The 72089-nt window shown below is 38.3% G+C and overlaps 6 protein-coding genes across 7 annotated transcripts; 3 read left to right on the top strand and 3 right to left on the bottom strand.

Annotated features, from left to right (window-relative positions):
• Nucleotides 1-14790: 14790 nt before the first annotated feature.
• LOC121750358 (replication protein A 70 kDa DNA-binding subunit A-like) lies at nt 14791-17878 on the top strand. The gene is made up of 2 exons (XM_042144878.1): nt 14791-15123; nt 16127-17878. The coding sequence occupies exons 1-2, from the start codon at nt 14864-14866 to the stop codon at nt 17781-17783; spliced, it is 1917 nt and encodes a 638-aa protein (XP_042000812.1). The 5' UTR covers nt 14791-14863; the 3' UTR covers nt 17784-17878.
• A 67-nt stretch (nt 17879-17945) lies between these two features.
• Nucleotides 17946-18452, bottom strand: LOC121750359. The gene has a single exon (XM_042144879.1). It carries the CDS (start codon nt 18369-18371, stop codon nt 18021-18023), a length of 351 nt encoding a protein of 116 aa, XP_042000813.1. The 5' UTR covers nt 18372-18452; the 3' UTR covers nt 17946-18020.
• A 1056-nt stretch (nt 18453-19508) lies between these two features.
• On the bottom strand, nt 19509-22767 carry LOC121751364 (mechanosensitive ion channel protein 10-like). 2 transcript variants are annotated; one of them, XM_042146094.1, is made up of 7 exons: nt 22594-22767; nt 21186-22504; nt 20981-21104; nt 20611-20904; nt 20330-20535; nt 20083-20173; nt 19780-19934 (listed from the first exon to the last, which is right to left on the bottom strand). In XM_042146094.1, the coding sequence occupies exons 2-7, from the start codon at nt 22496-22498 to the stop codon at nt 19920-19922; spliced, it is 2043 nt and encodes a 680-aa protein (XP_042002028.1). In that variant the 5' UTR covers nt 22499-22504; nt 22594-22767; the 3' UTR covers nt 19780-19919. The 2 variants fall into 2 exon arrangements, with proteins under 2 accessions (XP_042002027.1, XP_042002028.1); XM_042146093.1 differs by lacking the exon at nt 20083-20173 and having other exon boundaries at nt 19509-19934.
• Nucleotides 22768-31178: 8411 nt separating this feature from the next.
• LOC121751365 (PHD finger protein ALFIN-LIKE 5-like) lies at nt 31179-34680 on the top strand. Its single transcript, XM_042146095.1, has 5 exons — nt 31179-31359; nt 31595-31627; nt 32921-33149; nt 33806-33941; nt 34210-34680. The coding sequence occupies exons 1-5, from the start codon at nt 31263-31265 to the stop codon at nt 34462-34464; spliced, it is 750 nt and encodes a 249-aa protein (XP_042002029.1). The 5' UTR covers nt 31179-31262; the 3' UTR covers nt 34465-34680.
• A 703-nt stretch (nt 34681-35383) lies between these two features.
• LOC121751911 (ankyrin repeat-containing protein NPR4-like) lies at nt 35384-36957 on the top strand. Its single transcript, XM_042146727.1, is given in 3 exon segments — nt 35384-35927; nt 36156-36685; nt 36687-36957. Coding segments are annotated over 3 exon segments (1041 nt in total). The 5' UTR covers nt 35384-35687.
• Nucleotides 36958-37047: 90 nt separating this feature from the next.
• LOC121751910 (protein PLASTID MOVEMENT IMPAIRED 1-RELATED 1-like) lies at nt 37048-41170 on the bottom strand. The gene is made up of 3 exons (XM_042146726.1): nt 41026-41170; nt 38453-40706; nt 37048-38376 (listed from the first exon to the last, which is right to left on the bottom strand). The coding sequence occupies exons 2-3, from the start codon at nt 40690-40692 to the stop codon at nt 37233-37235; spliced, it is 3384 nt and encodes a 1127-aa protein (XP_042002660.1). The 5' UTR covers nt 40693-40706; nt 41026-41170; the 3' UTR covers nt 37048-37232.
• Nucleotides 41171-72089: the final 30919 nt, after the last annotated feature.

Here is a 72089-nt window from a genome sequence, read left to right on the forward strand (position 1 = left end):
GGCTCGAGATGGAGAAGGAGGATAGCTGGGACTGCTCAATCACAATTAAGGGCAAAGAAATCATTTCACCGCAAGGTCTTACCCTAAAAATCAAGGGTAAGCCTCCCTATAAAAGGAAGCCACTTGGAGAGAAAAAGGGGGAGTTGATCATCATCACTTTTAGGAGAGTTCTCTCGGCGTTCAGTCCTTCAGCCCAGTCCAGAATCTCGTTCCTCGCCACTGCCATGGTCACTTGAAGATCTAGATGTTCCCGGAGTTCCAAATCGTCCGTTCCAGCCAGCAAGACCGTAGTTAGAGATTCCATCGCCCGGAGTGGCAAAACACTTTTATTCGCTTTCGTAGTTTAATTTACTTGTTTTCTTTACGTTGGTTCTTTGTTGCTTTTGGATATTTTCTGCTTTTGAAGTACTTGTTGAAGATCTGAACGTGTTTATTGCTATGAAGTTGATTTCCGTTTCAGTTATGGTGTTGATTTCTTTTCCTTCCTATTCCGCCTAGTTAGCTTAGATCTAAGGTTCCTTGGTGTTTTAAGTGCTGAATCTTTCTTTCCTTGTTTCCGTCGCAATTTCTTTAGTTAAACGTGGAACTATTCGATCGTGAGTGAATCGCTGCATGTGAAGTTTAGTTTGAGTGCGTTTCGTTTCCTGTTGACCAGTACGCGGAGTTGCAGTTTCTGTGTTTTTGATTTCAGATTTGGTGTTCTTATTTGTGGATCTGTGTTCGCGAATTGATAAACTGTGTTTCTGTGTTGAATCTGGAATTATTTTCTGATTTTAGTTTGTGTTGTTGAAGAAGATGATGTCCAAGTCTAATGTTGGGGACCACTTTGCTTTTTAGATGCTTTTTTGCTTTTTGTCCTTTACTTTTTAGTTATAACCTGCAGATCTGTCAGCCTAGTCACCATGACTACCACTACCCTCTGAATATTCTGTCTAGCCCAAAATAGAATCCCGTACCTTCCAAATATTTTCTGTTACAAAAATGTCTCCCCATTTCCACGTACACAGCTGCACCTCTACACTACTTTCCTCATTCTAGTCAGTAGGAAATCACCTTTAAGTTCTTGCCTAGGTAGAGACTCAACCCGAGCGTGGTAGCTAACCAAACCATCCAGAATATCACCACAACAGTTTTAACGCACCATCTCTGTGGGATTCGACCCTTACCACCACTATACTGATCAGTATGAGTGGGTTGAGGAATTTTTGAAACCAGGGTCTAGGCTTAGTTAGGATCTCTATCCTGACCAGTAGGATAAATCCTTGCTTGAACAACACCTAAGCGCCCTGAGCCACCAAACCGTTTCAGCGACAGAGATCCCAACAACTTGACAATGGCCCTAATAAATGTCCTTTCAATAAAATCAAAAAGATATATGTGGCAGAGGTCCCCAACAACTTGACAAGTGCCTCATTATATGTCCTTTCATTGAAATAAAAAAAGATATATGCGACAGAGATCCCCAACAACTTGACAAGGGCCCTAATATATGTCCTTTTAACGAAATTAAAAATATATATTTTATTGAAATAAAAAGTATATGTCCGACAGATATCCTCTACAACATGACAAGGGCCTCAATATATTTCATTCTATTGAAATGAAAAAGATATGTGCGATAAAGGTCAAAAACAACTGGATAAGTGCCCTAGTATATATCTCATTTCATGGAAATAAAAAATATATATGCGACAGAGATCCCCAACAACTTAACAAGGGCCTCAATATATGTCCTTTCATTGAAATAAAAAAGATAATGCGACAGAGATCCTCAATAACTTTACAAGGGCCCCAATATATGTCCTTTCATTAAAATAAAAAAAGATATACGCGACAGAGATCTCCAACAACTTGACAATGGCCCCAATATATGTCCTTTCATTGAAATAAAAAAGATATATATGACAGAGATCCCTATAACTTGACAATGGCCCTATTATATGTCCTTTCAATAAAATCAAAAAGATATATGCGACAGAGGTCCCCAACAACTTGACAAATGCCCCAGTATATGTCATTTCATGGAAATCAAAAATATATATGAGACAGTGATCCGCAACAACTTGACAAGGGCCTCAATATATGTCCTTTCATTGAAATAAAAAAGATAATGCGACAGAGATCTCCTACAACTTGATAAGGGCCCCAATATATGTCCTTTCATTAAAATGGAAAAGATATATGCGACAGAGATTCCCAACAACTTGACAAGGTCCCCAATATATGTCCTAATATATGTTCTTTATTGAAATAAAAAAGATATATGCGACAGAGGTCCCAATTACTTGACAAGGGCCTAATATATCTTCTTTCATTGAAATAAAAAATATATATGCGACAGAGGTCCCAATTACTTGACAAGGGCCCCAATATATGTCCTTTCATTGAATTCAAAAAGATATATGAGACAGAAATCCCCAACAACTTGATAAGGGCCCTGATATATGTCCTTTCGTTTAAATCAAAAAGATATATGCGATAGAGATCCCCAACAGCTTGACAAGGGCCTCAATATATGTCCTTACATTGAAATAAAAAAGATATACGCAACAGAAATCCCAACAACTTGACAATGGCCCTAATATATGTCCTCTCAATAAAATCAAAAAGATATATGCGACAGAGATCCCCAACAACATGATAAGGGCCCCAATATATGTCCTTTCATTGAAATCAAAATATATATGCGGCAGAGATCCCCAACAACTTGACAAGGGTCCCATTTTATGTCCTTTCATTGACAGAGATCCCAAAGACAGAACAAGGGCCATAATATATGTCATTTCATTAATATCAAAAAGATATATGCGATAGAGATCCCCAGCAACTTGACAAGGGCCTCAATATATGTTCTTTCATTGAAATAAAAAAGATATATGCGACAGAGATCCACAACAACTTGACAAGGGCCCCGATATTTGTCTTTTCATTTATATCAGAAAGATATATGCGACAGAGATCCCCAACAACTTGACAAGGGCCTCAATATATGTCCTTTCATTGAAATCAAAATGATATATGCAACAGAGATCTCCAACAACTTGACAATGGCCCCAATATATGTCCTTTCATTGAAATCAAAAAGATATATACGACAGAGATCCCTATAACTTGACAATGGCCCTAATATATGTCCTTCCAATAAAATCAAAAAGATATATGCGACAGAGGTCCCCAACAACTTGACAAGTGCCTCATTATATGTCCTTCCATAGAAATCAAAATGATATATGCGACAGAGATCTCCAACAACTTGACACGGGCCCCAATATATGTCCTTTTATTGAAATAAAAAATATATATATCATTGAAATAAAAAAATATATGTCCGACTGAGAACCACAACAACTTGACAAGGGCCTCAATATAAGTCCTTCTATTGAAATCAAAAAGATATATGCGACAGAGATCCAAAACAACTAGATAAGGATCCCAGTATTTGTCATTTCATGGAAATCAAAAATATATATGCGACAGAGTTCCCTAAAACATGACAAGGGCCTCAATATATGTCCTTTCAGAGAAATTAAAAAGATAATGCGACAGAGATCCCCAACAACTTGACAAGGGCCTCAATATATTCCTTTCATTGAAATCAAAAAGTTATATGCAACAGAGATCCTCAATAACTTTACAAGGGCCACAATATATGTCCTTTCATTAAAATAAAAAAGATATATGCGACAGAGATCTCCAACAACATGACAATGGCCCCAATATATGTCCTTTCATTGAAATCAAAAAGATATATGCGACAGAGATCCATATAACTTGACAATGGTCCTAATATATGTCCTTTCAATAAAATCAAAAAGATATATGCGACAGAGATCCCCAACAACTTGACAAGTGCCTCATTATAAGTCCTTCAATAGAAATAAAAAATATATATGCGACAGAGATCTCCAACAACTTGACAAGGGCCCCAATATATGTCCTTTTATTGAAATAAGAAATATATATATCATTGAAATCAAAATATATGTCCGACAGAGATCCACAACAACTTGACAAGGGCCTCAATATATGTCCTTCTATTGAAATAAAAAAGATATATGCGACAGAGATCCAAAGCACTTGGATAAGGGTCCCAGTATATGTCATTTCATGGAAATCAAAAATATATATGAGACAGTGATCCCCAACAACTTGACAATGGCCTCAATATATGTCCATTCATTGAAATAAAAAAGATAATGCGACAGAGATCCCCTACAACTTGACAAGGACCCCAATATATGTCCTTTCAATAAAATCAAAAAGATATATGGGACAGAGATCCCCAACAACTTGACAAGGGCCCCAATATATGTCTCTTTCATTGAAATCAAAAATATATATGCGACAGAGATTACCAACAACTTGACAAGGGTCCCAATTTATGTCCTTTCATTGACAGAGATCCCAAAGACTTGACAAGGGCCATAATATATCGCCTTTCATTAATATCAAAAAGATATATGCGACAGAGATCCCTAACAACATGATAAGGGCCTTAATATATGACCTTTCATTGAAATAAAAAAGATATATGCGACAGAGATCCACAACAACTTGACAAGGGCACCGATATTTGTCCTTTCATTTAAATAAAAAAGATATATGCGACAGAGATCCCCAACAACTTGACAAGGGCCTCAATATACGTCCTTTCATTGAAATCAAAAAGATATATGCAACAGAGATCCCCAACAACTTGACAAGGCCCCCAATATATGTCCTTTCATTAAAATAAAAAAGATATACGCGACAGAGATCTCCAACAACTTGACAATGGCATGTCCTTTCATTGAAATCAAAAAGATATATGCGACAGAGATCCATATAACTTGACAATGGCCCTAATATATGTCCTTTCAATAAAATCAAAAAGATATATGCGACAGAGGTCCCCAACAACTTGACAAGTGCATCATTATAAGTCCTTCAATAGAAATCAAAAAGATATATGGGACAGAGATCTCCAACAACATGATAAGGGCCCCAATATATATGCGACAGAGATCCCCAACAACTTGACAAGGGTCCCAATTTATGTCCTTCTTTGACAAAGATCCCAAAGACTTGACAAGGGCCATAATATATGTCCTTTCATTAATATCAAAAAGATATATGCGACAGAGATCCCTAACAACATGATAAGGGCCTCAATATATGTCCTTTCATTGAAATAAAAAAGATATATGCGACAGAGATCCACAACAACTTGACAATGGCCTCGATATTTGTCCTTTCATTAAAATAAAAAAGATATAAGCGACAGAGATCACCAACAACTTGACAATGGCCCCAATATATGCCCTTTCATTGAAATCAAAAAGATATATGCGACAGAGATCCCTATAACTTGACAATGGCCCTAATATATGTCCTTTCAATAAAATCAAAAAGATATATGCGACAGAGGTCCCCAATAACTTAACAAGTGCCTCATTATAAGTCCTTCAATAGGAATAAAAAAGATATATGCGACAGAGATCTCCAACAACTTGACAAGGGCCCCAATATATGTTTTTTTATTGAAATAAAAATATATATATCATTGAAATCAAAATATATGTTCGACAGAGATCCACAACAACTTGACAAGGGCCTCAATATATATCCTTCTATTGAAATAAAAAAGATATATGCGACAGAGATCCAAAACACTAGGATAAGGGCCCCAGTATATGTCATTTCATGGAAATCAAAAATATATATGAGAGAGTGATCCCCAACAACTTGACAAGGGCCTCAATATATGTCCATTCATTGAAATAAAAAAGATAATGCGACAGAGATCCCCTACAACTTGACAAGGACCCCAATATATGTCCTTTCAATAAAATCAAAAAGATATATGCGACAGAGATCCCCAACAACTTGACAAGGACCCCAATATATGTCCTCTCATTGAAATCAAAAATATATATGCGACAGAGATCCCCAACAACTTGACAAGGGTCCCAATTTATGTCCTTTCATTGACATAGATCCCAAACACTTGACAAGGGCCATAATATATGTCCTTTCATTAATATCAAAAAGATATATGCGACAGAGATCCCTAACAACATGATAAGGGCCTCAATATATGTCCTTTTATTGAAATAAAAAATATATATATCATTGAAATCGAAATATATGTCCAACAGAGATCCACAACAACTTGACAAGGGCCTCAATATATGTCCTTCTATTGAAATAAAAAAGATATGTGCGACAGAGATCCAAAACACTTGGATAAGGGCCCCAGTATATGTCATTTCATGGAAATCAAAAATATATATGAGACAGTGATCCCCAACAACTTGACAAGGGCCTCAATATATGTCTATTCATTGAAATAAAAAAGATAATGCGACAGAGATCCCCTACAGCTTGACAAGGACCCCAATATATGTCATTTCAATAAAATCAAAAAGATATATGCGACAGAGATCCCCAACAACTTGACAAGGGTCCCAATTTATGTCCTTCATTGACAGAGATCCCAAAGACTTGACAAGGGCCATAATATATGTCATTTCATTAATATCAAAAAGATATATGCGACAGAGATCCCTAACAACATGATAAGGGCCTCAATATATGTCCTTTCATTGAAATAAAAAAGATATATGCGACAGAGATCCACAACAACTTGACAAGGGCCTCGATATTTGTCCTTTCATTTAAATAAAAAATATATATGCGACAGAGATCTCCAACAACTTGACAAGGGCCTCAATATACGTCCTTTCATTGAAATCAAAATATATGTCCGACAGAGATCCACAACAACTTGACAAGGGCCTCAATATATGTCCTTCTATTGAAATAAAAAAGATATGTGCGACAGAGATCCAAAACACTTGGATAATGGCCCCAGTATATGTCATTTCATGGAAATCAAAAATATATATGAGACAGTGATCCCCAACAACTTGACATGGGCCTCAATATATGTCCATTCATTGAAATAAAAAAGATAATGCGACAGAGATCCCCTACAGCTTGACAAGGACCCCAATATATGTCCTTTCAATAAAATCAAAAAGATATATTCGACAGAGATCCCCAACAACTTGACAAGGGCCCCAATATATGTCCTTTCATTGAAATCAAAAATATATATGCGACAGAGATCCCCAACAACTTGACAAGGGTCCCAATTTATGTCCTTTCATTGACAGAGATCCCAAACACTTGACAAGGGCCATAATATATGTCCTTCATTAATATCAAAAAGATATATGCGACAGAGATCCCTAACAACATGATAAGGGCCTCAATATATGTCCTTTAATTGAAATAAAAAAGATATATGCGACAGAGATCCACAACAACTTGACAAGGGCCCCGATATTTGTCCTTTCATTTAAATAAAAAAGATATAGGCGACAGAGATCCCCAACAACTTGTCAAGGTCCCCAATATATGTCCTTTTATTGAAATAAAAAATATATATTTTATTCAAATCAAAAATATATGTCCAACGGATATCCTCAACAACTTGACAAGGGCCTCAATATATTTCCTTCTATTGAAATCAAAAAGATATGTGCGACAAAGGTCCATAACTACTGGATAAGGGCCCCAGTATATGTCATTTCATGGAAATCAAAAATATATATGCGACAGAGATCCCCAACAACTTGACAATAGCCTCAAAATATGTCCTTTCATTGAAATAAAAAAGATAGTACGACAGAGATCCTCTACAACTTGACAAGGGCCCCCAATATATGTCCTTTCATTGAAATTATAAATATATATGCGACAAAGATCCCCAACAACTTGACAAAGGTCCCAATTTATGTCCTTTCATTGACAGAGATCCCAAAGACTTGACAAGGGCCCTAATATATGTGCCCCTAATATATGTGCTTTCGATAATATCAAAAAGATATATGTGACAGAGGTCCCCAACAACTTGACAAGTGCCTCATTATATGTCCTTTCATTTAAATAAAAAAGATATACGCGACAGAGATACACAACAACTTGACAAGGCCCCCGATATTTGTCGTTTCAATAAAATCAAAAAAGATGTATGCGAAAGAGGTCCCCAACAACATGACAAGTGCCTAATTATATGTCCTTTCGTTGCAATCAAAAAGATATATGCGACAGAGATCTCCAACAACTTGACAAATGCCCCAATATATGTCCTTTTATTTAAATAAAATATATATATCATTGAAATCAAAAATATATGTCCGACAGAGATCCACAACAACTTGACAAGGGCCTCAATATATGTCCTTCTATTGAAATCAAAAAGATATATGCAACAGAGATCCAAAACAACTGGATATGGGTCCCAGTATTTGTCATTTCATAGAAATCAAAAATATATATTCGACAGAGTTCCCCAACAACTTGACAAGGGCATCAATATATGTCCTTTCATAGAAATAAAAAAGATAATGCGACAGAAATCCCCTACAACTTGACAAGGGCCCCAATATATGTCATTTCATTAAAATAGAAAATATATATGCGACAGAGATTCCCAACAACTTGACAAGGGCCCCAATATATGTCTTTTCATTGAAATCAAATATATATATGCGACAGAGATCTCCAACAAGTTGACAAGGGCCCCAATATATGTTCTTTATTAAAATAAAATAGATATTTGCGACAGAGGTCCCAACTACTTGATAAGGGCCCCAATATATGTCCTTTCATTGAAATAAAAAATATAAATGCGACAGAGCTTCCCAACAACTTGACAAGGGCCCCAATATATGTCTTTTCATTAAAATCAAAAGATATATGAGAAAGAGATCCCCAACAACTTGACAAGAGCCCCGATATATGTCCTTTCATTTAAATCAAAAAGATATATGCGATAGAGATCCCCAACAGCTTGACAAGGGCCTCAATATATGTCCTTACATTGAAATCAAAAAGATATATGCAACAGAAATCCAAACAACTTGATGGCCCTAATATATGTCCTTTCAATAAAATCAAGAAGATATATGCGACAGAGATCCCCAATAACTTGATAAGTGCCCCAATATATGTCCTTTCATTGAAATAAAATATATATATGCGACAGAGATCCCCAACAACTTGACAAGGGTACCAATTTATGTCCTTTCATTGACATAGACCCCAAAGACATGACAAGGGCCCTAATATATGTCCTTTCATTAATATCAAAAAGATATATGCGACAGAGATCCCCAACAACTTGACAAGGGGCCTCAATATATGTCATTTCATTGAAATAAAAAAGATATATGCGACAGAGATCCACAACAACTTGACAAGGGCCCCGATATTTGTCCTTTCATTTATATCAAAAAGATATATACGACTGAGATCCCATTAACTTGACAATGGCCTCAATATATGCCCTTTCATTAAAATCAAAAAGATATATGCAACAGAGATCCCCAATACCTTGACAAGGGCCCCAATATATGTCCTTTAATTAAAATAAAAAAAGATATACGCGACAGAGATCTCCAACAACTTGACAATGACCCCAATATATGTCCTTTCATTGAAATCAAAAAGATATATACGACAAAGATCCCAATAACTTGACAATGGCCCTAATATATGTCCTTTCAATAAAATCAAAAGATATATGCGACAGAGGTTCCCAACAACTTGACAAGTGCCTCATTATATCTTCTTTCATAGAAATCAAAAGGATATATGCGACAGAGATCTCCAACAACTTGACAAGGGCCCCAATATATGTCATTTTATTGAAATAAAAAATATATATATCATTGAAATCAAAAATATATGTCCGACAAAGATCCACAACAACTTGACAAGGGCCTCAATATAAGTCCTTCTATTGAAATCAAAAAGATATATGCGACAGAGATCCAAAACAACTAGATAAGGATCCCAGTATTTGTCATTTCATGGAAATCAAAAATATATATGCGACAGAGTTCCCTAACTACTTGACAAGGGCCTCAATATATGTCCTTTCATAGAAATCAAAAAGATAATGCGACAGAGATCCCCAACAACTTGACAAGGGCCTCAATATATGTCTTTTCATTGAAATCAAAAATATATATGCAACAGAGATCCCCAATAACTTTACAAGGGCCCCAATATATGTCCTTTCATTAAAATAAAAAATATATACGCGACAGAGATCTCCAACAACTTGACAAGGGCCCCAATATATGTCCTTTCATTGAAATTAAAAAGATATATACGACAGAGATCCCTATAACTTGACAATGGCCCTAATATATGTCCTTTTCAATAAAATCAAAAAGATATATGCGACAGAGGTCCCCAACAACTTGACAAGCGCTTCATTATATGTCCTTCCATAGAAATAAAAAAGATATATGCGACAGAGATCTTCAACAACTTGACAAGGGCCCCAATATATGTCATTTTATTGAAATAAAAAATATATATATCATTGAAATCAGAAATATATGTCCGACAGAGATCCACAACAACTTGACAAGGGCCTCAATATATGTCCTTCTATTGAAATAAAAAAGATAATATGCAACAGAGATCCAAAACAATTGCATAAGGGCCCCAGTATATGTCATTTCATGGAAATCAAAAATATATATGAGACAGTGATCCCCAACAACTTGACAAGTGCCTCAATATATGTCCTTTCATTGAAATAAAAAAGATAATGCGACAGAGATCCCCTACAACTTGACAAGGGCCCCAATATATGTCCTTTAATTAAAATAGAAAAGATATATGCGACAGAGATCCCCAACAACTTGACAAGGGCCCCAATATATGTCCTTTCATTGAAATCAAAAATATATATGCGACAGAGATCCCCAACAACTTGACAAGGGTCCCAATTTATGTCCTTTCATTGACAGAGATCCCAAAGACTTGACAAGGGCCCTAATATATGTCCTTTCATTAATATCAAAAAGATATATGCGACAGAGATCCCCAACAACTTGACAAGGGCCTCAATATATGTCCTTTCATTGAAACAAAAAAGATATATGCGACAGAGATCATCAACAACTTGACAAGGGCCCCGATATTTGTCCTTTCATTTAAATCAAAAAGATATATGCGACAGAGATCCCCAACAACTTGACAAGGGCCTCAATATATGTCCTTTCATTGAAATCAAAAAAATATATGCAACAGAGATCCCAAACAACTTGACAAGGGCCCCAATATATGTCCTCAATATATGTCCTTTCATGAGACTTATATAGTGGATTAAACTCTTTACGTACACCGATATATGATATTATTAAATTTATTTTTATGTTTCAATTGCCAACACTTATTAGGCTGATGACCTTTATACTCTACAAGATAATCATTCTATTATTGATTTCCAAATTACAGCAAGCTCGTGTCATCCCACCATAATTAACTCTAATAAAATCAGTTGGTTGGACAAAGTCACTTTCCACCTTGTGGTTATAATACTATCGTAATTTTAATATGTTTCCAATAATTACTAAGTCTATTGCGATCCTGGAGTTGTAAAATTCGAGTTATAGAAGCAAGTTGATCATGTAGTAGAAGTTTAGATTTTCATATTCATACTTTAAAATGGAACTAATTAAATGATAATATAAGATGAATTATAGTTTATACAACTAATAAAATGATAAGATTACTTATTAGTACTTTAGTTGTAGCATGACATTTGGGCTGAGTTGTTTGAAATGTTGCAAAAAGTCTGGTCATATTTGCAATTTGCGCTCAAAAGTCGGGCTATTTTTGCAATATGCAGAAGGTCAAATGGTGTTGAAACGGTCCACCAATAAAATATGCTAAGAGAAATTTCGGCATATGGATCTCAATTTGCCAAAAAATTCTTATTCTGAAAAATTCATATAGCTCAAGTCTATATTCTGAAAGGTCAGCAAATTTAATTCATAATCTCGAAAGGTCATCAAAGTGAGACTCATATTCTGAAATTTCTCAAATTATAATCAACTAGGAACTTTATCATTGTAATAAATGATTTTGAGTAATTTTGGTGTATTTTGGATGATGAGATATCGGGATCTAAATTTAAAAGTACTACTATTTTCATTTTGATTTTGAAATATGAATTGTCACATCTATAGTTAATTGATCATATGCATGTTTAGCAGAAGTAAATATCATCACGTGGATTCTGCATTGTTGTGTGGTGCGTGTTAAGAGTTGAAAATATGATTTTATTTCAACTTTTTTTTATTGAATTTTATTTCAACTTTTTTTATTGAATTTTATTTCAACTTTTTTTATTGAATTTTATTTCAACTTTTCATGCGTTGTCCATTTAGTTGTCGTCATTAAAGAGACAAGTTAAGTTGGGTTCGTAAAATATAACGTATAGTTTCAGTGCTTTTGTAAGGTGTTACATTCTTTCAAACTTAGTGACAAGTTTATGTGCAGTCATTTACAAGAATATATTATCATTACAACTTTTTTTTTAATAAAAAATCTAACTTTCGGTAAACGGTAGCTATTCGGCTACCCCTTGCTAGTTGCTAACTACATTAAACGAATTCATAAGTAGAACTTCCATGCGATTAAGTATCTTTGTATATACACTATTATTAAACGAGTTATTTTGAAGTTTTATTTTTGTTTAAATTCTGATTTCTTCATCATTTTCCATCCAAACACTGAACATTCTAATTCTCTAATGAGTAAAGAGTCCAGGGATGGAGTTAGTGTCTTGTCCACCAAAAATAATATCTAGTAAAATTTAAAAGAGAAACAAATACAGTGGGTATTGTAAACTAGAGAAAAAGAAAATATGAATAAAATAGGAGAGCAAAAGATTAAAAAAAACAGAGAGTAATAAACTAAGAGTAATTTTGATGAACGTACGAAAATGGATGATGAGATTATTTTTTATGGTCGGAGAAAGTATATGATACGATGTCACTCGTATCGGAGGGGTGACCGATGGCTGCTGAGCTCGACGATCGATAAGGGTCTGTGTCGCGGTGAGTGTCCGTCGATCAAGACTTAGAGTTCCTGCGTGAAAACATAAAAGACAAGATATTTAAAATTAAATTTGTTATTCATTGATTGATTAAATTATAACAATGCCTCCTATTTATAATACTAGTACCCTAACTTAACGAACAAGAAAACAAATTTGTAAACAGGGTAGTGATAAAATGTAAATTTTAAATATACAAACTTCAAACTATGATCTGGACCGTCAGAAAATGTCAACGGATGATAAAATAATAGCAACAGAAAATGCCAACACAACATCGAACGTTGACACTGTGTTGACATTTTTTGTTGCTATTATTTTATTGTTGACATTTTCTGAATGTCCATATCATAGTTTGGAGTTTGTACAATATTTAGAGTTTGCATTTGATTACATCCCTATGTAAACATATATGAGAAAAATATGATAAATCAATTATAGACTAAATAATAGAAATATGGAGATATTATTGTAGATATACTCGTATCAATTCCCCCACGGTTAAAATCGATCTTGTTCTCAATGTGGAAACCATGAAGCAACGAAGAGAGTTGAAAGTGAAAGATTTTGCGAGGTATCTCCTTCTCGATCAAACACACACTGAATGGTTGAGTGTCTCTCTTCATCATCTCCATAAAAAATCGCCAATGGAGGACACTTGGGGCGTAATCAATGCTAAACCATGAATCTTTTCAACGCGGTCATGAATGCTCAGACACAGCGTGTCACTGCGCGGAGGAATCAACCGTGCATCGGCGTCGAACGATCTTAATCTATGATTTATACTTGCAAGATCACCGACATGCAAACCCACATAGGATAAATAGGGGTGAGCATTCAGGTTTCGGTTCGGTTTTTTACCTAAACCGAACCAAACCCGAAAAACTGAAAACCGAACTAAACCGAAAAAATTGAAATTAATTTAAAAAGATTGAAAAACCAAAAAATTGAAAAAAACATATATATTATATTCAAAATATAATTCGTTTTTTTTTTATTTTTTTTCCGCCCGAACGGAAGCAAATCGAAAAACCAAATATTTTTTATTTTAAAAATCAAACTAACCGAACCGAATTTCAAATTTTCAATTTGGTTTGATTCAGATATTCGATTTTCGATTTTCAATTTTTTTCCTCACCTCTTAAGGATAAGTCATGTTAACATGCTAATTCCCCATTATGAAATGAATCCTAAATACTATGATAGATAAGATCAATACAAAACATGACACTTTTTTACATTTTCCATTTCTTAAAGTATGTTCTATTAGTGTACCAAAGTAATAATAGCAAACCAATACTCATTTTAAACTTAGACAGATGCACCACTTGACCACTTCAACACCCACACCCAAACCCACACCCACACAATCGATATTGTCTTCTATAGATTAGTAGACTGCATGTAATGGGCTGAGGCCATCTACTCTTGGATCATGGCCCATGGTCCGTTTGGTTAGGAACAATAATTGAGACTTGAGAGTAGTTATGTTCTTGGCTATTACTCCATTCGTTCACGAAATAATATGTCATTTTTTACTATTTTAGAATGTTCTTAATTTAAAATTTTATTTAGTTTTTTTTTGTTTTAGGCAATTGGTCTCAATACTGTGCTATATATTACACTCACATTATTATAGTATAAAATTAATACTCATATAATAGTGGAATATATATTTCACTAATTTTTTTAAAAATTCATGTTAAATGAAACTGGGACTATAAATGGAAAATAGAGTAAGTAATCTAAAATGTGGTGAGGACTTAGTTAAACTAGTCGGGGTATATAAATATGATTAAAAATAAAATTAACGGGCACGCGATAGGTCGGTTGTTCTCCCCGCTAATCCTCATATATAAATAATCAGACCCCCTTTTCTCCTTCAAATTTACTCTTCCCCCTCTCCCCATTTCGGTTACATCCCCAATTAAATTTACCAAAAAATTGAAATCAATGCCGGTGAATTTGACGGCCAACGCTATTGCGGCGATAGACGGCGGAGACGTCAACGCCAAGCCGCTGGTGCAGGTGTTAGACATCAAGCTCATCGGCTCCTCGCAGGAGCGCTATCGCTTTCTCCTCTCTGACGCTGTGGCTACTCAGCACGCTATGCTCGCCACACAGCTCAACGACCGAGTCAAAACCGGCCGAGTCCGCAGGGGATCCGTCATCCAGCTCATCGAGTACATCGGCAGCACTGTCCAGAAGCGCAAGTAAATTCTTCGCCCTACTACTCTCCTGCTAATTGTCTAAGTAGGTAGCGAAACTCTGTGTAAATTGATTTTAAATTCCATCTCTGTATCTCTGCTAGTGCCTGTATGTGTGTCAGTTTATGATTTATTTGCCTTGCCTGTTTGTATTGTAGAACAGGTATATACATTTTGAGCTCTCACTAACTGCCTCGAAAATTGCTTAAACTATAGAATGTATGAGTTATTATCCGATTGTGTTTACAGAGAGATATTACAGTGTTTGATGCCGCTAGTTGATTGCATAGGTTTTCATTCCATGAGGAGAAGTAACTGTATGTCAATAATTCTCTGTTCATTTATACTTTGAATGCGAACAATGTTAAAGCTGCCGGAGTAAAATGGAGACAGGACTATGTAAAATGGCGATACAGTTGCTTCTAGTTAATTCTGTACGATTCACCTTGACACAGTGGGATTATGGAACTTCATCGGCTGATAGAACATTGACTATGAATGTTTAAGAGGAACTTGCAAAATTTCAGTAGGAAATAAGTTAAAATCATCCAATGATTTTACTGAAAACGGTAGATTTGAACATTTTTTGGTTGAACACACAGTCACTAGACTGAAAGTGTCATGCATTTTATATGTCCCAAAATAATGGTAATAGACATCAGATGACACACTATATCATTTTTCATCGGAACCTGATTCTTCATCCTCCGGTAGTTTGAAAAACCTGAATGGGTAGGAGTTACTTCAGTGGTTTCACAATGCTGATGACAGTTCCTCTGCAAGTCAGACTAATATTAAGCAGGGTACTTTTGGCATAAGTATGTCTCGTATTTTTTTTCTAGTTTGAACAACACCAAACTTGACTTAGACATTTTAGGATATTTTTGAGTCAGGTGGAACAAAGACTTGGAGTTCCTAAGATGCAAACCAAGACTACTAAGCTGATTGCTTGAAATGTCTTTCTATGTTTTGTAGATTGGAAACTCATAAATATGCATTGTTCTTGCAGAATTATTGTGATCCTAAACATGGAAACCATCATTCTGGATTGCGATGTAATTGGTAACCCAAGGGTGTTGGAAATTGATTCACTGCCTGAAAAGCCATTATCATCTGGACCCCGACCATCAATAAACAATAATGTTGCCGGTGCTCAGAATTTGTCACGAATAAGCTACAATAATGTTAAAACTTCAAGCTCCATAAACCTAGGTGGTAGCATGCAGAGTTTCCGTCCTACTGTTCAGCCTTCATACCAGCCACCTCCAAATTATAAGAATCATGGAGCAATCATGAGAAATGAGGCACCTGCACGCATTATACCTATTGCTGCCTTGAATCCCTATCAAGGTAGATGGGCTATCAAGGCACGGGTGACAGCAAAAGGAGATCTCCGTCGTTACAACAATGCAAGAGGAGATGGAAAAGTATTCTCCTTTGATCTTCTTGATTCAGATGGAGGGGAAATTAGGGTGACATGCTTCAATGCTGTGGTGGACCGTTTTTATGATACTATCGAAGTTGGTAAAGTCTATGTGATATCCAAAGGCAGCTTGAAACCTGCCCAGAAGAATTTTAACCATCTAAAGAATGAGTGGGAGATATTTCTGGAGACAACATCATCAGTAGATCTTTGTCCAGATGAAGATACATCCATACCCAGGCAGCAGTTCTCATTTAGGCCTATCAGTGAAATTGCAAATGCTGAAAGCAATTCCATACTGGATATTATCGGTGTTGTTGTAACAGTGAACCCTTCGGTTCCCATCATGCGGAAGAATGGAATGGAAACGCAGAGGCGAATTCTGAACTTGAAGGATCAATCAGGGTTAACTGTTGAATTGACATTATGGGGAGATTTCTGCAACAGGGAAGGACAACAGCTGCATGATATGGTAGAAGCCGGAATTTTCCCCATTTTGGCTGTCAAAGCTGGAAAAGTTAACGATTTTAGTGGGAAGTCCATCGGTACCATATCTGCCACACAGCTATTCATAAATCCCGACTCTGCAGAGGCTGACAGCTTGAGAAACTGGTTTGATCGAGGGGGAAAAGACACTGCTTCTCATTCCATAACCAAAGACGCTATACTTGGTGGAATGAAGAACGAGACACGCAAGTGCTTGACACAGATAAAAGATGAAGGGCTGGGAAGATCAGACAAACCAGACTGGATTGCAGTTAAGGCAACTGTGTCCTTTATCAAAACAGACTCATTCTGTTACACAGCCTGCCCTTTGATGATCGGTGACAGGCAGTGCAACAAGAAAGTGACGAAGTCTGGGAACTCAGCGTGGCTATGCGACAGGTGCAATCAAGAATTCGAAGAGTGTGATTACAGATACCTTCTTCAGGTTCAGATTCAGGACTACAGCGGCATGACATGGGTGACCGCTTTCCAGGAAGCCGGTGAAGAGATCTTGGGGTGCTCGGCCAAGGAGTTGTACGTGTGGAAAAACGAAATGCAAGATGACCTCAAATTTCTTGAAGTCATTCAAAACTGCCTCTTCAGGGAGTTTTTCTTTAAGCTCAAAATAAAAGAGGAGATTTATGGCGACGAACAGAAGCTGAAGATCACTGTTGTCAAGGCAGACAAGTTGAACTACTCTGAAGAGAGTAGATTTCTGTTTGATAGCATCACAAAGAGCCATATGGCTACATATTAAAATGGCATGCATCCTTTTCTATTGCAATAATTTTTATAGCAAAATTTTTAATTCTCAGTTCAATTAGTCATATTAATATGCTTCTTTGATTATCAGTGTAGAGCAGTCGAAGACTTTGGAATTTGATTGATATAAATAGACAGGTTTGTGTAAGAATTGAAGTTGAAGAGGAACAGTTTTAGTCTATTAAGTAATACAGTGATACATCTGCAATAGAAACAGAGAGAAAAAGGGTTCTCAGCCCCGCTTGACAGGGTCGAAGTTGGAGACGCCTATCACAGCTCCCAAAATGGCGCTGAGCACGACGCCACCGGCGGCGATGCTGAGCAGGAAGTTGTTGAGAGAGGGCGAGGCGCTGCTGGCTGCCTCGGCGACGTCGGGGACAACCATGGAGGCGGTCAATGCGGCGGCGGTCAATCCAGCCGCGGCCTTCTCCTGCAAGGAAGCTTTGACTTGGAGTGTTGAGGCGGGGTTGGACACGAGGGCGGCTGGCTTGGATGGCCGGAGCGCGGTGCCCTTGAGGAAGGCGTTGGTGTGGCCGGCACGGGGCAACGGCAGCGCCATTGATAGAGCTGAAGTTGAGGCCATTTGTTGTTGAATGTGTTTGTGTGAAGGTGGGATGTGAGAGTGTTTTGATAGAGGAAGAGAGATTTGCGGGAGAGGGACAAAGGATCCAAGCAGAGGTGGAGAATCGACGGTATCTTACATGGTCCGACGTGGCACCTTCTCGACTTTCATGTGGTAGATAAGCTTATCCAATCACTATTTTCTTCATTTCTTTTTTTGGTTATTAGTGTTTTTTCGAATCCAACTTGAGCATATTCGCCGGAACCCTATTTCCTTCGGAGTTTGGAGACACGCTCCAGCTCCGGTACGTTTGGCGATACTCCATAATATATGTGCACAAATTAAATACTCCCTCCGGTATACCATTTTAGTAGTCTGTCCAACTTTAGGAGTCTCAGTTAAAATATTTCACGAATGATAATAGGCCCCACATTCGACTAATCTCCCATTCGCATTTCATCATAAAACTAATACTCCCTCCGTCCTACTCTAGGTGGAACATTTCTAATTCGGTACGAAATTTTATGTATTGTTGTTTTATGAGTTAAGTGGAGATAATAAAGTAAGAGAGGAAAAAAGTAGAGTGAGAGATGTTTTTTATTTAGAAATGTGTCATTTAGAGTGGAAGATTCTCAAAAGGAAAATATGTCACTTAGATTGGGACGGAAAGAGTATATAAAAATCGGACCACAATCCATTTTATCTTTTTCCCATCAACTCTCCTTTACATTTTGTAAAACTCGTATCCGATTCAAATGGGACTCCTAAAGTGGGATGTAGGGAGTATTAATAAATTTTAATGAACTACAATTAAATTTAATTAGAATGACCAAAATATATGGTTTCTCAACTTTGCTAGCTAAAACTTATTGGCAGTCCCCACACCATAACAATTATTTTGTTAAGAGTTTGTATTAATCATTTACGAGGGTGGAAAATTCAATCAATATTACCCTATAATTTTAGTAAGTAGCCTTTTTGTCATTAGTTTTGCCGTAGAAACATGTGGATTAAGTTCTAAGATAGTATATTTTCTTGAGGTGGGTTTTACTGATATCTTGACTAAATAATATGTTTTATGTAAGTATATCGAATTTTGATATTTTATAAGCAGTGAATCCCAAATTGGAGTTTTCCCTCAACAAACATAGGAGTGGCTTCTTCAAGCACTTGACCCTTCAAGAGAATGAGCCATGAATGCATTTGAACTTGAGAATTCAGAAACAATATCATGAACTTGATAGTACATGTGGTTGAGGCATTTACACACAACAATAAACCTAACTCATCTTCTCTCTATCTCTAACTCTCTTACAAAAAATGGATCACCTTGCAGTAATACCTGATTCAACATAGCTAATCTGCACTTCCTGAGGCAGAAGACGGTATTTGATGCCGAGCTCCTCCAGAATCTTCTTAAGCTCGACAACAAGATCCGATCTCCGGTTGCCCGCCTCTCCAACATTCTGGAAATTTATTGTATGAGTTACATACAGAGCAATTATCATCTTGTTCACATCCACAATCTCTTTCACTTGCATACTGTGATGTGGGCTCCACTGTTGAGGCTTACTCTCCAAATATCTGATCATCAAAAACCATCACTCTACTAAGCACCATTCATATCATCACAATAAAATGAACCAAGATTTTTTACTCATAAGATTCAATACAAAACAATTTAGTCGTGTGACAGTCGCAAACGTGTAGCGTTTGATGTCACGAGACAGACCTTAGCAGAAGAATTGGGTCCATAAGTTACAGCATTAGTGAATCTGCCATGGCTATCAGTTTCCAGGACATCAAGCTTCTTGCTAGGCTTCCTACAAAATGTAGATAGTACTTCCTAAGTGTTTTTTAGTAGTACTATATGTTTTAGGTAATTCTTGCATTTCTATGTTTAATACTATATACCACACCCTCCCTATGTTTCAATTCTACAATTAATTATGTAACATATTGAGAAGCATCATACATACCCTTTAATTTTAGCCCTCAAGGATGCTAAGCTCTCAACCGAAGTGGAGAAATCGACAGCAAACTCGACTGCATCACCCATCATCTCCGGGCTCCGGTTATAGTTGCTGATTGCTTTGGTAGCCAAGATTGCATTAGGATAGTACAGCTTTTCATTGTTGCCTTTGAGAAATATTGTTGTCAAGATATTCATTTCATCCACAACCATCTGCAGAAATCTTGATGATTTAAACAATGGAGACAGATGAAGAGATTTTTATGGGAGCAGAAAAGGGGTGTGTACCTGCACGCCATCAATGACACAGCGATCACCAACATCAAAGGGGTGCACCACAAACACGAAGATCATGGCTTCGAACAATGTTTTGGCTGTGTTCCCAAACATGAACACTACGAGCAACATCTGAGACGACATGAAGACTAGAATGGAGGTGGTGGCAATCTCCATCAGAAGTATCCAGACTATAACAATCACAACCAGCACAATGCATGAAGCGATCTTGTTTAGCTCCTCTATTGCTGTTTTCGCGTCTTTCAGAGACACGGCTAGGCATTTTCTCTCATTATGAGCCTTCACCTGTGTAAGACATAAGTTTGGATTCCTAAATATCCCGAACATAGCCTTACTAGTTGAATTGATTCAGGGATCTCACCACCCAATTTCGAAAGGCCGATTTCTTGATCCTTCTCGACTCTGCAGCCCCTTCGAACAGTGGGAAAACGTTATCAACTTCCTCCTTAGGCATGTAACGAAGGATGTCGTCTTCTTCAATGAATCTAATCCATAAGCAAAAGATAAACATCAATGGTTCAAGTCGAAAATTAAACTAGAAATGGAAACATTAATGACAATCTCACTTGTGTCCTTGCTTGGCCACTCTCTTGAATATGGCATTCGCAGCCGCCCTGGCCTCAACCTCGGTCGTGATCATCACCGTACCTCCTCCCCCCTGCTCGACACTCTCATCAAGAATGTCGGACATGGTAAGCAAGTCCGAGTTCCTGATCACATTCATCAGCCCGCCCATAGTCCAAGCAGAAACCTTCTCCCTCTTAATCTTATACAGCTTATCCACATTAATCACTTGCTCCCCTTTCTGCTCCACTCCCTTCTTAAAACTCAACCGCCCGCTGCTCCTGTAACTCTCACTCGCACTATCCCAGACAGGACTCCCCGATAGAGCCTGAAGTATGTATTGGTGGAAAATGGACTCCTGAATCCTATCGAAATAGGTCTTGACATGAAAATTGGAAGCGACTATCTTAACCAACGTTGTCTTAACCATCCACATGACCGCGCCCACCAGAGTGGACACGATCCCTCTGGTGATCTTGTTCAGGATGTCGGATTCCCTCCTCGTCCGCCTGGCCCCCCGGTTGATGAGGAGCACCCACGCCACGAGGATGAGGGCAAGCCAGACGACAATGCGCACGCTCTTCTTGAGGGCGAAGAGGAAGTAGAGCACCTTCTTCTTGAGCAGGAAGTTCCGCTCGATGAGGAAGACGAGGAGGTTGGTCGCCCACTCGGTGAAGAGGTGGCCGCAGAATATCACCAGCACCAGCACGCACCATTTCCAGAGCTGCAGGCTCCATATCTCCACCTCCTCGTCGAGAATCCTTATCGTCTTGCTCAGGATCAGCAGAGCTGTGATGCTCACGAATGCAATCCATTCTAGAATGAGCACGGCCTTCCACTTCCTGCCCCGCCTTGCGGCCTGGGGCTTGAGGACGTCCGTGTTGTACACGTCGTCATCATCGTTGTTGTCAATGTCATCATCATCATCATCATCGTCCATCGAGGCCATAAGGGGCGTCCGCGGCGTGATTGGCGCGGACGTTTTTGGAGTTGGTTTTGGCGAAGGAGAAGGCTTCAAGCTGCTCGGGAACGGCGGCTCGGCGATTCGTGATTTCGGCTTCGAGTAAGCCGATTGAGTGATCGGTCTCCGGCGCATGTCCGGCGCAATCGGCGGCTTGGAGTCTGGAGATGGAGCTGGAGCCGGAGCCGGAGCCGGAGCTGCGGCGGCGGTGTTGAATAAGTTCATTTTCATCTGAATATCGGATTCGGAATCGCCATTGTCTTTGGAATTTTCGTCGTCTGGTTTGGGAGAGTGAATCTCCAAAACGACATCCAAATTTCCGCCCTTTCCACCCAATGATATCTCACTTTCCATTACAAGCTAAGAGAATAAAAATTGAATCTTGATCAAATTTCAAAACTATCTATTCTAAGAAATTGGATTTTATTTAATTTATCTAACGAACTCACCGGTTACAGCCGCCAATTTGATTGCAGAATCCCACTTATTGTGAGATGCAACAGCTGGAGACATAGCTGTTCATTGGCTTGATGAGTGTTGAGCACAAAATTATTGACATTTCTTCATATTCAATAAAGGGACAAGAAAAGTTTTCTGTGTGTGTTTGATGAGTTACTGACTTTGATTGGATTTTGGTTATTTATTCTACTTTTTTAGAATATTAGAAAAGTCATCGAGACAAAATACGATTGTTTTCATCTGCATATATGATTTTAGATGTATGCATTTGACGTTGACCAATTCATCAACTATCTTCAGTTTAGGAATTTATTACCTACAAAGTGCTTTACTTAATTGTGTTTAGTTTATGCTATTTCTTTTTTTTTTTCTCAATCCTAGATATATTACACGTATCTAAGAAAGTCACTATATTGTAGAAAAGAACAATTACTAATCAAATTGTCATTTTTGAAATAAAACGTGGTATAGCCATGCATATGGTAAACAATAAGGTTTCTAGTTCATCTGTCTCATTAAATATAACCTTCCTTTTTAAGTCTTTCCAACAATAATATCGTATTTCATAGTATTTAATAAAAAGTTAATTTTTTACTACAATATTCAATGAATTTTTCTATTTGTTCTAATGTATACATATTTTTCTATTTATCTAAAATTTTGTATTATTCAAGTATGTGGTCATTCTTGAATGAAATGGAGAGGAGTAAAAAGTAATTACTCTTTAAAAACCTAAATGAAGAGAGAATAGAGTAGAGAAATGAAGAGAATAAATTATGTATGAGTAAGATAATAAAATAAAAAAATATGTTTTGTTTTTACTAAAAGAGAAATAACTCACTTTAGAGGAGAAGTTTCAAAGGAATGCAAACAGACTAATGGAGTATATATGGTCATCCTTAGGAGAAAAAATTTAGAGCCCACAATCATTTAATATGAATTTTCGCACAATATTTGTATATGTTAAAAGGATCGGTAATTGGGTTCTGTATATATTTTCTTGATAATTACATTGTACAAGGAGTACCAATATATAGGAATAGGGATTGTTCTACAAGGTAAGCCTAATTAACATAATTACAAATATTGCATATCTTCCTAAAGATGGTAAAAAGATAATTTACACATCTTCCTCCTGATATGGTGCAATCTTCTCCAACACTCCCCCTCAAGTTAAGTAACGGGATTCCCGATACTCAACTTGCACAATACTTCTCGAAATTGCTTTGAATTCACCGACTTGGTTAAAATGTCAGCTAGTTGATCCTCGGACTTGACAAATGGCATCTCAACTATTCTTGCCTCGATATTCTCCTTGATGAAGTGCCGGTCTACTTCCACATGTTTTGTTCGATCATGCTGGACTGGGTTTTCAGATATGCTAATGGCCGCCTTGTTGTCACAAAATAACTTGCACGTTTGAGACGAGTAAAGACCCAACTCCCTCATAAGTCTCCTTAGCCATAGTAATTCTGTCAACCCACTCTTTATTCCGCGAAATTCTGCTTCCGCGCTAGATAGTGCTACCACCTTCTGCTTCTTGCTCCTCCATGTCACAAGATTTCCTCCGACGAAGGTAAAGTACCCCGCGGTTGATCTCCTATCATTTGGGTTTCCAGCCCAATCCGCATCAGTAAACCCATTTATCTCCAAGTGTCCATGCTTCTCGAACAGAAGTCCATGTTCAACTGTCCCCTTTAAGTACCTAACAATCCTTACAGCCGCCTCCCAATGCTCTTCCTGTGGTGCATGCATAAACTGACTTACTACTCCCACTGCGTAGGCAATATCTGGCCTAGTGTGGGATAAGTAAATCAACTTCCCGACTAACCTTTGATATCTTCCCCTGTCAGTAAGCTTTGCATCTACCTTCATTTGTAGTCCGTGGTTCTGAACCATCGGAGTCTCTGCAGGTTTACAGTCAAGCATCCCGATTTCAGCTAAAAGGTCGAGTATGTACTTCCTCTGATTGATGAATATCCCTTTCTTGGATCTCAACACTTCTATCCCCAAGAAGTATTTTAGTGGTCCTAGATCCTTCATCTCAAACTCACTAAACAAGTTTTTTCTGAGCTCCGTCATTTCTTCAGTATCATCTCCGGTGATAATCATGTCATCCACATAAATAATCAGACACGTGATCTTGCCTTCTCTTTTCTTAATAAATAGTGTGTGGTCTGAATTGCTCTGTTTGTACCCATACTTTTTCATCACCTCCGTGAACCGTCCAAACCACGCCCTTGGAGATTGTTTCAGCCCGTACAACGTCTTCTTCAGTTGACATACCTCTCCCGTTTGGAACTCATCAGCAAATCCAGGTGGAGGTTCCATGAAAACTGGCTTTGGTAACTCCCCATGTAGGAAGGCATTGGTTACATCAAATTGGTGAAGTGGCCAATCCTTGTTGGCTGCAATTGAGAACAAGACTCTGACGGTGTTGATTTTCGCCACAGGTGAAAACGTTTCGTCATAGTCGATTCCATAGGTCTGGGTGTATCCCTTTGCCACAAGTCGGGCCTTATATCTCTCCACCGTGCCGTCTGGCCTTCTCTTTATCGTGAACTCCCATCTACACCCAACAGTCTTCACCCCTTCAGGTAGCTTGCCTTTTACCCAAGTATTGTTTCTCATCAGTGCCCCCATCTCTGTGACCATAGCATCCCTCCAATGCTTCTGTTTCATTGCTTCCCCTGCCGATTGTGGAATTTCCTCTTCTGCATACAATGCGGCTTCAAATGCTCTAGCCATCTTGGCCAGATTCCCTTGCACGAAGTTCGCTACTCCGTATCTGCTCTTCTTCCCAATCTTTTCAGGAGAGTACCGTTTTGGTGGGACTCCTCTAGTAGTTCGATTTGGAAGAATGTACCTCCCAGTGTCACTATCAACCGTGTTATCCTCCTCGGGAACATCTGTACTCATGTGGTGGTTAGGGAAAACTGTATTTTCATCGGGATCAAGAATTACCTCGGATATCATTTGAGGAGGATCCGGGGGCGGATGAGATGACTCTGGTGGCGAGACCTGCTCGGCGGTAGTGACAACTGGTTCTGTTAGATCCTCAATCAAAGGATTTGGAAGTGGTACCACCCAACTTAGGTAGTCCGATGAACTACCTGGATCACTCTCCCCCTGACTATCAAGGTGGGTGTGGTAAAAGAATTCGGTTTCTAAGAAATTACAATTCATGGTGGTAATGATCATTTTTGTATGGGGATCGAAACATCGGTATCCCTTCTGGTTCATGCCATACCCAACGAAGACACACTTGGTTGCACATGGTGATAGTTTGGTTCTCTCGTGTTTAGGGATATGAACATAGACAGTGCAGCCAAAAACTTTGGGGGAAAGGTTCAAGTGTTGGGGAATTTTGGTCATTTTGGATAGCATATCAAGTGGAGTTCTCTTGTTGAGGATTTTTGTAGGTAAACGGTTCATGAGGTACACAGCTGTGGCTACGGCTTCTGGCCAGAAATGATTGGGTACTTTGGATTCGATCATGAGAGCCCGGGTAATTTCTAGAATTATCCTATTTTTCCTTTCTGCTACCCCATTTTGTTCAGGTGTATAAGCACAAGATGTTTGGTGGATCATTCCTTTTTCTCTACAAAATTGGGTCATAGAACTATTAACGAACTCTCTCCCATTGTCTGACCTAATGGTTTTTATGGTGGTATGAAACTGTGTTTGGATCAATTTGAAGAACAAGATAAATTTTTCTACGACTTCAGACTTATGTTTCAAGAAATATATCCAAGTCATTCGAGTACAGTCATCAACAAAAATCACAAAGTAACGAAAAATACCACCAACAATTGGAGCAGGGCCCCACACATCAGCATGTATCAAGGAAAAAATGGAATTCATACGAGTGTTTGTAAGTTTAAATGATTGTCTGTGGCTTTTGGCCAAAACACATGTTTCACAAGAAAAGTCTGTAGGAATAGAAAGGTTCGGAAAAAGAAGTTTAAAATAACCAGGAGAAGGGTGCCCTAGTCTTCGGTGCCACAGCCAAATTTCTTGTTTCGTGGATCCGTGAGCCAGCATCGCACTACCATGTTGAGCTATCTCGTCCACGTAGTAGAGTCCTTGCTTCTCAGTGCCACGCCCAAGAATCTTCTTCGTCTGAATATCCTGTAATATGCAGAAGGTAGGATGCATTAGAAGTGTACAATTCAAGTCCCTAGTCACATGACTTATGGACATCAATCTCTGAGACAGCGTAGGAACATGTAAACAGTTTGACAATCTGAGAGTGGGAGATATATCAATGGTTCCCAACCCAACAACAGTGATCAGTTCCCCGTTTGCAGTCCTAATATATGTATCAGTAACAACATCATAGCTACTAAAATCATTTCGGTCTGGGGACATTGTATCTGTGGCCCCACAATCAAAAATCCAACCTTGATCATTTGTTCTAACATAATTACAAACGTGAAATGCAGCGGAAACATTTTTTAGAGGTGCAAAGGGGTTTTTCGACACAAAATTGCAATTATTTGGGGTTTTTTGAGGTTTCATCAAAGGTTGGGGTCGCTTTTGATAAGTTACATAATCTGGGGGCTGAGAAGTAATAGCATGGGGTTTCATTTGTAATAATTGTTTCTTATGGGGGTGCAAATAGGATTGTAAAGAAATACTAAGGTTTGGCTTAAAGCCAAACCCTCTACCTCCAAATGCGGCGCCGCTCCACTCTTCTTTCTCGGCGAAATTGCCGGCCCCCCGTATGCCGCCGCCGCCGCCGGTTGAAGCCTGGGCTCCCGGCAGTTTCTCCTGCCCTATTGTAGTCTCTCGGTTTCCAGCCCCAATTTGTCTCTGTTGTCCCCGTTCGTCGACCCCGATAGCGAGCTTCGCCTGAGCTCTCTCCTTCTGTTTCTCCTCCCACCATTCTGGATATCCAATTAGGAGGAAGCAATCCTCCTTGGTGTGTCTCGGTTTTCCACAGTGGGAGCAAATCAGTCGGGATTTATCCAGCCTGTTATCCGGCCGGTGGGTGGCTGTGGAGGGGTGTGGTGGTGCGCGGAGATGTGGTGGTGGTGCTGAGCGGTGTGGTGGTGCGCGTTGTCTGTGGGTAGCCAAACCGTGCCCGATCCCCTCCCCCCCAGATGACGAATCGGCGTTTCTGCCGTCGGCTCCTCCGGTGAGTGAAGGGGATGTGTTGATGCTTCTTCGAGTAGCCTCCCTCTTCACATATCCGTAGGCAGTCTCAACCGATGGGGGTGGTTCCTCCTTGAGGATTTCTCGTCTGATTGAAGCATACTCCTGATTCAACCCTGTTAGAAACTTGATTAGTCTCTTGTTGCTGGAGAATTCTCTGAATTGGTCGACACCTTTGTCGCAGCAAGTAACTGGCTGTTTTTGGCAGCGGTCGATGTTGATCCATAATCCATTGATTCTTCGGTAATATGTCTCTAGGTCAAGATCTCCCTGTCTGATGTTAATTGCTTTTTCTTCCAGGTCGTAGATGAGATATGGATCCGCCTTACTTTCGTATGTTACTGCAAGGCTATCCCACAACGCCTTTGATGTTTGGTGATGTGCGAAATCGGCGATAATATCGTCTTCGATGTTATCGACGATCCACGAGAAAACGACCAGATCGTCTTCCTCCCAGTCGTCGTACCCCTTGCTTCCGGGTACGGGTGGTTCCTTCTTGATGTAAGAGTAGGCTCCTCGGCCTCCCAATTTGACCTTCATCAATCTTGACCAGATTGGGTAATTCTTTCCGTTCAGCTTGAACGTAACGGTGATACTCTTGCTGTTCCTCAGTCTCGTTGGTGCTTTCAGATCGTTTTTGTTGTCGTCTTCGCTGTCTGACATTGTGTCTGATGTAGGATTTGGTTTCTGTGGTTGATTTGGCTATATGGGTCGAGAATGGGTATATTATGGCTATGATGATTTTGTTCTGAGCCAAGGTCGTTCCTGCTCTGAGGCCATGTTAAAAGGATCGGTAATTGGGTTCTGTATATATTTTCTTGATAATTACATTGTACAAGGAGTACCAATATATAGGAGTAGGGATTGTTCTACAAGGTAAGCCTAATTAACATAATTACAAATATTGCATATCTTCCTAAAGATGGTAAAAAGATAATTTACACATCTTCCTCCTGATATGGTGCAATCTTCTCCAACAGTATAAATAGAATTTTATGGCTAAGATATTATACTTACTAATTTTATGGTTTATAGTGCCAATATGTATTATGTTTAAATCTCTCTCTGGAAAAATGAAATAAAAAATAAGCAAGTCGTTCTCGTCGATGATGTGTTAGCTGGGACTAAAATATTTTGTTTTTGCTGAACAATACATCTACAAGTTGCTATATAGTAACGACATATCCCACTTGCAATACTATAAAATAAAAATAATTTCCCTTCTTCTTAAGTTAAAAATCATTTACACGTCATAAACTTCTTTCTTTAAATAATACTACTAGTAACAAATAGTATAATCTGCACCGCCTACAATAATAGTGCTTTCATTTCATTTCACACAAAATATCATGAAATTTTTGACTTCTGACTTTACTTGCCAATATGCCATTTTATTATTTTCAAGGTGCGTACCATTTTAGTTTAAAAGTACAAAACAGCATTTTCCTATGTTATATTTAAATACCTAAATTTTTTTAATAAACACGAACATACTAATAAACTAATTATATGCATGTATGATGCTCCAAAAAGTACATAAAGAAACGTTGATTACACGACTATTCAAAGGAGTACAAATGAGAGGATCTATTTTAGCAAAATATTCTTATATCTATGTTTTAAGTTCACAAAAAATTACTGTAGTTTGTAATATAGTAGCAGAGCATCACTATTACTAATATGCAATTGTCATTAAACAATTCATTAAATTAGTAGGAACCTAATTAGATAAGGTAACATGAAAAAGAACAAAAAGTTGCAAGGCCCATGTGCGCCTATATGCAAATTGGCTATTATTCGCAAACAAAAATTTATAATTATCTCTCCATAATCTCTAGTGATTCAAGAATATTTTAAAATCAAGGAATCTCTTATCCATTTGTAGATCTATAAGAATTTGTAAGCATGCTCCATACCATCACAATTTGTCAATTGTGTTGTCGTTACAAAATCTTAGTAACAAACTAATAAAATTGTATGTTCGTTATAAAAACACTAATTATGCACAAGTCGTGTACTAGATTAATGATATTCATCATTTCCATAAACCTTAGTAATTGAGATTATATTTCTAAACTTCATCCTAACTAAAAATTTTCGAAAAAGGAAAAGGCCCACCTAATCTAACTGACTAAATCACAATTAATTATCATTAGGAAGAGCTTAGTCTTAAGAATGGTAGTCTAATTAGTAATTAACACATGTTATTCAATGTGTGAAAGACAAATAATGGTCTTACGTCCAAGGGTCAACAAAGTCCCATTTATCTAATTATTTACATTTTGTATATATAAATATATGAATTGGTGGCGGCTATTGCCTATTTGCATTTGTGCCTAATTTAAATGAATACAGCCGACGGTAAATATTTTATACATTTGGCTCTATTATAAACGTGTACTTGATATTCATAGCTCCCTTTCAAACTTCAATTTCATAAGATTGATGTGTCTAATTAAGTTTAAACGTATCTTCATAAAAAACCTTAACTCAATAAATAATTACAACTGCTCCAAAAAGAATTTTCTATATAATTGGGCCCAACAACTGGTCTGGGTCTATGTTGGGCCGTATTATATATGCTTAGGAGGTGTTTGTGGAATTCATACATAATTTCTTGGTTCTATGTATATAATGTTTGGTTTGTAGAAAATACACATTTCCTAACTCGATTTGACGATTTTACCCTCATAGCTTTCACCTAATGACTTCATTTGCTCTATGCCCCTAAATCGAAAAAAATGAGTAAAATGAGAGAGAGGAAGGAAAATAAAGTAATGGAAGTAGTGTTAGTAGATTGTAGGGTCTACTTTTTAAATAGAAATTTTTTATTTTTAAGAGATTGACAAAAATGGAAATAGTTTCTAATTTTAAGGATGGATGTAGTATATTTGTATCATATTTTACTGTCGTTAAAAACATTGCGCTCCTCCCTCTCTTGGTTTGACGCCGAAGGCTCTTTTGCACCTTGATCGTGATTTACGAAAATATCAAAAGGAGATAAGTCTCAAGCATGAGCCTTTTCTAGCCATGACTTCAAAATATTGTGTGATTCTGAGTTTGTAGATTCATAGTCCAAGTTTGGTTACTCTTTGGCAAATAGTTTTCGTCAGGTGGTAGTCCAATTTCCAACAATTGTTAACGAGACCGACTCACTAGCCTCCCCAAGTGGCTCGGTGGGCCCGCTCCAGCGTGGAGGTGGGGCTACTGGTCCAACAACGGGGACAGTCAAGTTATGATTTTATCGGGTTAGTATGACGTTTGTACAGATTTTTTTTATAGGGATCAAAGTGTAATTACCCAAAAACTCCTATTCAATTCCACCCCATATGTTGATTCCCCAAAACGCCCCCAACAATCCACAGGAATTCCGGTAATACCCTTAACATTCCCCTTCTTTGTTCTCCCTCTCCCGACTTCCCAAGTTTATAGTATTTGAAACCATTACTGCAAAACACACACTGCAGCGTGTTTGTGCGTGAAAAATTGTACGGAGTAAGCTATGGAGGTTGGCGCGCACAACAGCCCTCGCACTGTGGAAGAGGTCTTCCGAGATTTCAAGGGTAGGCGTATTGGCTTGATCAAAGCTCTCACCACCGGTATGGTTTTTTTTATTTCATTTTGTTTCTCAATTTCGTCATTTCTCGTTGGTTTAATTGGAATTGTCTCTTGCTTAATTTGTTTTTTTTCGAGATTTAGGGTTTCTGGTCTAATTGGGTAGTTTCTAATGCTCCAGCTTTTCGATTTAATTTTCGAGCTTTAGGGTTTTCAATTTGTTTGGTTTGTAGCGCTCTTTGTCATACTAAATTTGTGCTTGTTTTTTTCCTTTTTCAGATGTTGAAGAATTTTTTCAACGCTGCGATCCTGGTGAGTAATTGGAGTTGTGTGGTTGATTAGAGTGGTTTAGTAGAGTGAATTTATGTGTGATTTTGTAGTTTGTTTGCTTGTTTGGTGACAATTTCGCTTTCTTTTGTATGGATATTAGTACAAGTCTGTTAAGATATGAGCTGTTCCATGGTTGAGTATTTTATGTTATTGATTTTGGTATCTGATAGTATTAAAGTTGTTGTCATGAGATAATTTGTGATGAAATCATTGCTTAAAAGAGCAATGCTTAGGTCTTTTTGCAAATAATTTTTCTGTAAAGGATAATATCTTGCTTATAGCCGTTTTTATGTTTATATTTCATTTTTTAATAATAAATTTGGGATTGCTTTTCTCTGCTCTCAGCTTTATGTGAACCGAAGCAATGCGTATCTGTTTCAGTTGTCCAAGCATCCGATGCTCAAACATTTTCCTATAGTTATCCTTATATTTTTGCTTATTATTTTATGCAATCTTAAGTGTCGGTTTATTGGTTTCCCCTTCCTTTCTAGTTGTAGTCAGTGTTGTTAGGGTCGCGGGGCGCACTGGGTCGATGAGGTAAAAATTTGGGTCGCGGGTCGACGAGTCGACGGGGTCGAGAGACCCACAAATCTAGGCTAATTTTTTTGCCTTTTAATATTAAATAAAATAAATATATTGCTCTAATGTTTATAATATATCAAATAATATAAATGTAGACGCAGATCATGTGAATAGAGATAAAGGGGAAAATAGAAATGATCAAAATATCAAAACAGTTCATAAGTCATAACACAATAAATAATTGAAATCATTGTCTGAAAATATCAAAACAAAGGAATATATGAAGGGTGGCAGCAAAAGATCTTTGAATTGTTTATTTGTTAAGGAGTGACGAGGCCGAATTCTAAAGTGTAGAAAGTCGGTTTGAAAAGTTTGATGTGGTGCATGCATATATATAGAGAATCGTGATTGAGAGAGTCAGAAAACATGTTAGAGATTTGAGAAAATCAGAGATAACATGTGTTTAGGGCGACCCAGGCGACCCAGCGGCGACCCTGTATCTCGATCAACCCACCCATGTTGGGGCGGTGATGGTCTCGACCCGGGCAACCCGAGCGACCCGAACGACATTTTGACAACACTGGTTGTAGTGTACAATGTTGTGCTCATGCTCGTTATTGTTAGCACTTTTTTTTGTCATATCAGCATATCATTTAGCTTGTTGACACAGCTTAGCTTTGGTATCGGCTCCACGACCTACTACCTAGTCCACAAAATTGTGTATTGTGTTTACAAACGTTGAAAATTTTGTAGAGAAGGAGAATCTATGCCTTTATGGATTTCCTACCGAGCAGTGGGAAGTTAATCTCCCTGCTGAGGAGGTGCCTCCAGAGCTACCAGAGCCTGCTTTAGGTATAAACTTTGCCAGAGATGGCATGCAAGAGAAAGACTGGTTGGCTCTAGTTGCTGTCCACAGTGATGCATGGCTACTTTCTGTTGCTTTCTATTTTGGTGCAAGATTTGGTTTTGATAAAGCTGACAGGTAGGCTAATTTGTAAGTTATGAATTCTTTAGAATATCATTTTGAAAAAAATCATTTTCTTTTGTTTCTTCTATTTTCAATTCTTTTCTTCTGTCATCTTTGTGAGGTTTGGTATTATTGAAGGAAAATCGCTTTGATGCTGAAGATATGACTTGATGTTATTCTCAACTTTATTCTGCATTTCAAATACCTACTGGATGTTTTGTCTCCGACACTCCATGTGTTGATGATTTGAAGAATTAGTGTATTCTTTCTTCCACTCATTTGGCTGTCCTCTTATGAGCATAACTTTTAAATAAATTTTAGCCTAAGCATTCTTTACAATTGGAACTTTTTGGCTGTTGGTTGTGTTACTGAACTTACACCTATTTTCTAATGTACCATTGGGATTGCAGTATAAAAGAGTTCTGTTTGATGTTGTTAATTGTCTTGTGGGGTGCCATTCTTTTGAACAAGGGGTTCGAAGTGATGTTTAGATAACATCCACCCAGTTTTGGGATATAACAAGTTCATATTTTAATCTTAATGTAAGATTTCCTTACTCTTGATACTTGAGTAGCACTTTTGCCATTTGGAAACAGAGTTTGGCTTGCTTGAAATTTTATGAGCTTTTTTGCCTTTTGTATTTAGCTTCTCCCCATGGTTTATGGATGCAGGAAACGCCTATTCAATATGATAAACGATCTTCCTACAATTTTTGAAGTTGTGACTGGGGCTGCAAAGATGCAATTCCAAGATAAATTGGGTGTCACAACTCACAGTGGAAGCAAATCTAAGCCAAACTTAAAAATGGTAAAATCCTTGTCTCAGTTGTTCATGAAGACAAGCACATTAATGTCTTGATAATAATCTCTGTATTTAGCTTTAACCTGTATACAAAGTAGTTAATGAATTGGTGGTTTGTTAATTAATTTGTGTTAGCAATTAAATGTTTGTCTTGCAAGCCAGTCGATCCATGCTTGTGTAAACTTCTTTCACCTTAGTAATCAACCAATTTGGGTGATTGCTAGGAATTTTTATGATTGAAGTAATCGTTGGAGCTTGGAATTGTGAATGACAGGAAAAAATGTCCACGCTCCAATCAAAGGATGAGAGTGAGGGATTAGACGAAGAAGAGGAGGAGGATGAGGAGGAGCATGGTGATACGTTGTGTGGAGCATGTGGAGAAAACTATGCACAGGACGAGTTCTGGATCTGCTGTGACATATGTGAGAGATGGTTCCATGGGAAATGCGTGAAGATAACGCCTGCTAGGGCCGAGCACATCAAGCAATACAAATGCCCTACGTGCTCTAATAAAAGAGCACGGCCTTGAGGAGTTGTAATCGTGGCTGCTGCTAACCATCTAGTCATGTGAAGAAGAAGACATGTCTGAGCACTCTATTTAATAGTCAGCCGTATTTGTGATGATAGTTAGTTACTGTTTATTTAGATGCAATAGGTCGGTGTAGAGGGTTTGTAAAGGCTTGAAACATCTGCACTCCGCTGTCAATTAACATTTACTTATCCAATTCACTTTTCTTGCACCAAATTCTCTCTCTCTGGTTTCACAGTATTGTGAGGAGTGTTCAATCAGGATATGCAGTGACCCGGAGGAGGGTCGTTAACGGTTAACCCATTGTCCTGCTAGCAGGACACCGTTGAGAGATTTTGCCACTACATGACAGTAATCGATCCTTGCCTATTCTTGCAACTCTGTCCCTTCAGAGCCAACTGTGTTACCCTACGCGCAACTAAATTCTCTCTCTATGCATAATATGAATGCTTTTATATGAATACTATGCATAATATATCAATACTTTTATATCCAGGATTTTATGACGCAAGAATCTTGCATGAGATGGTCTAAATTTAGATATTACTACAAATGTACTAGGATTTGAATATAATTACGGTCAAGCTTAATTCGAAGACATTTTTACACTTTTGTTTTATAATGGATGTTGAATATTCTGTCACCTGAAATACCGAGCACTAGGCTTTTGACCTGCTTTATATGAACGAATTAATTAATTAACAAAGAAAAAGAATCCGAAAATAGTTTTATTATATTTTAGGAAGACAACAATACTTTTAAGAGACGTGAGAGGAGTATAATTAGAAAAGTTAATGGAAAAGTATAAGTTTAAGCTTTAAATATCGCTTTTATAATGAAATAATGGAATAAATAGTAGGAGTAGAAAGAAACGACCTATATTTTTCGTCAACCTTTTCTGGAAGCCTATTTATTTGATTTTTCAACTTTCTTCTTAGTTGGATTATCGGCAACTACGGCCGCATTCAGATACTCTCCAACACTAATTTCTTCAACAACCCTTGAATTTGCTACGACAGCTGATAATATGGAGAGGAGATTAGCGGAGGCAGCTTTTGAAGGAGATCTGAAAGAGCTACAGACGATCATGGCTGAGCTGAGGATCCTCTGATTCTCGACAAAATCACAGCTTCCTGCACCTGGCCGCGGCCAAGGGACGCGCGGAGGTCGGAGCTGCTTCTCGTTAATAGTGATGTGGCATCGGCCGGGATTCGGACGGGAGGATGGCTCTCCACGTTGCGGCGGTCAAGGGGCGGGAGGTCGTGCTGGCCGAGCTGGTCGTGCTCGCGCCGGGTCTGGCTCGGGTGCTCACAGATCGAGGCGAGACCGGTTTGCACCTCTGTGCGAAGTGGAACCGCTTCGACACGGCCAAATTGCTGGCTGATGATGATTGCTTGCTGAATTTCAAGGATTGTGATGGCAATACTGCTTTGCATATTGCTGTTGTCAAGAAGCAATTTCAGGTCTGTAATCGAATACATACACTATATATTGTACAAACTCCAACGTATGACCTGAACTACTAGAACTACTAGATTTTAAGATTTGATGTCAAATAAACGTCAACAGAAAATGTCAACACAGGGCATCAAATCTTAAAATCTAATGGTCCAGGTCATGGTTTAGAATTTGGCGAACACTAGATTTTAACCATGCAAACATCTCTGATGAAAGTGAATTTGGTGGAACAGATGATCAAATATTTGATTCAACTACACCAAGTTGAAGTGAATGCCTTGAACAAGAATAGTCTGACAGCATTGGATCTACTGAGACAAAGTCCTCGAGACACTAGAGATATGGAAATCGAGCATGCCCTTTTAAGCTCGGGTGCTTTGCCTGCTAAGGATACGGACTTGATAGCCGATGAAGGAAAATCTCATCAGAGGCTCTCCTCTATGAAGAAGCCAGTAGTCACAGGGCGGAAGCCCACGGACTGGCTGGGGAGGAGGCGGAGTGCATTAATGGTGGTGGCGTCGCTGATCGCCACAGTGGCCTTCCAGGCAGGGCTGACCCCACCTGGAGGCGTCTGGGAGGACGACTACTATGTGGACGAGAACGGGCAAGCTGTGAGCGACCCTCACTCTACAGGCCACTCTGTGATGGCATGCCAAGAGCCCGGTGTGTACAGCGCTTTCATGATCCTCAACACCATTGCCTGCCTTGCATCACTGAGCATAATTCTTCTGCTGTTGAGTGGGCTGCCACTCAACCAGAGGAAGTCTGCAGATGGTGATTATGTGAGTGGCCATCAGCACTAAGGTGGCCACCTACTTTGTCACGCTCAGGCACATCTCGCCGAGTGACATGGCAGGAACACTGCGCGAAGTCACTGAGATATCGGTGCTAACATGGCTCACACTCATCGTTGTTGTGTTCGTCGGGAATGTGATACGTTTGAATTTGTGGGTTCTTAGGAAGTATGGATTGATAAAAGGGAAAGAGAGGGATTCACAAGGTGTTGATGATGGTGATCAAGATGTATTTGAATAGAATTTATGTAACCAAGATCTCTTTTAGCATTACTTACCAAGTGATATACTACTAATATACTCCATGTTACAAAGAACAAAGAAGAAATCATTTCAAGTGAAGAAAGATCTCATTAAATCATAAATGAAAAGTCAAAACAACAAACCTATATTCTATGTTTCACATTTTTTCACACTGGCAAGAATGAAAGTTTTAGTTCACTTCAAAGGAGAGCCTCTATATGCATATATAAAATCAAGCTACTCACAGTTGATATAGACAGAGGTTTCAACCTCCTAGCGTAATCTGATCGTCTCGTTTGGGAGGATGACGTTCGGATTTCTAATGTGTGGATTGAGTGCCGCGAGTTCTTTCCATTTCGCCCCGGATCCATGGACCCGAGAAGAAATGCTCCACAACGTCTCTCCCGGCTGCACAGTTGTTGAAGTTGGCGCAGAGGCAGCAGATGATTTGGGAGCACCCTTTGACTTCATTAACGGGTGCTTATTCTTCTTCCCCATTCCATTCGCAAGCAGCCACCGGGATCCTGACTGTTGCTGATTCGCAGAACCCCAAAGCTTCTTCTTCCCCTGCTCCGCCTTCAATCCGGCCACATGCACCTCAGTTATCTTGTATTGGGGAATCTTCTCTTCCTCGTTACTCTCGTCTTCTGTCTGCTTTTCCGCAACATTGTCCTCTTTGGCACCGGCCTTGGTTCGTTTATCCTCGTTATCATCGTCAGAGCTCCTCCATATAGAAACCGTGCTGTAGATTCTAGGCTTTGGAGGAACAAACACTCTCTCAACTTGAATGAGAGCGAGCATCGGGGTGCCAACTGGCTCATAGTCACGTAGAGGGTCGCGCAGCTGAACCATTAACGCCACAGTGAAATTGTCGCCTAACAGACCATACTTCCGACTCCTTCCCCGTCTCTTCTCCCCCTTTGACCTCCCTCGAAAATGGTCCAGAGAAGTAGCGTGATGGGCTTCCAGTATTCTGGAGGTCCGCTCGCTTGCAAGATCATCATCATCGATGTCACCGGAATCCAGCTTCATCCATTCGTCGAGTGTCAGAGACAGGCCCATCAACCCATCAACATCTTCGCCATTATCTTTAACATCAAGCAGCTGCAATCCACCACTGCCATCAAGACCTATGGAGCCACCAACATCGACCGTCTTTCCCTTGAGTGCAGAAAATTCCCCAATCGACTGCGCACTAATATTTGAAGGAGTATCGTCGTCTGACATGCCGGATTGTATCCTCAGGCCCTCGACCGAAAGCGCTTCAATTTTATCCATGGCCAGAGGAGCAAGATCCTCTAAAGACACATATTCCGTGTCCCTTTTAAGCGATTGGAAACGGGATGAGCCTTTCACGTTCTTGTTTTCATGATGCACGTTCTTCATTACTTCGGATTCCTGATGCACCAACTCTTGCCTGAAACAGGACGAGACACTTTATGGTAACGGTAACTGTTTATAATTAGTACCAAAGCAAAATAACAAGAACAAACCTCTCAGGTCCCTCCAGACGCAGTTCGCCTTCCCAAGCTACCTGTTGGATGGTCTTCCCCGTTAGATCTTCCAATGGCATTAATTTCTTGGCCTGCATAGAGAGCTTCTCGATCCCGATAGACGCCAGACCTTGAAGTATGTCCATTACACCAGACCCCATTACTGCAGGCACCACCACAGGATTGGACACCTGCATAATTAAACTCCCACCACTCTTGGCATTCCTGAAAAGTGCAGGATCCATAGATCGTAGAAACCCACCGTCTCTCGTCTGCACAAAGGAACCCAAACCTTCACCCAGGGGAGGAAGCTGCTGAGGATCGTCACGAGGCATATCAATTGGACTGCCAAAACCAGAACCACCAGGTGGAGAGTGTTGAAATGCTCTCTCGTTCAAGCCCCACTCACGCATCAAGGCTTCGGTTTCCAAATCTTCCATTCTCAAGGCCCTAGTTTCAGCCCCGAATGCATCTGCCATCCTAGACATCTCCTCGACACCTTCAAATATCTGTGGATGGTGGAAATCCTCAGAGCCACTTCCCATTGGAATGTCGCTTGCAAGTTCTAATGGATAATCATCAATACCAAAGTTGAGTAAACCTCCTTCGGCAAGAGAATCCTTCTCAAACTGCCTGAGCAGACGCTCTCTTGGAGACTCGGGCTCACTTTCGGAACTCAAGCTAAATGGACTGTGATCTATACCCAGCATCTCCAAGAAATCAGTAGCCACTGAGTTAGTAATATCATCCAAATCGAGCGATTTTCCCTTGTTACAATCTCGGTAATCAGAATTAGCCTCCAAATAATTTTCAAAGTGTATAGCATCAATCTCTTCATTTTGAGATTCTAATTTTTCATTCGCCACCTCTGTTACACAACTTAGCGGAGATTCCATTTCTCGCTCAGGGGCTTCCTCCACGGAGATGTTTTTTCCTTCCGCGGCGTTGTTGCACGCTTGTACTGATTGCTCGTCAGCTTCAGAGGATAGTTCGTTTGGTGAGAGATCAGAGGAGCTACCCGAGCCAAGGACCATCTCAACAGCAAAGTCAGCTTCTAGATCATTTCCAGTCTCTTCAGCAATCTTCAACATCTCATCTTCGGGTCCCACATATTCTTTGCCTTCTATCCCCTTATCTACAACCGAAAACTCAGCAATTTCACATTCATTTCCACAATTCTCTTCACCAGCATCAGGTGCTCTGGACTGATCCACTTTGTGCGGGCCAAGACATGAAGATAAAGAAACAGACTCCGTTTTATTCTCAACCGAAGTATTACTAATTTCTTCATCCAGTTTCTGGTAGAGTATACTCATCGACTCAAGCAGTTCTGACCTTGGCATCGGCAAAACCTCATGAAGATCCTTTACATCTTCTGCATACCGGTTTGTGGCAGACAACCTCACAGGAAGACTTCCCGATCGATAAATGTCTGGTTCGGTCATTTGATCAGAAGGCGCCACAGGCTTTTCCATCCTTGTGCTGTCACGCTGAAAGCTGGGGATCTCAGAAACACTTTTTACACAAGACACCTCAGTGTTATTGTTCTGAATAGCGTATCCAAAACTGACGTTCATTGTTGCACCTCTTGCTTTACCCGACAACCTGAAACTAGTCGTCCACTTACCCGAGCTCTTCTCCTCCTCCAGCTCCTCCAACGTTATAGGAAGCAATCTAGTCAAGTCCACCTGATGCTTCCCCAAGTCCAGCTCGGGGGCATCACAAGCAGAAACAAACAACGAGGAATGCTTTGCCTCATACTTCGTTGAATGGTGGGGGCCACTTCTACTACCATAGACCGAGCAAGAATGAGTCAGCATATCCTCAAACTCAGCTACTCCTCTACAAACCCTCACCGGCCGTGTCATCTGCTCAGCGTCCCGCCTCTTCCAGTGCACAACAAGACAAGTGCCATCAAAGAGAGCTGGCATGCCATCGATTGAGTGGACTTGGAGAGAGAAACAGCAATTGAACCTGCGGTTCCTCGCTTGAGTCAAGGACTTGAGACCCTTCCAACTCCAAATAGACGACTTCTTATCCCTCTCGAACGAATCTTTAGCAGACTCCTTAACATGAGACTTTCCAATGGACTTGGCTCGACTACTAGCCGTGGAACTAGCGAGCCTACTTAGCGTTTTATCCGAATAAAACGTCTTATTTATCGCTTCGATATCGCTCAAAAGCCTCCCATTTCCTGAAACCCCAACACCCTTCTTTTTGCTATCTGCCTTTGACAACATCTTCACCTCAAAAACTACGCAAATTAACACAAAAAATCAAATAAGTTACAATAATTTTTCAATAATCACTTTTCCGGTTAAAACTCAGTGTTGAAACATCCCCAAATTGAAAAAAAAAACACAATCTAATCCGCTGTTTTTTGGTGATAACATACAGAGTTGGACTTTCTAAGAAGAGCTAATAATAATGATGATAATAATAATTTACAGACTTGATTTTGGAGATTGGATTCAATAAGCGTTGAATTATAAGAAAAAAGCTACCAATTTAACATAGGCTTAACCGCAGCTCACAAGAAAAGCATATTTCATAGGCGAAATAAAGAAGCTTACAAGTAAAATCATTCGATAGTTGAGGCGTAGCTTCCGCTCCTAGATTTGTGTCTGTACAAACAAGTCTCCCTATCTCTCTTTCTCTCTCTGCGTATTCAATTCAAAGTTTTGGAGTTTTGAAGCTGTCATTACCAGAAATAAAGAAATGGACGTTTCTATGGTGCCCCTATACTATATGAAATTCTCACTTTCGCCCCTTTTTACTGATGGGAGGAAAACAGGGGGTCGGTCGGTGCACAACAATTCCATTTTCTATTAGGCCATTCATGATTTTTTCGCCCGGTCACAAACTCCTCCAGCAACATCTTCAGCACTAAAAATCCTCCTGTCACATCATCAGGACAAGCAAATAGTTTAGCAATAGCCTAGCCACATCACTCCTAATTATATAAAACAAATAATAATTGACAATCACACAAAATACGGAATTAAATTTACGACACAGATACAGAAAAATTCAATAATAATATTAAAATTTTAAAAAGTACATTAATTAAAAAACACACTTCATTAAAATTAAAATAACATTACAACATCCTCATTAATTAGTTTGTCCCACATCGAAAGTGGAATATAAAACATTTCATGATGTCTCTATAAAAGAGAAACAACCAAGAATGAGTTTGTCCCACATCGAAAGTGGAACATAAAACATTCAAGGATGTCTCTATAAAAGATAAACAACCAAGAATGAGTTTGTCCCACATCGAAAGTGGAACATAAAACATTCACGGATGTCTCTATAAAAGAGAAACAACCAAGAATGAGTTTCATAAAAAAAATATTTAATAAAAAAAATTAAAAAATCCGCTGGACGATGCGCTCGGCGATCCGGACCCTGCAATGGCGCCGAGCGGATCGCCGAGCGCCCGTATATCGCCTAGCGCTAGGCAATTTTTTTTCCGGAAAACCGCTAGGCGGTTGCAATGGTTCGCCAAGCGCACCGCCTAGGGCCGAGGCTCGGCTAGGCGGTGCGCTAGGCGCCATTGTGGATGGCCTTATAGTTTCGATCAAATTCGACATTCCTTAATTAAATCCCATTATCCGTCACCTTTCTATTCGTTTTGTTTTTACTGATTGACAAGGACGGAGATAGCGTTGGCCAAGCCACCGCTCCAGCGGGGGCTTGGCCGGAGCCGGACCCATTTATATTTACCAAAGACTTAATCTTTTTGTTGTATTTTGAGATTAGAGAAAGAATAAAACTGCATCGGCGAAGAAGAAAGATAAAAATGCAGATGGAAATAGCTTTTACCAGAGTAGGGAAGAAGAAGATGCTGCGCATGTTTTTATGTTTGGATCAATTGGGCCTTTCTTATAGGGGTTTTGACTTTTGATAAATTTTATCAAATGACCCAATTTAAATGGAGTAAATAATTTGGTTCATTTAACTTGTTACTATTCGAAAAAGTTAATGAACGAGTTTGGTTTGAGACTAATTACTTTATTTTATTAAAATAATTAGTATATGACATTATTTAATTAATGCCTTGTTATATTTAATTGGATTCACCTAAATTATACTACTAGTATATACATAACATCAAATTTAAAATAGTTATTTGAATACTATTTGAAATACATAACATCATATTAAAGACCAAATAACAAAATTACAACAACTAAATTAGTTTTTATTCTACTACCTCTTTTTATAAATGTATTTCTAACTAATACCTCATTACTCTTAATTTTTGAGTCCTCAACATTTATGATTGTTTTCATGTTTCAAACAACATAGGAGTATCAGATTTTTCTAATTTGATTGCATATTATTAATTTTTGGTTTATTTGATTTATTACAAATCTATCAGAATAACAAATTGAATTAAATAAATATAATAAATATATATTATATTAAATTTTTATAATAATATTATTATTTTATTAAAATTTTAGCACCGGCTAATTTGTATTTCTGGTTCCGTCCCTGCTGATTGATCAATTACAAATACTGATTTTGTTTTTGTTGACTATTTTTCAATGAATTATACTACTCCTATTTCAGATCTATATTTATTACTATTACTCAGATTTTTTTAATAAACTATTCGTTTGAATCCAAGTTCTGCAATAGTACATGTTTCCATAATTCTCCTATCAACAATTGTGAGTTAATAATGAAATTTTCCTTACTTAAGGTAGTTTCAAATTATGATAACAGGAATGAAATAAAATAATAGTGATAAATTAACAAAAATTGTATACACAAAATTGGACATTTTAGATATTTTATATTTACAATACATTTATTATGATTAATTAATTTAATGTATTACATCATTACCCTTCGATGATCATTTAGGATAGAATAAGCATTCCGTACCAAAATTTACACATTTAGGAAACTATTTACTGCATCTTCATAATCAATGCATAATTCTTCTTTCATTTCTTCATTTGATCATTTCACACTTTCTCAAAATTTAAACTCTCCTGCAAACCAAATTATAGTTTGAATCGTGCAGTTGAATTGTGATTCATATAATTGTATATTTTCTTTATTTTATTTTTTAATAATGTTTATATTTTTCTTATTTAATTATATTATTGGTTGCTCCATCATAATTGAGGTTATTATCTTGAAAATAGGGGTGTTTAGTAAATCAAAGGACTTTTCTTAAAGACACTAAATTGAAAAAATAGTGATATTTGATTGCAAAATTTTCAGATCCTAAATAGGAATGAATGAGTATTTGATTTCATAATATTTTAGCATATTTGATTTCATAATATTTTAGCATATTTGATTTCACAATATTTCCCAATATTTCACCACATTTGATATCACAATATTTGATTAATGCAATATTTTATAATATTTAATATTCGGATGACGAAATGACTATATGTAGTGTATATATAATTAATAAAGACTACTACATGTACATATAACTAATAAAAACAACTATATATACAAATATTTAATTTTTTTAATGTTATCATCAAACGAAATATGAAATAATAAGTCATTTCCATTCAATTAATTTATCATTAAATCATCTTTAAAATTCTAAATTATAAAAACGAATATACGTGTATATAATTAATTTTTTAATATTATAATCTAATAGAATAATAATAGTCATTCACATCCAATTAATTTTTTATTACTAAGTAATATTAAAATTTTAAAATTATAAAAACGACTACATGCATATATTATTAATTTCTTAGTGTTACCATCCAACGAAATATGAAATAATAATATCCATTTGCATCCAAGTATTTTATTATTAATTTATCTTTAAAATTCTAAATTATAAAAATGACTACATGTGTATATACTACATCTGTCTTTTAAAAATTGAAACTTTAAAACGACACGAATTTTAATGTATAATTGGTAAAGTAAGAGAGAAAAAAAGAAGGAAAAATGGATATAGTAAGAGAGAGGACTAGAGGTAGATAAAAAGTAGAGGAAACAGTGTTAGTGGACTATGGGGTTCACATTCTCAAATGGAAAGTTTAGATAGTTTTTATTTTTAAGTGACGACCAAAAATGGAAATAGTATCTATTTTTAAGGGACAAAGGTAGTATTTAATTTCTAAATATTATCATCTAACGGAATATTAGTGGGCATTCACATTCAATTATTTTTTATTACTAAATAATTTTTACAATTCTAAGTTATAAAACGATTGCTAAATAATTGCATGTGTATATATACTTAATTTCTAAGCATTATCATCCAATAGAATAATAATAGGTATTCACATACAATTATTTTTGATTACTAGTAATTCTTAAAATTATAAATTATAAAAATAACCACATGCATATGTAATTAATTTCTTAATGTTATCATCCAATGAAATAAGAATAATAGTTATTCACATCTAATCAATTTTGTATTATTAAATAATTATTAAAAATTCTAATTTATAAATATACGCATGAATATCTAATTAATTTTTTAATGTTATATTCCAAAGAAATAATAATAATAGTCATTCACGTCCAATTCATTTTTATTACTAAATAATTATTAAAATTTCAAGCTATAAAAATGACTACATGCATATATAATTAATTTCTTAGTTTTATCATCCAACGAAATACAGTAAAATAATAATATCCATTCACATCCAATTATTTTATTATTAATTCACTTTTAAAACTCTTTAAGTTATAAAAGGATTATATGTGCATGTACTTTTTCTAATACAAAACTAATATTCGGATTTCTAATATGTGAATGACTAATACAAAAAATATTCGAATATTAGAAATCCGAATTAGCGTCATTAATTCAAGGGTATTTTTTGCATGTTTATGTATCGCAGATTGCTTGGAACCATATATCGAGTTGTTTGCCTATATGTCGCAGATTGTCTGCTACGTTGTTGTCAAGATGTCATTTTAAGACTGGTCTCACCCTAACCCACCCCTATAAGATGTTGCCTATTACTTGAATGGTGTGAAATAGGAAATATTTTAGCATAACATTCTCCAAGATATGAATTAATTTGATTGACTTAACCTCGTAGGGAAATGAAGAAAACATGTCAACATGGTATAAGAATTTATTAGGTACACAAGCAAGTTTTCAAAATCAACTTTTTGTGTCTGAATTTCCCACAGCAGAATAGATGGGGATCATCTGTTACGCATAATTGCATAGCAGTCCCTGCTGTTTCAAATATAGTAATAAAATAATAGTTATTTATTTAATTTATTTTATTTAATATATTCAAATTTTTTTAAATCATGTGAGTAACAGCAGGGCTTGCTGTGCAATTATGCACAATAGAGGATCCCCACCCCAGCAGAACATAGTAAACTGACATGCTTACACATAAAATCTAGATTCTACTAAGAAATTGAATAAAATTAGTGTCAGGATCACATTCCAGCCCTCTGCCATGTGTACTCCAACTTACTCCCCCCGTTCCTTATTAATAAATGTGCTTCTTTTCGGCACCGATGTTAAGATAGTGTGTTACGTGGTAGTGAATAAAGTAACAAAGATGAAGAGATAATAAAATAAAAGAGAGTTAATTTTTTGTCAAAAATAAAAATGACTTAATTATCTTGGAACTTCCTAAAATAGAAAAATTACTCAATTAACATAGAACGGAGGGAGTACTAATCAATTAACATGCTAACTTTGAGGGGGACATAGTTAAACCATAATCTTTACATTTTAACTATAAATAAAAGTAAGGAATTTCTTGGTAGAAATTTGAGAAAATGTTAATTCCAAAATGACCTTGGGAATAGCCCTTTTAATCTGGCCTAAGAGTGTGAGGCAGGGGTTAAATGCTTATTTTAATCAAATTCCAAACTGATAAGTTACAGTGGAAAGAATGATAGGAAGAGGAGTTATGCTTCATTTAAGAGGAAAACTAAGCTTGGAATTGCAGAATTTCACTTAATAACCAACCTGGTTTGGTTCATTTCTATCACTAAAAAGTAGGAAAAAGAGGAGAGTGAAGAACAATAAGTAGCTGCTATTAAATCATTTATCGACCAAACAATGCTGAATTCCTATTTGAGAAATCAATGTTTATACTACAATTTATATGAGAACAATTTATTCCACTAGGTGAGTTGGTTTTGAAATTTATATGAGAACAATTTATTTGAATTACTAGTACTTTTTTTTATATATTTTTTTGTGAATGGTTATAGATTTTGTGTTTGCACGGACAATATCAATAGCTTGCGTCGTTTAAACCGTAATTACATTAACATAAGCAACATGTTATGAACTTGAATCCTTTGAGTGGATTCTAACTCCATAAAACAACTATACGAATAAAATTAGGAGAAAGAAAGTTGCAAACTAAAGGAATGGAAATGTTCTAATACTTGCTTGACGAAATGTCACGAAGGGCTACAACTATTTTGAAGAAAATAATGACACACGCACTAAGCCACTAACAATAAGGGAAATATGATAACTTTATAAAGCACTAATTATCAAAGCAATATACTCCGTGCATGTTTGATAGACATGTTAAATTAATACAAAATAATTAGTTAAGATGGGCTTTAAGATAAGGATATGATATCTCACTCTTTTAGGTTGTTAAATAATTCATCTTTTTGAACTAATTCGCTTCGGGTCTCAGCAGACCAAGATGGGCTTTGATAGCCTAACGTTACCTTATTTTATCTACCAAATAATCCATATAACTCATATATCTTGGTCTTCTCTAGGCTACCAAACAAGCACATATAAATAGATAGACAGATTGGGTTAAATTATCTGGTCATTCCTCCTTCAATTATTGGAGCCATGGCTATTCCGCTATTCATTCTCTCTACATTTCCATGCCATCCTGCAACAAGCACATGATATAATATCCAGAAATAAGTAGTAGTACTACTAGTCAAATAATAAGAGTTACCTAAACAAACAAATCAACAAAACTAAATCAGTTTATAAATCAAATAATCAGTTACTCCTACCAGTTTATAAAGCACTTACCAACCGGGATGGAAGTAGAAACTAAATTAATCTGATGCTTAAAAAACATTGTAAACTAATTTTTAACTGTAATAACTTTAATGTTTGCAATCTCAAAATAAATATGATATCAATAAATATAGCTGAAAAGACATGCATTTTTTTATTATCTTAATTTTTTTATTTTAGAATATAGATATGCTAGTTTGTGATTATTTAATTATTTAATTTATATTATACAAATATGTTTTGAATTGTGTGATGCAGTTCATGCAGTAGACGCCGAAATTGGCCGAAAACATTATGTGTTAGAATCACTTGGAATTCGCACAGTCTATGCAAATCGAGCTAAAAAAGTCATTCTGACATACTATAGGTATAAGGCTAAACCCTAATTATTGATCATTTATGAATTTAATTCGTACCGCGGTTGTGAAAAAATGGCTTGAAATTTGCATAGTACCATAAGTATAGATAAGGTTAAACTCTAGTAATTGAATAACTGAATAACACACGAGATGGACGGAGCTCAATATCTTTTCAATATTACTGAGAAAAGTGGAAAAGATTATAAAGAAATTGCTGTAGAAAAAACAAAATACAGCATGCAATATGAGCAATATTATTATATGAGGATTGTGTAGTGCATTTGAGGCACCAAATTAGCTACGGAGTAACAGAGAATTGGCCCTAATTTGATAGTGTTTTAAACATTAGTGGAAATTGTTATCCATTAAAATAGTTATGATACTCAAAAGGAGAATTAGCATTCGTTAAGTAACACAATTACTGTGAACGGGTATCATATTGAATGTGCACATCACTTACATTTAATAATCTTTTTTGAAATTTATATGTGCTCATATGAGGTTGTGTTGTGCATTTGGGGCACCATATTAGTTTCCTAGTAAAAGAGAATTGACACTATTTTGCTTGTTGTTTTTTGTACATAGTGAAATGTGAATTGTAAAAAGAGAAATTAGCATTGGTGAAGTAACACAATTACTGTGAATCATCATATCATAATGAACGTGCACATCATTTTCATTTTATAATTTTGTGTTAAATAAGCATATGACTACTTAAGAAATATTAATAATGATATGCACAAGGACATGGTGTGATTCCTTTTTGGGACGAAGAACGACTAGTCAGAAAAAGGTTAAATTTTTTTTAATGTGTTGGTTTTTGCAATAAATAGCAGTGTGATACATGGGGAGCATATTGATTTTGATAAATAAATTAAACTATGTCTACAATATATCTATTAGAGCACCCACAACCGTGCTCTTGCCAACGAGCACGGTTGTGGGCCCGACCCCACTTTTTCTGCCTGCTCTTAGGCAAGAGCACAACACCCACAGCTGTGCTCTTCCGCAAGGACGAGCACAAGGGTACCACCATTCTATTATTCAATTTAAATAAAAACATTTCCATAATATTAAAATTCATTAAAAAAACTGAAATAATATTAGAAATTATAAATTAAATATAATAAAATAAAAAAGGCATAATTAAAATCCTAAAAAATAAAAATTACATAATTAAAATACTAAAAATTAAAAATTACATAATTAAAGCTAAAAATATCCCCGTGGAAGACTATTCATCCATCGGCACTACCCCCAATTATTTTTGGAGGCCCAATATAATGGCCTCGTGCGATCGAAGTTGCGCGGGGGTCATAGTTGACCTATCGGCCATATTGAGTTGGGCCAAAATCCCCCACAACGAGTTGGTGGGGGGTGGAGGTGGTTCATAGGGCACGGAACGGGAGTGGGTTCGGGAGCATCGCCGGATGGAGTCACGGCGCGACGGCGGTTGGCCGCCGCCTTCTTCCTTCCTTGAGGTCGGCGTTGGGAACCGCTCGGGCCGGCGTCGGGGCTACCCAAGTTAGCTCCGGCGAGTTGGCTAACCACGTCTTCGGAGCCGGCGTCGGATAGAGATACCTACCTTGACCGTTTGGAGGAGCCGCTAGAGGAGGATGTTACGCCTCCCCTATACTTCGGATGCGACCGCGTCTCCTGCCAAATGTTGAGGTACTTGAACGGCTTGTAGCTCATGGATTGGTAGGTGTTCATCGCGGGAATGATGATGTTGACCTCGCTCCGGCCGCTCCCCGCCGACCGCTCTTCCTGGAGGTTATACCCCTGGAACTTTTGGATTTCTTCGTTGGCTCGGTAGATGGCGTTGCGCACCATACTCTCGTTGCGCTCGATTGTTCTAGCCGGCCGGTTTTCATTGTACCGGCGACAGATGCGCCACCAATAGTGATCGCCGGATTGGTTTGTGCCAACCTCCGGATCTTCGGAGATTGACAAGAACGCCTTGAACAATTGCTCCATCTCCGCCGGAGTGTGCAGTGTGCGGACACCGCGAGTAGGAGGAGTCGGAGTTTGGGAGGGGGCGGTCGACCTCGCTCTAGGCTCGGATGTCCACCCGTATAGCCCTTCGGGGGCATCTTGGTCGTCGATCGAGTAAGGCCGGTAGCCACCCGGAACTCCCGAACTTTGGGTTTGAGGAGGGGCCGAAAATTCCATTTCCGGACTAGGAAACGGTTGTGAACCGAACCAATCGGGGTTCCAACCGTGGGAGCCGGGGGTGATCGCCCTCGCCGGACATTGTTATGGTGTAGGAGTGGAAGAAAGATTTAGAATGAAGATGAGAGAATGTAGATGAGAATGGAAATGAGAGAATGTAGATGAGAATTGTGTAGTGTGGTGTGAATTTTTGGGTGTGAAAATGGAGGTATTTATAGATGAAATTGTATTTTTTTAGGAGGGAAAAATGAAAAAAAATGAAAGTGGGTAGAAAACGGATATAATTTTTTTGGGAAGTGGGAAAATATTTTTTTTATATTTAATCTGTTTTTTTAATTAAAAACTAAATTTTTTTTAAAAAAATATTCAAATGCAACGGCTATGCCGTTGCCCAATCAGCGCCGGCCACATCACCTGTTCGCTGGCACGGACGTGCTCGATGCATCGAGCAGTGCCGTGCCAGCGGCGCGAGCGCAGCGGCGGACAGCATCTTCGTGCCGCTGGCACGGACGGACGGACGCCGTCCTGCTCACCGTTGCAGATGCTCTTATTTCCATTAAAAATGAAACATTTTTATTTTTGGATTATCCCATTAAAAATGAAAAGTTTACTAAAATGAAAACGACACCATCTCTATTTTTCCTTATCTCTCACTTTACTATCTTCATTAACTTACAACATAGCACTAAATGTTTCATATTTATTGGGACAGAGGAAATAATACGTACTCCCTCCGTCCATGAAAAATAGTCCCATTTCGCAATTTTGGGATGTTCACAAAAAAATAGTCTCATTTCTAAAAATAGAAAGTTTCTCTCTCATACTTACTCACTTTTTCTCCCATCTCCCACATTTGACCTATTTTTTCTCCTTATTTGTCTTACTTTCCTACTTTTTCTCGATTTTTACATTAAAACTCGTGTCATCCACAAATGAAACTATTTTTATGAACAAAGTGAGTAGTATTTATTTTATACACGTCAAATTATATTAGTACACATTTTCTTAAACATGAATTTCTTGTTCTTAAAAGATTCAATAACAAATTATGCTAATCATGTTTATTAGTAGTAATAAGGTAAACTATATCAAGTTAATAATTAATTATTGTTCTAACAACTAACAAGCCGAACACTTATTCAATTGAAGTTTGCTCCCTATGGACTTAATAAGAGCAGGTTGGTCTAGCCCATAAGATTAAAATTGGGCTTATGATCTTTATTACTCAAATAAGGTATTCATAAAACACAACAATGTATTTTTTCGAAAAAATAATCAATAGATGCAGGTATATTAGTAGATAAAGGATATAACTATGAGTGTTATTTTTTTTTATTACTAATAAAATTGTTTGCAAGTTTCAAATGTAAGATATAGAGGTGTGTCCTAAAAATATACTCCCCCGTCTGATAATAGATATCACACTTAAAAAAATATAGTACCGGATTTAGCATTTTAATCTTGAAATATATCCAAATGAGTCTAACCTTAACCTCAAAAGTGTATGAAACAACATATAATAAGACAACAATTTGATTTACATCACACAGTTTTGTCAATTGTATTGATCCACTAACATGCACTATTTTTGTAATTTAGGTTTCCATTAGTATTTTCTACAACAACTTTATTTCTCTCTATGCTTTCTTCAATTAATCGAAACCAAAATCGCAAAAAAGAAACACAATAAATGATATAATATCATTGCAAGTATACTCTAAATAGTGCATATTAGTAAATACTACTAGTAGATAAATGCAATAGGAAAAAAAAATGCATTTGAGACGATATTTTGAAAATCGGTATAAATGTCACAAAAGAACCGAACCTTAAATGTGATTTTCCGTATACCCAAGGTCTATCCAGGTTAATAAAATTAATTGAAAACCATAAAATATGCAAACTCAATTGTTTATAATCTGTTTTTATAGTTCACTCTTTATTTTTATATTTTTAAATGAGTTGCATGGATTAAGATCAGAAGCCCCTAAATCCTTATTCAAACTCAAAATATGGTAACGTTTAAAAAATCTGAATAATGTGATTTCATTTTCCGCATATCTCAACACACGCTTTAGGCCTTCCGGCAGAGGAAGTTGCAATCGACTTTCCTTTGATAAACCATTCTCCAAATTAATCAACATTTTTTAAAATTTTAATCATTGAAATGTGGCGACTCTTTTAAATATATTTCTAAAGGAACAAGTGGGAAATTGAACATAAAACAAAGGCTAATGCAAATTTAGTGAAGTTATAGGATATTATCACTTCCAATAATACAGATAGTGGTTACATGGAACAACACATTAAACACGGACTATACTAGGCTTATAATAAGGTTTTGTTCATTAATTTGATTGAAATTATCAAAAAAAAATATCATGTTTAAACTTTTTATGCTATTTTAAATACGTGAATTATTAATACCACTTGATGTTGTTCTTTTTAAGGATTAGATAAAACTTTTTATGTTAGTATTTTTTTTGGTAATTACTTATGCTATTTTAAATAGGTGAATGTATTAATACCACTTGATGTTGTTCTTTTTATCGGATTAGATAAAACTTTTTATGTTATTTATTATTTTGGTAACTACTCAGGACGTGTTCACGTTATCATTTTAGAAATGCCCGATTTGAATTCTCACAAGATTTGGGATACTGTTTAAATGGGTAATGGAAGGTGTTATAGCATGTTTAGTATCCAAGAATAAGCCTCCAGGTATGCATATGAAGTTACTGTATCCATACACCGTTCACGAGGAAATGTCTACGTTGTCCCTCTTGAATTCAGAAATTTAGTTCTTGCTGCTCTAAATTCTTTTCCTCCACGAAGAAATTGCAACAGAGATATTCTCAAATTTACGATAATCAACACCAAACTAATAACCACAATCAATGACCCATTCTCAATTGTTTAATCAACTTGACACCAATCTCCTCATCAAGCTCACCTCCCTCCACCGGAGCCTTGAATCTGTCTTGGATGAACAGTTTTCCAACGTCTCAAAATTTTGGATGAATCTTACAAGGAATTTTGTCGAGGATCGCCGGTTATAAGTGGAGAGGCGACACCGCCTCAGTGCTGCCGGAGCTTTTGGGATGAGCTCAGCAACGCCGCGATCTTCTTCTTGGACTCCCCGGTTCTCCTCTCCGGATTTGCGGCGGCGTTCTTGCTCGGAACCCTCACGTGGCGCGCCTTTAGCTACTCTGGGTTCCTTCTTGATAGTGTCCGCCGACAAGGAAAGCGGAGCAATAGCTTAGGGATTTTCGAGTTTGATATAATTTGGGGAAAGTACAGCTTTTTGGTGGGGAACGAAAATGAGGGGGTAAAGTGTAATCTCACCTTCATTTCTGGTGTTCCAAAATATAAAAACCCCCTCTGAGCCAGTATTTGAAATTGGGCATATCATGAACAAACAGTGCCGGCCGTGTTTTATATATTGGGCTTCACAGTTTTATAACTTAAAACTTGAACACCCATATTTCACCAGTTTTGAGCCCAAAACTGGCCAAAACCAACAAAGTGAACGAGCCCTAAGGGTATCCACCGGCGGACCCAGTAACTAATCATCGCGCTAATTTGTAGGCACCTCAATGGGTGGTATAGACTATAGATGACCCAAGGATTTAAAGCAGCTCTATACCCAATGGCGGGGATTGAAAAATGATCAATACCAAAATTGATCTAAATAAAAATCTAGACCAAATCACGACTATGAGATTTGTCAATCTGATGGTAAATAATTAACCAAAAACATGGAGGGTCATTATTAAGCAGTTTTAGGTCATATCATAAAATTCGGGTTTAAGGTCATGTTAAGATCAATTTAGGTCATCTTTACTATAATAACCTAAAAATAAACTAACAATGACATAAAAATGACCACCGTATGTTTGGTTATGTGTTTTTGTATTAAAATTGAGTTTTGCATAGATCAAAACTCATCTGACCATTTGAATAAGAACGAACGAGTCTCATGCCACTCAACCACATCCGTTGATTTTGTTTTAAATACATTAGTAGTATCATTAGATTATTTTCTTTTGCTAGAGTTAACATAATTTTGGTATTCTCGGTTAGCCTCGTGGAAAAAGCAAAAAGAAATAGGCCCACCAAACCAACCCCAAAATACACGGTAGACTTTATAAATTAAAAAGGTTGATGGCGCCAACATAATTTGAGCTATTTTTGGTTGTTTTAAAATCCACCTCACGATGTGGTTGTTGTTTCCTTGTTAAGCCTCTCTGTCTACCTATCATATTTAAGCTCTTTTTTTTCTCCTGCATTTAAGCTGCACGCATTAAAATAGTAATAGCAAAATCAACCAAATTAAAAGCTGTACAATCAAACTTATAAGGGACCATATAATATAAGTAATTACATGATTATAAACTTCATTATAATAATATTAGTGCTCACTTAATTTCTCTGGAGGGTTATTGGTTTTTATATGTACAAGTTGTTGAGTTGGAGAAGCTCTATAATACAAATAGAGACGGAATGATTTAGACTTTTAGTTTCATAGTCTCATTAGTCACAAATCTAGTTTTAAAGACGGAACTAGAGATCAAATAAGGGCTCTTAGATCTAGATATTAATGGATGAGATTAAACCATGTCTCATGAATTTCGCTACTTCATTATATACGCAATATACTTCAAATTAGGGGTATTTCGGTCAAATTACATCTAGGGTAAAAAAATCAACTCTGCTTCTCCTCATTCACGCCGCTCCTCTTCTTTCTCATCTCTCCCGCTCTTTTCTTCTTCAAATCGAAGAATACTTCTCCAAATCGAAGAATTCTTCTACTAATCGACGAATTTTCTACAAAAGCGACAAATCTTCTTCTACAAAGCGAAACCCATCTTCTACTCCAAATCGACTCTAATTTCTACTGCAAATCGACGCTCGAACGCTGCTTCTCTGCCAAAATCGACGACTCCGCAACTTCCTCTTCAAAATGGTTGATACTCGAAAATCTTCGACGGAAAAATTCTGGCCACCAGTTGCGTTCCGGCCGAACTTCTGGTGAAGGTAATACAACTTTGAAGCTTTTCAAAGATCTTACACTTAATTTACTTCATTTACTTCATCTAATTCCTTTGATTCTGATTTTTGTCAAATACTCGCAAGCATCCGGCTAAATCAAAGACGGTCAAACAAGCAACTCACAAGCTCGATGCAGATCCTGAAAACAAAATTCCAGATCCAGAAGGTAAAACCTAGGATTTAAATTTGTAAAATGAAGTAATAAAACATTATAATGAAGTAACAAACTCTAATTATGAACTATCTATTTCCTGTATTGCATAGTTTTAGGATTTTTGGATTAATCTAAACTGCTGTGTTCTTTCGACATTAATACGAACTACATATTCTTTTTAATGAAGTAGTAAATTGATAAGATGAAGTAATAAATTATGATGATGAAGTAATATAAATGCTCTGTTTAAACAGTAGGGTTTATGACTGAAATGAAGTAATAAAACATTATAATGAAGTAAGTGACTCTAAAAATGAAGTAATAACACTTAATAATGAAGTAACATAGTATTCTAAGTGAACTAAATGGATGATATGTTGTATATTAATTCTGTGTTTGTTATGTATAGGTAAAACTTCCTCTCCAACTAGGAAGAATCCAAGTAGTTCTCCTCAAATCCCTACTGAAATCCCTGGTAGCAAAGGTAAATGTTAACTGCATATTAACTGAATTCAAATGAACTACATATTCTATTTATTGAAGTAATAAATTTGTAAAATGAAGTAATAAAACATTATAATGAAGTAACAAACTCTAATTATGAACTACCTATTTCCTGTATTGCATAGTTTTAGGATTTTTGGATAAATCTAAACTGCTGTGTTCTTTCGACATTAATATGAACTAAATATTCTTTTTAATGAAGTAGTAAATTGATAAGATGAAGTAATAAATTATGATAATGAAGTAATATAAATGCTATGTTTAAACAATAGGGTTTATCATGTTGCCTGGGACTTCATTTTCAGATTGTTCATAGTACTTCATTCGTACACTTTATTACTTTATTCATGTTGCATGTTACTTCATTCGTACACTATATTACTTCAATCATGTTGCATGTTACTTCATTTTCAGATTGTTCATAGTACTTCATTCGTATACTTTATTACTTCATTCATGTTGCTTGTTACTTCATTCAATAGGTCTTGTTCCCCATATGTGCAAATCAGCATTATTATGCTGTTTGTTTTTGCTTCAAGAGAAATGCTATTGGTGTAATAGACAATAAATTATGGTCACATTCCAGAAACATTGGTTCGTATTCTTCTCTTATGATTGAATTTTATAGCACATACATATGAATACACACAACTATATGTATTTGTTTTGTACATGCAGAGATCATACTCTTGTCACTTCCTCACCAAGAATGGTCTTCACGCATATTGTAAGATCGTGTCCAACTCCAAAATACAGAGATTGAAAATGCCATGGAGGACAGTTGATAACGTTGAAGATTGTGGAGTATTTCTAATGCGGCATATGGAAACGTACAAGGGTGAGCGAGAAGGTTGCTGGAATTGTGGCTTGAAGAAATCAAGTTCGGGTGTGCTTCAGAGCTTGAGGGTTAAATATTGTTTCGGCGCTGTTGTTAGCCGAAAACAGCCACGAAAGCATCAACAACAAAATTGTTACATCAGCGTAGTACGAAGAGGAAAACAAACACATTGAAATTGATGTTGAAAAAATGATTGCAGCATATTTAAAGAAGAAATGATCATTTTAGTAGATCAAATTTTGTATTCGACATACATCTGTTATGAGCATTGAATAAAGTACCACACTCTCTAATGTTGTTCATTATTAGCCTATACTACTGCATTTGGTAACAGATTTAGTTCATTTCAGAAATCTTAGTTCATTTCAAAGATCTATTGACAAATGGAAAATATTTCATATAAAGTAAGATTAATAATCTACTCCTACAATATATTTTGTCTATTCTCTTTAAGCTTGCAAAAAGTCTAAACAAATTCAAATTCAAAATGTAAATGAAGTAAGAAACTACATGATTAAAGTACAGAAATAAGGGAATAAAGAACATAATTATCCGAATGAAGTAAATTTGGAACAAAACTACTTGAACTAAATAGAACACCAACCTCTACATCAGATTTTCCTCTTTAAATGTTGTTCAATTTTAGCCTGTAATACTGCATTGGGTACCATATTTAGTTCATTTCAGAGATCTTAGTTCATTTTTTGAGATCTATTGATAATTGATAAGTGAATGACAAACGGAAAATATATCAAAGTAAGACTAAGAAAAACATTATAATAAAGAAAAAATAAGCCATTATAAAAACACTTCAATTTATTCTCTTTAATCTTGCAAAAAGTTTTAACAAATTCAAATTCAAAATGTAAATGAAGTAAGAAACTACAGGACTAATGTACAGAAGTAAGAGAATGAAGAATAGAAATATCCGAATGAAGTAATAAAACAACCAGCTTCAACATTGGTTTCTCCTCTTTTTCTTGTTCTTCTCCTCCTGTATATTGTCACAATTTCTTGAATCATGTCGACCAACTTCGCCACATTTTCCACATTTTCTACCAGGCTTGGACATCTCTCTCATTTCCTTCTCAAGCCGTGAAAGACGTCGACCGGAACCTTTGGTTTTGACGACATCTGGCGGATGAACATCTATTTGACTAGGGACATGTGATTCATAAAACTACTGTCGCATACAAACTACTGTTAGTGGAAAATAAAAACAAAACAAAATATATTCATTCAACAAGAATATAAGTTTATTCCTCTTTATTACTACTTCATTATAATTAAATATTAGTTCATTATGAGTCGTATTTATCGCATACAATATCGAGCATGTCAGCATATCATATTACGATAAAAATACTTCATTAGTGTATTTGTTACCGCATTAATTCGACCTTTTACTTCATTATGAATCTGCTTACACTATAGAATGAAAAAATTAAAAATTACAAACCTTCAACGGAGTTACTTTCTCCTTCTAGCTCTGAATCTGAATCTGAATCTGTATCGAATAGAGTGCCTCCTTGATATTGTAGATCATCCAGAATTGATCCAATACTAGCTTCTTCATTATTGGTCGATGAAGATCCATCTTCAACCGCAGAATTCGTCGGTGTTTTTCCTACTCCATCGAGATGCTGATGAATTTCACGTGTGGAATTCTCCATGGATGACAATTGAGGCAGATCGTGAATTGAAGGGATTGCAAAAACTGAGGCAGATCGATCGAGAATTTGATGCAGATCGCGATTGATCGATGATGCAACAATTGCAAAACGATCGTGAATTGAGGAAGCAAAACACGATGGAGGTAGAACGTGAATTGAAGGAATTGCGGATTGAGACAGATCGCAATTGAGGTAGATCGTGGAGACCGATGCAGATTGAAGAAGATGTTGATGCAGATTATACAGCTAACGTAAATTGCGAGAAAATTGATGAAGATTGCGTAAAAAATGACGAAGATTGCGTGAAGATTGTGTGAAGATTGTATGAAGATCAAAGAATTGGGAGAAGGAAAGAGATTCACGTTTTTTATGAAGATTAATAAACTGATTTCCGAAAATACCCCTTAGCATGTTTTTATTGAATAAATAATTAAATTAATTGTAAATTAATCATAACCACAATATTAAAAAAATGGAGGGCCCTAATTTGGTCACTGATAAGGCTAATTTCATGCATTGATTAAGGGGTTGAATTCATGTATTTGCGGGGTCTAACACATGTTTTAAGCCAAGTGTGTAGAAGGTTTTCGCCAGATCCAGGAAAAGAAGAGGACAATTGCATGCTCTAAGGAAACTGGCGAATAAGTTAGCAATTTGGAGAAAAAACTACTAGACGAAGGAGACAACAAAGCTGAATGGTAGAATGGAGATTTCTACGAAGGCTTCTAGAAGATCAACTCCGCGCCTATATAAGGAAGAGAGCATGCAATCTGAAGAGAGCTTCTGGGGGGGTGGAAGACTTGTGACCAGATTGTGGCTCGTAGCTCACTCACTTTCACACACTTGGGGGAATGTTCAGGAAATCATAGGGCAGTTTCGGGTTTTATTTTGCTGTTAAGTAGTTGGGCAACACCGTCCTCACGGAGGGTGAAGATACAATTTAATTGCTTTCATTTTAATTTTGCATCGTGAATTTCACCGAGCTTCGCAGTTCGAAGCTTGGCCTTGTTTTCTGCTGAATTCTCGTGATCTATGCAATTTTCTGTTTCCGTATTTGAGTTGCTGTTAATTTCGAACATGGATGCAATTGGTTTTGAGTTTGTCGTGGTTACTGTGATTTTTGCGTTGGTCCACTGAGGCTGCGCATAATTGTTGCAAGTTTGTGTTGATCGGGATAGATCGGTTGAATCAGAAATTATGGAGTTGATTTTGTTGGTTGTTGGCTTCGGAATGCTTGGAACCGGAGTGGATTAAGCATCCGATGTTTGGATCTGAAACAGAGTGATCGGAGTTGATTCCGGATTTTCGTGTTTTCATTTCATTCCGTCTAGTATATGTAGATCTATTTTATTTACGACTTATTGCAAGTTTCCGATGTCCGAACTTTTACATTTTGTTTGAATCTGGGTTCGTGCTCTGTTTTCTTCATGTTCACATTTGATACAGGTAATGAGATGCACGTCAATGTTAGTTAAATCTTTAGTTTGTTATTTGCAGCTTTAATTCCGTACTTTCAGTTTCTGGAAAATGGTCCCCACTATTTACTCACTCTCTGTCTAGCTATATTAGGAAGTTATTTGCTCGGTCTAAGAAGTTAGTTAATATCTCGCAATTATGAGAAAGTTCAATGTCATCATGATGTTTTCAGTCTCCTAGGTCCAGTGTTTAATTCGTTCCTAGGTCTAGTGGTAGTTACACCTCAACCCAAATTTGAGTGGCAACAGCCATACACCTTTCCAGAATCTTCTAAATGCTTTTTTACACGTCCATCTTCGTGGGATCGATCCCTGCTTCCTTGTACTAATTCATAGTATATCGGGTTGAGGGTTATTTTTTGAAACGCGGAATCAGTGTGTCCAACGACTGAGATTTCTGATATCCTCTGAGTTCCTAGACCTCGTGATCTGGCGGATTCTCTGGATCTGAGAAGCTTGACCTAGTATCAAAAGCACACAATATTCTTTTAAGCGAACTTTCAAATGGCGCCGTTGTCGGGGATGGATGGCGTAATTTATGATTGTGTTAAGAGATTTTGGCGTATATAGTTTCGATTTGTTTTTCTTTCTCTTTATTTGCAGTTTATGAGCAGCAGCTCACGGTTTGGACACTGGAGTAACTCATCTGAGTGGAGGAACGATCAGTTTATTTGAAAAGTCAAGGACACGGCATTTACTGTCACCACCAGATCGGGGTTATCTACGGGAGATCCATTTCCTTTTGGTTCAGAAAGCGACGAAAGTTGGAGTTCGTCGAGAAGGGAGGATCCTAAGTCATCTTCAGAAACAAGTACAGAGGAGGCAGAGATCGGAGACATGGCACACGAAGTCGACCCAGATCCAGAGATCGGTTCGCTCACTGCCCATCTAGATGGTGAGCCAGCCCAGGCTATATGTATGAATCCGCGTCAGAGGGCCATCGATATTAAGACAAATGTGCTAGGCATTCTACCGACGTTCTCTGGACTTAGGAACGAGTGTCCATACGAGTTCTTGAATGAGTTTAGCAAGTTGTGCAGTATACAGAAAAGGCTCAACGACACGACGGAGGAAGATTATCGCCTGCGTGCAATTCCGTTCGCCCTGAAGGGAGAGGCTAACATATGGCTACCGAGGCTACGTACGGATTTCATCCGTACATGGAGGGATTTCAAGTTGGAATTTCTGGATTACTTTTTCCCTTCAAACAAGACGAACGCCCTCAAAAAGGAGATCGTGGAGTGTAAGCAGGAGTATGATGAGTCTCTTAGTCAGTATTGGTCGCGGTTTAAAGGATTGTTAGATGCCTGAATCATAGAATGATCGAGGCAGAGATTTATTATTTGTTCTATGAGGAGCAAACCCTGAGTCAAATGATCTGATGAATTCCTCGAGCGGGGGAAATTTTACGAAGAAAAAGGGGAGTGAAGCAAGAGTGATTTTGGGGAAGTTGATAGAGGCCAAGAAGGCGTACGACAACCCGAGGAATGCTATGAGGAGAGGGTCAGCAAATGCGCCGAGAGAGCAAGATGACGAAAGAGTCGAGGCGAGAATAGATAGGCTTGAGAAAGCACTCTTGAATGCAATCGAGAAGACTAATCCAACAGCCTCACAAGAAAAAGAAAAAACCCTGGGTCCAGGAGAAATTTCACCTCAGCAATATTATGGTCCTCAAGAAGGAGATTACCAGGCCCAAGTAAATGCGTTGGGAAGTTGGAACCCAGATGGAAGTTGGAATCCAGGGAGACAGAGGGATGCACCGTGGAGAAACCATCCCAATTTCAGATGGTCTGATATAACGATCCAAACCAGCCACCTCCACAATAGAACGCCCAGTTGACGCAACAACCAGAAAGGCAGACTAACTGGTCTGGGAGAAATCAGGAGGGGCAGAGCAACTGGAACAACCGGAACCAGGGAGATCACTCCAATTGGGGAAACAGGAATCAAAACCACCAAGGAACCCTTATGTGCCACCACACCAAAGGAATTACCCAGGAAATTATCAAAATTCCCAACCACCTTACCTAGGGAACCAAGGGCCAGGAAATCAGTACAACAACAATTCAGGGGGACAGGGAAACTTTCGCCAGAGTCAGGGAAGTGGACCACATCTGGGTTCAGGACCAAGTTCAGGCTAGACGAGTTCTAAGCCACCAAGGAATCTAGATGACATGGTACATGATTTAGTCAGTTCTCAACAGCATATGCAGAACAACTTGCAGTCCAACAATGACGTGGTGCATAAGCTCCAGGATGCTCAATTGGAACAGAAGGCAGCAATGGATATGTTGGTAAAACAAATGTCCCAGATCGCAACCTCCTTGAGCGAGATGCGAGGAAACGAGGAAAAGATTCCCGCCTCAGTAAGACCACCAGACAGAGCTAATATTAGTCAAATCACTTTGAGATCTTGGAGAGGCTATGACGGTCCAGTGATGAGAACGAATGAAGAGACACCTTCCCCAGGAAACAAGGAAGGGAAGAACTCAGTTCCCGAACCTAAGAATTCGAAAGTCGAGAGTACCACAATAGGAGATGATATTCGGGAAGGTGATCTAGAGAAACCGCTGCCTAAAGAAGCTGAACCATTTTTCCTAGACCCAGAGCCGGAAGCAGAGAAGAAATTACCAAGGGAGGAATTAGGCGAGCTTCCAGCTGAATGATCTACTAGACCAGGGAAACAATTGAAACCATTTCCGCACCGAGGTGAGGTTAAGAAGAAGAAGGATGAACCAGTGGACTTCATGGATATCTTTGGAAAGTTGGAGATAAACTTACCATTCTTGCAAGCTTTGAAACTGTCGGTCTTCAGCAAATTCATCAAGGAATTCATAGCTGGGAAGACCAGACCCAGTGGGAAGATTTTGATTGGAGAAAATGTGTCGGTGGTGATCCAAAAGCGAAGAATGCCCTCGAAATGCACTGACCCAGGTATGTTCACCTTACCTATTTCTATCGGTAACCCCTGTTTCTGCTGATGGTGTTTCGGAGGGGGAAACCCCTGTTATTTCTGAAAAGGTTGTTGAGAGGGAAACCCCTGAAAGGTTCGTGGGCGTTGATGCCCTAAATTCTGATTCGATAGTCACTGAGAGGGGAACCCCTGTCTATATTGAGGGGGCGACCCCTATGTTGTCTGAGGGGATAAAGATCCTTGTTCTGGATAAAGTTTCGGAACCCAAGGAAAGCGGGTTCGAGTTGGTTATCAATCTGGAGGAAAATCCGGCGGACGCAGATTCACCGGTGGACAAGAGGGAGGCCAGGCGAAGGGCCCGCCGAAATTTGAGAGACGAGATCGAGGATCTTACCTGCCCGCGGAGGTGGAAAGCCTAGCCCCGGGAACTGAGGGCGACCAAGAAAAGGAAACCCCTGGGTCTGGTGGGGAAGAAGATGAGGCGGAAGAGCGCCGCCTGGCGGCATAACGGAAAAGGAAGGGCAAACATGCTGTTAATTCCCAGGTCAAGAAAGCTAAGAAGACCGCGACAGGCAGATCTGAGGATGTTTCTCTCCCAGCCCCTACTAAAGTTCCCTTCGCCAAGGAACCAGTTGGCCCTCCTTCGTCTAGTGAATCCGAGAAGGAAGATATAGAAGAGTCAGAGGAAGTGTTGAATTTTGAGCCAGCTGAGGTCTGGATAACGAAAGGTTTATTGGAAGCCATGGGAAAGTTCGATGATCCCAAGAGAGCAGCGACGTATAAGGAACGATGTAGTTCGGGAAAGCTAGCAAAATCTGGAAAACGGTATGTTCGGGAGGAATTAGAGGAGATAGACTCCGACGAGGAGTTTCGCCAGTACATTGGCGCCATAGGGTTTGATTGGCTTCTCAAGCATAGTGACACGGAAGTGCCAACAGTACTTGCCCGAGAGTTTTTCTCCACCTTCCGCCTGAAGTCCACCACTGATTTGGATGCGGATTCAATCACCTTTCGGCTTTTTACTGAAGAACATGAGATGAGTCTTAGAGAATGGTCCCTCAGGTTGGGTTTGTTCATGCGTGCATAGGATGACGACGATATCTGGAATGAGCGCGTGGTGGGACCACCGAAGTACATGCCCAGATTCAAGCCGCAATCTGCTTGGGAGTTTGTTACGCATCCGAAAGTGGGCCAGTTCAAGACTAGTTACTCGAAAGCCTTCCATATCGACAACCGAATCCTGCGTTTTGCTCAGACATTCGTTAGCTACAACTTGATGGGGACTGCCAACTCTGCTTTGACTACGGCCGACCTTTACTTCACATAGTGCATGACCAAGGGCGTGAAAGTGCATCTGGGCTATTGGTTGGCCCAGGCCTGCCATCAGATGGCCGCAAATCCTTCCCGCCACATGTATACGTGTCACCTCCTAGGTGCTTACCTCCAGCGTAACTCGATAATGAAGATTGCAAAATCTGCGCCGGAGGTAGTGATGTGCGAGCCTCCAGAGCTTTTCAGTGTAGACTACTTTTTCAACAAAGGCTTGTTATACATGTCCGGGAAGGATGTTTGCTTTTATGAAGATGTTGTTGAAGCAGTTGCCAGTGTTGAATACGAGGAGATGAAAACAGAAGTAAGTGTGATCCGCAAAGAGCTGGGTGCAACGCGAAAGGAAATGGGTATGATGCAAACGGAGCTCCGTGACGTCCGGACCTAGATGACGGAGTCAGGGAGGAGATGCAGGCCCTCAAGGGGCGCGTCACTGTTTTAGTGGGATAGTCATCTATGCAGAACGATCGTATGGAGGAAGCCGTCACCTTGATGATGATGATGATGATGACGACGAAGTGGCTGAAGGAGAAATTTCCCGAGCCCCAAATGAAATTGCCTGTTGGACCTAGCAGTGTGCCTAAGCAGCCAGGGCAAGGAAGTTCTTCCGTCCAGCTTCCCCTGCCAGCGTCCAAGCCCTTCACAGCCCTGTCTGCATCAAGGCCCGTGTCAGTAAAGAAGCTAGTGTCTAGACCAAGTGAGAAAGAGGAGGATAGGCCGGAGTCGCCGGCGAGGAAGAAAGCAAAAGTAACCCGACCCTACGTTCCACCGTAGCTTGGCTCCCGCGGGAGCCAGACCCCGAATTTAGATTCCCCTTGACCAAGTAACTTTACTTTCAGTTTTTCTTTATTTTCTTTCAGTTTTTAGATGTTTACTGTTTTATGCTTATGCTTTGTGGTAGTTTTTTTTTCCAGCATGCCTTGTGATGTATCTATTAGTCTGCGTTTTTTATATGTCTTCTCCCACTTAGCCCGTTGCTCGGTCTAAGTGTGAGAAGTTTGTGTTGCTTTTGGGCATGTTGTGTTCTGTTGTAATTTCTCCCACTTAGCCTGTTGCTCGGTCTAAGTGTGAGAAGTTTGTTTTTGTTATGTGTTTTGAGTTTTGTTGTATCTGTTATTACTTCTCTGTTTCCCCCCTTCACTGGGATAGCTTGGGGACTAGCTTGAGTGAAGTGGGAGGGGGAGGGAGTAGTACAGTTTGTGTTTAATTTCGATAGGAGTCTTTAGGTCTAGTTTTTGTGTGTCGCATGAGCTAGTGAATATAATACGGCAAGATTCCCTTAGTAAGAACAATTGATGATAAGATGCACGTCAACTTTGAGGCCTTTTTCCTTAATAAGCCGAAGTCGGTTTGAATGAAGTAAGGACGATAGAGGATGCCTTAGATTACCTAGTTGTGAAGCCCCACTATAAAAGTGAGTTATAAGCCGAAACTATATGAGCTAACTTGTATAAAAGGGGCCACCACTTGATGCTTAGGGAGTAGAGTCAGAAGGGAAAAAATATAGGAAATTGAGGTATAAGCTGGACGAAGTCCAGGAAAGGAGGTATAAGCTGGACGAAGTCCAGGAAATGGAGGTATAAGTTGGACGAAGTCAAGGGGTGGAATTAAATAATAAATTGGAGGTATAAGCTGGACGAAGTCCAGGGGAAATAGAAAAAATAATAATAAGGAAAAGAAGAAAAAAATCCTAAGGGCAGGAAGCAATAAGTACCCTGACCCAGGAAGGAAAAAAAAGAACTCTAGGAAGGAGAAACTCTCATAACCCGATGCATCAGTGGTATAACTTTGACTTAAGAGTGATTCGATCCTAACATCCCTGGTGAGGAATGAGTGATCGAGTGAATCCAAAAATTGGGGAGTCAAAGGGCTATCTTGACGAGCTGATAGACCGATTAGGTAGAAGAAGGAAAAGGGAGGATTTGGAGACTGTAGACTAATCAGATAGACCTTAAGCTTGTAGGGACGACTGCCTAAAAGTCGAAGCTAGTTCATGCCTTTGTGTTTTCTTCGTGTTTTTCTTTAAGTGTTTGTTTTCTCTTTGTTAGTCTGTTAGTGTGTCTAGGTCTAGAAGTTTATGTTTTTTTTGTAAAGTCGGTCATAGGACAATCATGCAGTGAAATTCGCCTTATTTCTTTTTTCTTGTCTTTATATACTTGAGGACAAGTATGGTTTAAGTGTGAGCAGTTTGATAAAGCTAATTTCATGCATTGATTAAGGGGTTGAATTCATGTATTTGCGGGGTCTAACACATGTTTTAAGCCAGGTGTGTAGAAGGTTTTCGCCAGATCCAGGAAAAGAAGAGGACAATTGCATGGTCCAAGGAAACTGGCGAATAAGTGAGCAATTTGGAGAAAAAACTACTAGACGGAGGAGACAACGAAGCTGAAGGGTAGAATGAAGATTTCTACGAAGGCTTCTAGAAGATCAACTCCGCGCCTATATAAGGAAGAGAACATGCAATATGAAGAGAGCTTCTGGGGGGGTGGAAGACTTGTGACCAGATTATGGCTCGTAGCTCACTCACTTTTTTGCTGTTAGGTAGTTGGGAAACACCGTCCTCACGGAGGGCGAAGATACAATTTAATTGCTTTCATTTTAATTTTCCATCGTGAATTTCACCGAGCTTCGCAGTTCAAAGCTCGGCCTTGTTTTCAGCTGAATTCTCGTGATCTATGCAATTTTCTGTTTCCGTATTTGAGTTGTTGTAAATTTCGAACATGGATGCAATTGGTTTTGAGTTTGTCGTGGTTACTGTGATTTTTGCGTTGGTCCACTGAGATTGTGCAGAATTGTTGAAAGTTTGTGTTGATCGGGATAGATCGGTTGAATCAGAAGTTATGGAGTTGATTTTGTTGGTTGTTGGGTTCGGAATGCTTGGATCCGGAGTGGATTAAGCATCCGACGTTTGGATCTGAAACAGAGTGATCGGAGTTGATGCCGGATTTTCGTGTTTTCATTTCATTCCGTCTAGTATATGTAGATCTATTTTATTTACGACTTATTGCAAGTTTCCGATGTCCGAACTTTTACATTTTGTTTGAATCTGGGTTCATGCTCTGTTTTCTTCATGTTTGCATTTGATACAGGTAATTAGATGCACGCCAATGTTAGTTAAATCTTTAGTTTGTTGTTTGCAGCTTTAATTCCGTACTTTCTGTTTCTGGAAAATGGTCCCCACTATTTACTCACTCTCTGTCTAGCTATATTAGGAAGTTATTTGCTCAGTTTAAGAAGTTAGTTAATATCTCGCAATTATGAGAAAGTTCAATGTCAGTATGATGTTTTCAGTCTCCTAGGTCCAGTGTTTAATTCGTTCCTAGGTCTAGTGGTAGTTACACCTCAACCCAAATTTGAGTTGCAGCAGCCATACATCTTTCCAGAATCTTCTAAATGCTTTTTTCCGCGTCCATCTTCGTGGGATCGATCCCTGCTTCCCTGTACTAATTCATAGTATAGCGGGTTGAGGGTTATTTTTTGAAACGCGGAATCAGTGTGTCCAACGACTGAGATTTCTGATATCCTCTGAGTTCCTAGACCTCGTGATCTGGCGGATTCTCTGGATCTAAGAAGCTTGACCTAGTATCAAAAGCACACACATTATTCTTTTAAGCGGACTTTCAGTCTCTAGTTCGGCCCTTAAGAATGGTTCGACATTGATCACAACTCTTTAGTTTCATACCTATCTTAATAAATATCCAAACTGCGAATTACAGGCACTGATGCACTCAAGTAATTCGTTTTGGTTTAAAAAAAAAAACATATAAACATGCTAAAGTTCATTTATTTTAAATAGTGTAAAGAGTAACATTCAATGTAATTTTGAAGGTAAAGCGTATAGGCTTAGGCTTACATTTGCTCCGCCACCAACTTTTTCTAAGGCCACCCGCAACGCGTCACGCGGGTGGCTCGTAACGCGTCACGCCGGGACGAAACGGCAGCGAGACGCGTTGCAGCGTCCCGTCTCGTCCCCAGCCCGCCGAGCGTCCCGTCCCATCGAGATGGATGGCGAGCCGTCTCGCCACGCGCCCGAGAGTAGGCATCGTCACGCTGACGCAATAATCATTTTTTTAAAAAAATTCAAATTTAATAATAAATAAATAAAAAATTGAAAAATGGTAATATTACCGTTTTTTACTCTATAAATACTCCTAATTCATCCTCATTTCACACACAAATACACATCTATTCTTCCCAAATCATCTCCATTTCCTCTCCAATTTTCATCTAACCTCTCATCACAAAATGTCCGGCGACGGAAACTCTGGTGGTGGCGGCTCTGGCGGGTTTGACATCAACGCATTCGGCGACTGGGGGGCATGTACAATGTCCTGGGTGGTGGTTCCGGTTCGTCGACGCCGGGGGGTACCAACCACCCCATTTTAATGTGGATGCATACGCCCGTCCCTCCGTCCCGAGGTATTCGCAGGAATTATCCCAGATTCAAGAGGATTATTCGGTCGAACCCACTCTGGAAGGAGGCCGAGGCGGTGGAAGCTCCAGGGCGGATGGGACGAGGAGGAGGAGGATCTAGGCTGGCATCCGTACAGCCCCAAGGAAACGCCGGTTGTGTACAATGCCTGGATCAGCGTCTCGTACGATCCCATCGTCGGGAATCAACAATCCTGGAAGTGCTTCTGGGAAAAGGTCACTGAGGCCTACCACGAGATTAAGCCGAAGGGGTCCCGCCGCCGCACATTTAAGATGCTCCGCGCTCACTTTGACCGAGTCGACAGAGAGGTCAAAAAATTCTGCGCCATCTACAAGAGTGAAGCGGCTCATTACCAAAGCGGAGCAACGGGAGCCGAAATTCTGAGGTCGGCTTTGTGAGTCTAATTCGACGACACCGCCAAACAATTCAAACATGCCGATGTTTGGGAGGTCGTCAAAGACGAGGAAAGGTGGGCCGGCGGTGTCCGGTTCAGCTCGGGCTCGACCTCGAAGCGCACGAAGCACACGGTGGGTGGCCAATACTTGTCTAGTGAGGGGCGTTCGGGCAGCACCGCTCAAGAGTTTGCCGCGCAGGAGGTTGAGGGAGAAATGCAGCGAAGGCGACTAAAGGAAGGAGGGGCCAAGCCGAATCAAGCCAAGCAGGCTCGGGCTCGGGGGCACCCTCGAACTCCCTAATGTCCATGTACATGACCGCCACAATGACAGACACTTCCCGCATGACGCCTCCCCAATACCAAGCCTATCTTGCCGGAATTGAGTTTATGGCAAGACAACTTGGTATTCCGCCTCCAGGTGGCTTCAGTGCACCTCCACCGCCTTCAGGGGATGATTCGCCGACGGAGTAATTTTTTTATTTTCTATAAAATTGTATTTTAAATTATGTAATTTTTATTTTTTAGGATTTTAATTATGTGTTTTTTTTATTTTTTTGAATTTTAAGTTGTATTTTATTTTATTTTGTAATTTTATTTTATTTAATGAAGTGTGTTTTTTATTAATTGAATTTGTTGGAAATAAAAATAAAAATGAAAATGAATGAATAGTAATTTAAGAGATGGTTAAGAGACGGATAAGAGATGGGGGGTTGCAGGTTCTGTCCCTTAGTTAAGAGATGTAGTAAAAAGTACAGTGGGGCCCAAGAATAGTAATTTAAGAGACGTTTAAGAGACGGATAAGAGACAGCGTTGCAGATGGCCTAACAAATATAAAGCTAGTTATAGCATCTTTTAAGGAAAGTAGTTAACTACAAAAATGATCCCTGGACTATGAGTTTATCTCGCACATAATCTGTGGACTTTAAAAATATCGCCAGACATCCGTGGACTAAGGGTTTATTTTGAAATTGGTCCTTTTTTCAGTTTTTGATACGAAAATACCCTTTTAAGGGTTTGGGTAATTTGGTCTTTTTACACTTTTAAAATTTTAAATCTGATATTATTTCAGTGATGTATTAAATCTGATATTATTTTAAAATTATCATTCTTCTTCCCTTTTGGCATCCTTCATTTTGTTTCTTTATTTCAATATTAGATTTAATTTTATAAAATTAAATTTTAAATTTAGATTTTTAAATATCAATAAATGTTTATCAATTAAAATTATTAATTCATGAACACTATAAATATTGATTAAAACTATTAATTTTTGTTATTTAATATAATATTCAGTTGAATCGAAGAAGTACAGAAAATAATATTAATCATGATAGAAAAATAAGAGCTATTTTACTTAGCCTTCGTTCGGTTGTTATAATTGCTTGTAATTATATATTATGAAGTTGACTAAAAACTTGATACTACTAAAAATTTTATATAGGAGTATTTTGTTTAAATTTTCTATTTAATTTTGATTGTTTTCCAATATATAAACTAAAATTATATTAGTCTTACATTAGATCATATTTGTTTCAGAATAATTGTGTTATAGTATCATCTATTTATGATTAAAACTATTAAATATTGATTAAAACTAAGTTGGCGTCGGCGTACCTTATTGATTAAATATTAGATACTATCAAAATTGATTAAAACTATTAATTTTTGTTATTTGATCATTTTAATAATTAATAAAATTTACTGACATTTAAAAATCTAAATTTTAATTTTAATTTTATTAAATTAAATCTAATATTGAAATAAAGATATAAAGTGAAGGATGACAAAAGGGAAGAAGAATAATAATTTTGAAATAATATCAGATTTAGTATATCATTGAAATAATATCAGATTTAAAATGTTAAAAGTGTAGAAAGACCAAATTGCCCAAACCCTCAAAAAGGTACTTTTGTATCAAAAAATGGCAAAAGGACCAAAATTCCGACGAGTTCGTCGCCGGATCATCACGGATTCGCCGTCTCGGCCAGGTGACGCGTCGGTTGCCTCGTTGGGCGTCGCATCCTCTCGGCCAGGAGCGTGCACGGTGGTGCCGCTCCTCTCGGCAAGTCGTTGTCGCCTGTCTCGGCCGTCTCGGCACGTCGGGTGACGCGGTCGCTCGGCCAGGAGCTTGCGCGGAGGCGCAGCTCATCTCGGCCAGTGGCTCATCGCCCGTCTCGGCCTACCGAGACCTAAAGCTCCCACTAGTTCGGCCAACTGCGCGCACAAGGGCACGTCGCTCTTAGCCTCTGCCTGGATCTTCGTCTCGGAAACCTTCCGCCTAGGGTTCGGGGCGGTGTCTCGCGGTGTCTCAGTGGTTCTCGGACGAGCCGCCATACCACACCAGCCACCATCTCGTCGAGCCTTTGGGCGAGAGCCACCTAGGGTTAGCGGTCTCGGTCGGCGGCGCGCACGAGCCCACGCTCGTCTGCTCGTAGCCCCGTGATCATACACCCTTGGCTCCCACTCAATCGACAACCCATTCTCGATCGGGCTTGGTGCGATCCATCTTGGTGTGAGCACCGACGGATCGCACGTCTCGTACGATCGAAAAATTCAAGTTCTTTGATTCGATTGTTCTTGAGTTCTACTATCATAAAATATTAACAAAAACCACAAGAACATGCTTCGAAATATGCATACATGAATTTTGCGAAATTTAAATCCAAATAATCAGAGCCAAAGACTGGCTCTGATACCAATTGAAGGGGTTTGGCAGCGGAAGCATGCAGCAAAAACCGATCACATGAATTTGATCTATTTAGGAGATAATTTAGACAAATTCTATTCGCGTAATTATCCCACGTATCATGCTCATAACTTGAATCATAATCATGCTTTAGAACAAATAAATCATAAAACATGCATACTACGGAGTTAGCCAGTTTACATCGTTGATTCACTGAAGAATCGAAGATGGCTTGTGTCTTCTCCACGTGAAGATCTTCAGAACTCGACCTCGGATCTTCTGACTAGTGTCCCGGACTGTAGACTGATATTTGTGTGGGCAAATCTTACCAGTGTACTAGGACTTGAATAACGAAGACAGATCTCTGCTCACGGAAGAAAGCAATTTTCGATCTCCCTCTCTCTCAAAAGGAGTGGATGAAAATTTTGATGAAAAAGTGTTCTTTTCTGTCTCCTTTATTTTCCTATTTATATTAAGTCACATATTGGGCTCAGTCAGGGATCTAAGGAAGAATTTGGACATGGCCTCACCCAATTGGTTTTTTAATAATTAAATTGAACCCACAATTTAATACAAGCTTATATTGGAATATTACAAGCAGCCACTACAGAAGTAATATTGCACTGCCTTTCCAAATCCAAAATTACAAGTATTCCG

This window comes from Salvia splendens, chromosome 10 (assembly GCF_004379255.2).
Source record: "Salvia splendens isolate huo1 chromosome 10, SspV2, whole genome shotgun sequence".
In the NCBI taxonomy this organism is placed as follows: Eukaryota; Viridiplantae; Streptophyta; class Magnoliopsida; order Lamiales; family Lamiaceae; genus Salvia; species Salvia splendens.

Coding starts and splice junctions, on each gene's coding strand:
- LOC121750358 (XM_042144878.1), top strand. CDS start 14,864: ATGCCGGTGAATTTGACGGCCAACGCTATTGCGGCGATAGACGGCGGA. Junction 15,124..16,126: donor AGCACTGTCCAGAAGCGCAA/GTAAATTCTTCG, acceptor TTGTTCTTGCAG/AATTATTGTGATCCTAAACA.
- LOC121750359 (XM_042144879.1), bottom strand. CDS start 18,371: ATGGCCTCAACTTCAGCTCTATCAATGGCGCTGCCGTTGCCCCGTGCC.
- LOC121751364 (XM_042146093.1), bottom strand. CDS start 22,498: ATGGAAAGTGAGATATCATTGGGTGGAAAGGGCGGAAATTTGGATGTC. Junction 20,905..20,980: donor CGGCCTTTCGAAATTGGGTG/GTGAGATCCCTG, acceptor TGTCTTACACAG/GTGAAGGCTCATAATGAGAG. Junction 20,536..20,610: donor GTGTCATTGATGGCGTGCAG/GTACACACCCCT, acceptor AGATTTCTGCAG/ATGGTTGTGGATGAAATGAA.
- LOC121751365 (XM_042146095.1), top strand. CDS start 31,263: ATGGAGGTTGGCGCGCACAACAGCCCTCGCACTGTGGAAGAGGTCTTC. Junction 31,360..31,594: donor GATCAAAGCTCTCACCACCG/GTATGGTTTTTT, acceptor TTCCTTTTTCAG/ATGTTGAAGAATTTTTTCAA. Junction 33,942..34,209: donor CTAAGCCAAACTTAAAAATG/GTAAAATCCTTG, acceptor TGTGAATGACAG/GAAAAAATGTCCACGCTCCA.
- LOC121751910 (XM_042146726.1), bottom strand. CDS start 40,692: ATGTTGTCAAAGGCAGATAGCAAAAAGAAGGGTGTTGGGGTTTCAGGA. Junction 38,377..38,452: donor CGTCTGGAGGGACCTGAGAG/GTTTGTTCTTGT, acceptor GTCCTGTTTCAG/GCAAGAGTTGGTGCATCAGG.